This window comes from Aotus nancymaae, unplaced genomic scaffold (genome assembly GCF_030222135.1).
Source record: "Aotus nancymaae isolate 86718 unplaced genomic scaffold, 86718_ANA_hifiasm-v0.15.2.pri h1tg000006l, whole genome shotgun sequence".
Taxonomy (NCBI): domain Eukaryota; kingdom Metazoa; phylum Chordata; class Mammalia; order Primates; family Aotidae; genus Aotus; species Aotus nancymaae.
The window spans coordinates 33,442,922-33,515,010 of NW_026988417.1; the positions used below are offsets into that span (position 1 = coordinate 33,442,922).

At 34.1% G+C, this 72,089-nt stretch overlaps 1 pseudogene; it reads left to right on the top strand.

The window, feature by feature from the left end:
- Positions 1-14,919: 14,919 nt before the first annotated feature.
- On the top strand, positions 14,920-34,341 carry LOC135269469 (elongation factor 1-alpha 1-like; annotated as a pseudogene).
- Positions 34,342-72,089: the final 37,748 nt, after the last annotated feature.

Sequence of the window (72,089 nt, forward strand, 5' to 3'; positions counted from 1 at the left end):
GCTGCAGGAACTGTGATTGCTCAAACTTTCCAGAATTCTTTTCGGTTTTCCTAGCTCCTCAGCTTGATGTGGATGTTTTATTACCTTGACAAAGCACCATTGCTTCTGCAGGATAACTTTCACCAGAACCAGACAATAAGAATGGATGCACATTTCATTCTGCACTCTTGAGATTTCAGCTTGTGACATCAGAATTGCAGCATATTCCTAATCTTCTCTTTCCTTCTCCGTCAGCTCCTACAATTGCATAAGTCAATTCTTGATCGCAGATATACATATCTATCTAATATATATATACACACACAAAGACACATATATGCAAATATACACATGCATATGTACAACATATATATGTGTATATGTGTAACAAATGTACAAAACTATTCAATGTATACACACATAAACATGTATATACATATATGGCATACACATATGCAAATGTATAAATGCATACATATTGAATATGTATATACAGATGGATGAACAGATAGATAAATAGATAGATATATTTTTCTGGTTATATTTCTTTGGATGAACCCCAAAGGATACAACTAACAAATCAACCTTATGGATTATTCAAACATATAGGATTTCTTGCACAGTGTTTGTGGAAAACCTTCCACTAACATTTGAAGAAGTACTGTACACTTCTTCAAAATATGAGGCAGATCACATTACTCTTTTCCACTCAAAGCACAAGCCCTTACAGTGACCTACACAGCCCTACATGATCTGATTTCCCATTACTCCCTTCACCTTGCTGACTACCCATCTCCAGCAATGCAAGCTATTCCCAGTTGTACTGACCTTCTCCACCTTTTTAAAATTTTTCACATATGTATGGTTCAGATTCTTTGCACATAATGTTCTTTTTTATCCCTGGAACTCAGTGCTCACAGATACCCAATATCAAGTCTCCCTCTCTCCCTCCCTCCAAGTGACAGATCCAATGTCACCTACCTGGGGACCTGTCCAACCACCTGTATAAACTAGCAATTCTGTCATCATTCATTTTTTTCTCCATAGCATTTATTTCCATTTTATAAATAATGTATCTGTTTTCTTATCTATTTTTATCTAACCCAACTAGAATTAAAGCACCATGAAAATGTAGATATTGTCTATTATTTATTCCTGTATATTCAATGGTTACAGCAATATCTAGCACCTAACAAATATTTAACAATTATTTTATTGAATGAATGAATGATAATATGAATCAAAATTATAAATAAGGACATTTTTCTTTAAAGCTGCAATTTTGCCTTTATGGCTTTGACTTAAAGTATAATATTCTTCAAAATTTACCCACAAGTATGTAATAGTAGCAAAATTTTTAATAATCAAAATGGAAAAACACTATTAAATACTCATCATTATTATGTGTACCTGGTCCAACTATTTGATAGAGTTTAAGTGGTTTTTTAATGACATGGGAACGTTTCCCTGCTGTTTTATTAAGTGAGGAAGCAATTTATATAAAATTGTGTAAGGATATTAAGGCTGTAAAAGTGAGAGACTTCCTTTTTTATTTTGTATATGTCTTTACTGGCTAACCATATGTTTATTATGCTCTCCTTTCATATTATGGTTTTACACTTGAATTCTTCATATGGTCTTACTTAAAACATATACGTACAAGCACACAAACCCTGACTAACACACTAAATCTCTCAGGATATATGAATACCAATGATGGTAGTGCTGAAGATAATAATGAGATGGGCTTTTTGAGAACAAGACAATGTTTTAGTCCCTGCTTCACTCCCAGCACTCAGAACAGCTTCTTAGACAAGATAATTAACAGACATTTGCTGATTTTGAAATATCAGTCCAACATGTTAAGTAATATCACAGAAAGTTTCTTCTCATACTTATAATTTGCTTTTTCATTTTTGTGAAAACACACACAGGCACACACAACACAGACACAATGAAAAGTTATTCTGTTCTCTAAATAAAAATCACTAGCTGTAGAGGAATCCCAAGAGAGAAAATACAATGACTACAAATACAGCAAAGCTCTCAGGGGAACTTTTGACTCAATTTTCCAAGAGTGGCAGAGAAAAAAGAACAGAGGTCTTTCAAGTTCTGGGGAGGGAAAAAATCCCAGCCACTCCCTGGAGAAATGCTTGCAGAATGGGCACTACTTCTGTAGTTTTTGAAGCCTGTCTCCCCCAATCTACTACTGCTGGCACTGCCCATTTAACTGCACCATGACTGGCTTTGAAGGAAGAAAGTCAGGGAAGGTGAACACCAGCTTGAAGTCCCCAAACACAGTATTCGTATAGACCTGATCAAAAAGAAAAGAAATCATTTCAGGTTTGAGGGACTGCTGCTGAGCTACTGAGACTAAAGGAGTCTAAAAGGACAGTGGATTTGAATGGTAGAAGTTATACTTTTATTCTACCACCTTCTGCATGGGAATTCATTTTTCAACAGCTAAGAAGGTTTCACTATTTATAAGTTTTAAAAGGGTATCACAATCAGGGTTTATTATTTTTTTGGGGGGGCGCTAGATTCTTGCAGGAGACTTCTGTTTTCCTTCTGAATCCAAAGTATCACCACATTGATAAACCAGAATGAATAAAAATTATATAGAAACTTTTGAAAAACCAAATATTGAGTGATATGTCTATTTTTTTCTGTTTTGAACAAGAACAATTGATCATCTAATATTTTTAACAGTTGATAGAACATGTGTAAATCTCCTATTTAATAATTTGTATAAAAAGTTATAAAACTGCAAAAGTTTGAAATTAAAATGGCAGATATTATTTAAATTTTCTGATATATCTTACAAATCTAAGAATTGTAAAGGATTCTAGTGGCCGTTTCATATTTGAGAGAACATAAACTATTTTATTGTTAATAACTAACATATTAAATACATTTTATTCTGTTTCTATAATTTCAAGATGATGTCACATTCAGATAAAATCTTTTTAACATTGTAATATTCTTTACTATTATTTATAGGTATTTACATTCACATTTTATTTTATTAAATTACTAAAATCTCCACCAGCCAGAATGGAGAGATACTATAAGATAAATGAAAATATATGCCCACATAATAACTTGTACTCAAATGTTCATAATAGCTCTTTGCCTAAGAGTCACAAGAGAAATAACTGAACGCCCATGAGTGAGTATTGACATACCACTCAGTCATAAAAATGAACAAAGTAATTATACACACTATGTCACAGATAAAACATACAATCTATTCTGAGTGAAAGAAGACAAACAGAAAAAGAGTACAAGCTGTGTGATTTCATTATTATGAACTTCCAGAAAAATGCAAGTTAACCTATAGTAGTGACAAAAAGCCATCATTGGTTGCCTAAGGGACAAAAGGGAAGAATTACAAAAGGTTATTAGGACACTTGGCAAGTGATGAAATTGTTCATTGTTCTTATTTCATTGATGTATTCAGGATGTATACATACATTAATATTTACTAATGTTAATATTTGCTTTTAATATATAAAGTTTATTTTATGTTATTTGTTTATGAATTGTTTTTATGGCCTTATTAATTATATCTAAAATTATACCTTAAAGGAAGCTGTAAAATGGATGCAATGTGGAAAGGTTATATTTTATTTTATATCTACGTGTAACTTTGTAATGAAAAGGTTAAGATTATTTGTTAGTAAAGTAGTAATTGCCATATTTCTCATATGTGTTGCATATTTCTGTTCACAGATGTCTTACAATGTATTATCCTTTTATAAGATTCTAGAATCAATCAGTATAGCATGCACCATTACCCACAAAATAAAATCATACCTTTTTTTTTTTCTTTTTTCTTTTTTCAGGTGGAGTCTCCCACTGTTGCCCAGGCTGGAGTGCAGTGGCGTGATCTCTGCTCACTTCTATCTCCACCTCCCAGGTTCAAGAAATTCTCCTTCCTCATCCTCCAGAGTAGCTGGGATTACAGGTGCCCAGCACCATGCCCAGATAATTTTTGTAGTTTTAGTAGAGACAGGGTTTCACTATGTTGGCCAGGCTGGTCTCAAACTCCTGACCTCGTGACCTGCCTACCTCGGCCTCTCAAAGTGGTGGGATTACAAACGTGAGCAACAGGGTCCGGCCAAAAACATGACTTTTAACCTGCTAATAATGAGATTTCACAAGCACATTTAATTCACAAACACGATCTTTGGGGAAAATAAAGAATATTGCATTAAAAAAAATAGAATTGCTGATTTATTTTCCACTTGAAAATGTGCTGTCAATGTCTTCATTAATATTATTCTAACTTTTCAAAGATGATGTTTTCTAACCTTGGTGACTTTTTAAGCTGAAAGCAGCATATGTGATTCAAAGTTAAGCAATTATTTCACTGACTAATATTTTATGTCTAATAGAAATGTGGGAATGTGATAAATCACAAGTAAATAAGAGTGCAAAAATAGGATTTTATTAAATTTAATTTCTCCTCATGGAAAGTTTTTCTAAGGAAGCAATTGTGCTTGTTCATATTATCAAGATCATGAATTCTAATTATAGTGACCTCTAATGGAGCAAAACTTCTAGAAAGGGTTTCCTAATTGAATAAATAAATTGCACAAGAGTGTACATCTAATTAAACCATTAATATTTTTAATCAAACTAAATAGAAAATCACAAAATTAACAGAAATTTAGGAACACTGACAATTGTATTGGATCATTGGGTGCTTACTAGGAGAAGCACAATCTTTTTTCTATTACTTCACATTTCAAACAACTGGAAAACAGTTTGTAAATCAGCAGTCAAAAACCACATAGGTTTTGCAGCAAAGTAGTATCAAAGGGAACACAAAGAGTGGCAGCATATTACCAATTTGAGAGAACACAAAGTGTTTTCCTAACTGCAGTGTGAATGTAAATGCAAAATCTATATTTTTAGCTGAGTGGCAATTTCATTCACAGTTTTTGATTATATGTCATCTGTGTCCAACGTTTTATTTTTGCCTAATTCATATTTTACTCATATAATTGATTTAAGTCAACAGTGTATCTTTCAGATGAAACTAGAGCCATGCAAACTTGCCCAGGAATATACAGAAATCCTTTCTACTTCTTAAGGGTCTTCCTTTTTACAGCTTTCCCTTGCTGCAGAATTGCAGCACAATTCAGCATTCTACAGCTCCATCTTGTGTCATGCAATTATTTAAAATCATTTTCTTTTCCTCTGAGCTGAATAATTATATTTCTGTTCTTTGAGGATACAGAACAATGACAAGGTGAGCTAAATGTAAGTGCTTGGACAAACATTCTGAACAAATGTTAATAACAGCCAGATGGGAGGTGCAACTAATGTGCAATGCACTTGCTGCTTTTCTGATCACGCTCACTGGTGAACAGCTTCTTACTGAAACATTGGCATAACCTTGTCTGTCTGTCTTTTTTGTTCCAAGTTCACGTGTGACAAGGACCATCAGCAGAGCATTACAATGGCCAGCTGCTTTGGTCTGCAGCTGTAGACAACACTAATTCTTTCTCTTTTCATTCATTCTTTTAACACAAAATTGGTCTTGACAGTGCATTTTTATAATCAGTGTGTCCACTTTTCAGTGTCGCCAATTTTTTACACATGACATGCTGGTTAGTTTGAGAAATTGATATTGTTCAGAGAATTGTTTTGCTAGTGTGTTTACTGAGTTGAAATAAAAGTTAAAAAGCCTGCACAGTTTAGAAAAACATATCCTGAGAGTCCTTGAGATGGGGCTGCTACAGAGGGAAGCTGAAAGCACAGATTTTTGTCAGTGGAGCATGAAGATGACTAAAACAATGACCTCAATTCAGCATCTCAAGCAGTCTGCCTGTGATAGCAATAGCAATTGCTATAGGCAAATTATGTGCTCTTTTTCTTAATATTTCAATTTCCTTTTAAATTGCATATAATTACATTTAGGGTTCTTTTAGAAAGTCATTCACCAGCAATTATATATGTATAGAACACACTGCATGTTTTTTCATAAGAATAATATATTTTTTGCAGTTAAAATATACACAACATTGCTACCGAAATCTGAATAAGGTACATATTAAAGCACATTCTAAATAATGAAGGTTTTTATAGAGAGACATAATTAGTTCTTATAGCTAATGTCATTCATAGGAAAAACAAGAAAAAAATTTTAACAGCTTTTGTCAAGTAAGCAGTGCCATTATTTAAATATGTATGTATGTCATATGGGAAGACAGTTAATAATTTTGTTTAATTTCTGATGGCATATGAATTAACCCAGAAAAAATATATTGGTTATTTTAATTTTTGTACTTCAAAGTCTGAGCTAAATTAAAAGGGAACTCTTGGCATAAAAATGTTTCTTTATTCATCCATTCCCCCATTTCGTTCATGCACTAACAAATTCAAAAAATAAACATTGGCCGGGCGCGGTGGCTCACGTCTGTAATCCCAGCACTTTGGGAGGCTGAGGCGAGTGGATCACGAGGTCAAGAGATCGAGACCATCCTGGTCAACATGGTGAAACCCCGTCTCTTCTAAAAATACAAAAAATTAGCTGGGCATGGTGGTGCGTGCCTGTAATCCCAGCTACTCAGGAGGCTGAGGCAGGAGAATTGCCTGAACCTAGGAGGCAGAGGTTGCGGTGAGCCGAGATCGCACCATTGCACTCCTGCCTGGGTAACAAGAGCGAAACTGTCTCAAAAAAAAGAAAAAGAAAATAAATAAATAAATAAATAAACATTGAGCATTTATAATATACCAAGTAATATCCTACCTGTTGAAGACAGTGTAAAAAGAATAAAAGAAATGGTTTTGCCCATCATTCTCAGCAAACTAACACAGGAACAGAAAACCAAACACCTTATGTTCTCACACATAAGTTGATGTTGATCAGTGAGAACACATAGACACAGGACGGGGAACATCACACACTGGGGCCTGCCTGGGAGTAAGGGGTAAGGGAAAGGAGAGCTTTAGAAAAAAATTCCTAATACATGTTGGGCTTAAAACCTAGATGATGGGTTGTTGGGTGCAGCAAACCACCATGGCACATGTATACCTATGTAACAAACCTGCACATTCTGCATGTGCATTCCAGAACTTAGAGTAAAATTGTAAAAAAAGAAATGGTTTACAATATCAGGCTTTGTGTATATGTGTATATAACTGTGTGTGTATATATATGTGTGTGTGTATGCATGTTTGTGTGTTTGTATGTAGTTGAGTGCTTTCTGTGAACACACAAAAAATTATTTATTTTTCATTGAAAATCATTGCCTTAACCAACCCAAAATTCATTATAAATAACTATTTAAAACTTTGGCAAAAACTATTGGATGAGTACTCCTAGAGTTCTTTAAATTGTCAATGATTCATGATCTCAGTCTCATTGAGAATTAATTCCAACAAATATTGCTTATAATATAATTAGTTTTATCTCTATCAGATTTTATTGGTGTTTAAAATATTAATGAAAATTTTAAATGTATTCTATGCCACAATCTATATAATGGTTGCTTATTAATAGTATTTAGGCAATGACAAACTTCAATGAGTTATTATTTAAAATTTGTTCCTCATCTATGTGCAAAAGCAATTGAAGCAACTCATATTAAATTGCAGTGCAAAATTATCATATTAAATAGTAAATCAGAAAAGATACTCTCCCAAGAATTATTTAGCAATCAAGATTTGCCAAATAATAAAATACAGCGAGAGAAGTTTAATCTGCTTCTTTAGAACTACATGCATTATCTTGAATGTCTACATATTTCTCATTTTTGTTTTAAATTTACCATACAGTTATAGGAACCTTGCAATTGTAACACTGCCTCAACATCTATGGAAAAATTTTAAATGTAAAGAAAAGTGATTAAACTGGTAAAAACTGGTAAAAACCTTGATGTCCAGTCAAGGCAGCAATATAAATGAAAGAAACAGGAATTGTAAGAGGAAAAAGGTGGAGCAGGGTCTGCCCTATGCAGCATGAAAAGAGCTCATGTAGGCAGGGCCTCACTCTATTTAAATAAACACCATGAAAAAAAAGTTGTATCATTTTCCACATCTAGATGAACCCTGAATAATATTTTAGTGATGTTGATAATTCTTGTTGAGTTAGATTTTCATCTTCAAATTTCATTTCAGGGAAAATTCCACAGCCATAAGACACATGAACAAACCATCCTCTGGTCTGATATTCTGTACTCAAGACTATCCCTGTTTCTGAAATTAAGAAAGAATAGCAACTCAAATGACTAAAACATTATAACAATCTCACCAATGGTTATTGTAATACACTTACGTAGGTCAAAGCAGTTGTTGACAGTATATCCTAAGATGTCCTTACATCTGCCATTAGCAAGTTCCACTGCTGAGGCTGCAGCTCAGCCTAACCTTACTGCATTTTGCACAAGGAAGAAAATGAATAAATATTTTGTTTCTTCTTTTAATATCCAGATTATTCTGAAATACTTTAGGTTTCTAATATTGAACCTATTACTTTGTATTCTGTCAATTTCATGAGACAAAATTTAGGAAAGGTACTAAAAGTCTATAACACAGTCAACAGATTTAGAGTAACTTCACAGTATACATAACTCACTTTGTCTGACACATCCCAATTTCTTCTCAGTACAATTTTTTAAAAATATGTTTTAGTGCCTTCTTGGTGTTAGAATTATTTCAGGAAACATTTAAAATAAAACAATAATACAGATTCTGTGTTTAGGAACTCACAATGTACTTAGAGAGAAAAAGATGTTTATATACATATTTATATCAGATACAGATATTTGGTGATATTTTTTGAAAAGAAGCTAAGCTCTGTCTGAAGAAATTCAGAAAAAAATATACTACAGAGCTATTATTCAAAGTTTGGTTTTTTATTTTATTTGTATTTTAAAGAATTTAATGCAATTCACTCTTAATTAGTATACACAAATGAATAAATGATGTAGAACATTTCAAAATACAAGTAGGTGGAGGCTTCGATTTTTTTTTTTTTTTACTATGACTAGTAATGAGCAATTTTGTTTTGATTCCAGTTATTCTTTAAATTGAGGTGTAGTCAATATTACAAAAGTGTCCTGTGCACTCTCCTCTCTATCGATTCAGATATATAAGTAATAATATCCCAGCACTTTAAGGTGTCCAGTGAAGCTCCCCACCACACATACAAGAATCAGGATTAATCTTGGAACTTGAGAGTATTTAATGGTTTGGAAGCCAGTTTTACTAGCTTATCATTAAAAATAAACAAGTGTACATTTGACAGCATAGAATCACTTCCTAGTGGCAAATTTATGTGTACAGGCAAAGCATTTTGAAATAAATTCTTAGTTTAAAAATATAACTTGTGTATTACTTTAGAGGCTGTAGGACTTAATTACCCTTTTCAGTTTTAACTAGAAAATATCTCTATGTAGGTTGTAAAAATTTCTGCTGAATCATTTTCCTCTTTAAGTAAGGGCAGCCTTTTCATTTTCCCTTATATAAACGGCATTTTCTTGAGAGATTGAGTATGTTTCTTATTCATTTTCAACATTTTAGGTTACTGCTGCTTTTCTTAAAATGAAAATTGAATAATAAGCTAAAATTGCTTATTTGTTTTATCATATAAACTATTATATGTTTGGTTTCCTTCATAAATGACTTTTAAAAATACTTCAACTGATATTCTGAGAAAAAAATCTTTTTTTTTTTATTGTACTTTAAGTTCTGGGGTACATGTGCAGATCTTGCAGGATTGTTACATAGGTACACACATGCCATGGTGGTTTGCTGTCTCATTCCCCTGTCACCTACATCAGGCATTTCTCCTAGTGTTATCCCTCCCCAACCTCCCTGCCCCGCACTGTTCCTCTCATAGCCCCCCACCCTGTTTCTTTAAAAATACACGTTAAAGTGCTCTTAAAAATACAGATTTTGTTGGTTTCTAATCTGTAGATATAAAACTTCTGATTTAATTAAATAGTTTGCACAATTCTGATTTAGTTTTCTTAGATTATAATAATTTTAAATATCTGCAGAGCAAAAAGTCACAGAGACTGATAAATACATTTTGGAAATGTTGTCATTAAAGGAATTTCTACATTCAAATTAAATATAATGCCAAAATAATATCTGTTAAAGCTTAACCAGGGACAAAAATTTATAACATAAGCTTAGCTTTGAAAAAAAAAAAAAATAACTTGTTCTAAAATGAAAACATACTATTTGACTTGAAATTTGGAATTTTGAGCAAATAACTTTGTTTTAGAATTACATTTTGCTTTTATTTTCCATTGGGCAAATTCATGACTATTCACGAAGTAAATTAGTTTCCCTGCACCATTCACAGGGCCTGCAACACAGTAAGGACTCAATAATTGTTTTTTTGTTTAAATGAAACAAAAGAATAAATTAACAATATCTAGTTGCTTTTTATTTCTAAGTTAACAAACTTAATTTTTTGAACAGCTGTAGGTTTATAGAAGAATTGAGTGCAAAGTGCAGAAAATTCCTGTGTACCTACACTACTAATGGATGGCATATTTGCTCAAATCGATGAGACAATATTGAAATGTTGGCCAGGCACAGTGGCTCAAACCTGTAATCTCAGCAATTTGGGAGGCTGAGGTGGGCGGATCATGAGGTCAGGAGTTTGAGACAAACTTGACCAACATGGTGAAAGCCTATCTCTACTAAAAATACAAAAATTAGCCTGGCATAGTGGCGCGTGCCTGTAATCTCAGTTACTCAGGAGGCTGAGGCAGGAGAATACCCTGAAGCCGGGAGGAGGAGGTTGCAATGAGCCGAGATCGTGCCACTGCACTCCAGCCTGGGTAACAAAGAAAGACCTCCATCAAAAAAAAAAAAAAAAAAAAAAAAGAAAGAAAGAAAGAAAGGAATATTAACTAAAATCCTTGGTATATATTTCGGTTCCCTTTTTTGGTTGTATATTTTGTGAGTTTTGAAAAATGTATAGTGGCATGTATTTATTATATTTGACTATATACATACCATTATATATTTGCACAGAATAGTTTGACTGCCAATCAGTGGTTGCCAAGGGCATAGGAGGGGAAGGACAGGGATGAATAGATGGAATGCAGGAATTCACCATATCCACTATCACCTAGTTTGGCCTTTTCCAGAATAACATGTTGTTGGAATCATAGAGTATGTGACCTTTGTCAGATGGGCTTCTTCACTTAACAAGATGCGTTTTTTGGACAAATCGGGTAATAGCAAAATGCCATAAACTGGATGGCTTAAACGATAGAAATGGGTTTCACACTAGCTGGGTGTGGTGGCGCGTGCTGTAATCCCAGATACTCAAGAGGCTGAAGCTGGATAATCACTGGAACCCAGGAGAAGGAGGTTGCAGTGAACCGAGATCGCGCCATTACACTCCAGCCTGGTCAACGAGAGAGAAACTCAGCCTCAAAAAGAAAAGAAATGTGTTTCACACAGTTCTGGAGACTGGAAAGTTTAAGATCAAAGGGTGACAAGGTAAAGCGGCCACTTCTCTTGGCTTATCCGTAGCCATGTTCTTGCTGGTGTGCTCACAAGACCTCTTATATATGCATGCATGGGAAAAGAGAGCTCTCTGATATTTCTTCTAAGGACACCAATTCTTTTGAATTAGGACTCCATATTTATGACTTATTTAACTTTAATTGTCTCCTAAAGACTTTATTTCCAAATACAGTCACATTGGGTTTTAGGGATTCAATCTATGAACTTTGGAGAAGCAAACCAGTATATGATATTTCAGTCTTGGTCTCCCAAAATCCGTATTCTTTTCACATGCAAAACACATACACCTTTTCCAATAGTTCCCTACATCCTAATTCATTCCAGCATCAGCTCTAAAGTGTAAAATCTCATCTAAATATCATCTAAATCAGGTTTGAGTGAGACCTCAGGTATGATTCATCATGAAGCAAAATTTCTCTCAAGCTGCAGACCTGTGAAACTAGAAAAGTTATGTGGTTCCAAAATACCACATAACTTTTGTGGTATGAGGGACAGACATAAGATAAACATTCTCATTCCAAAAGGGAGAAATAGAAACAGAGGAAGGAATAGCGGCTTCCAAGGAAGTCCAAAGTCAGGCAAAGCAAATTTCGTTAGATCCTAAGGTTCAATAATAATTCTCTCTGGCTCAGTGAGTCACCTTCTGGAGCCATTAGTGTGGTGACTCTGCCCCCAAGGCCCTAGGTGGGGTCGTTACCAGGCTCAGGTCCTTCTCCCAAGGCTCTTCTGGCAGCGGCCATCTGGCCACTTGAAAATAACCTGGTGATCCTGATAATTCTGAGTTGCCTACAGTGTTATTCTTCCCTCATCTTGAAAAACAGTGTATGTTTACAGCCAGATAATTCTGTTGTCCTGTCCTGTAGAATCTGTGAAAACCCTCAGCCTTCCTTCACTTTATCTTATCTTCACCCTCCTCAGTTCAAACTGGCAGTGTTTCTGCCTATACAATCCCAAAATCTCTTTATCAAGTGACAGTCTAGCTATATCTTTGGTATTCTCTTAGAAGATGATCTTCTAATTATTTGCAACATCCTCAGGTTGAGAATTTTCTACATCTTTCTACATCGGGTTCTTTTTCCCTTAAAAATACTTCTTCAATTCATCTCTCTCTTCTAACATTTAGCTATAAGCAATTAGGCATATTCAGGCCACACTATCACATTTTGCTTATCTAATTACATTGTTCACAATTTTTTTTTTTTTTTTGCAAAACGCTAGAACACATTTCAGTCAAGTTCTTTGCCACTTTATAAAAAGGATTATCTTTTCTCCCGTTTTCAATAATCTGTTCCTATTTTTGTCTGAGACATCACAAGAATGTGAATGTCATATTTATTCCACATATTAACATATTCTATTCCATAAGAATGTTAATATCATATTTATTCCAAAATTACATTCATGATTATGTGTGTTTTCACTAAGAAGTTGGAGACTTTCTCTCTATCTCTTTTTCTTTCTGCGCCCTCATGAGAATCATCTTTCATAGCCAATGTCCATCAATAGTCCCTCCTTGGCAATGTGGGGTTTTTCTAGCATGTACCTCAAAACTCTTACTGCCCTCTCTTATTACCCAGTGCCAAAATTGTTTCCACTTTTTAAGTATCTGTGACAGCAGCATTCCCTTCTCTGTACCAAAATCCAATTTGATGAACTCAGTCACGTTGGGAGTTAGGACTTCAGCATATGAATTGGGGAAGATGGGCACAATTCAGTCCAGAGAACATATAAAATGCCAGATTGATAGAAAGCATGAGGAAGTTGTCCACACAAACAGCGTGGAGATCATTTGTTAGATGTGTGGCATGTGGGCAATCACTGGTACCTGTGGCAGGCAGAGTGAGCTGATGCTGGTGTCCTCTCCTTCAGACTTCCAGTTTGTTTTGATAGCCATCCTTCACAGCCACTCTCAACTTAGTAAAGATAAATGTGGAGGAGCATTTTCTATCCCTGGTGTACAGAAACACAAAAGAACCAATGTGTTAAAAGTTTTATAAGTAGTCATGATAGAGTATCCCCTTAAAATGAGATACGAGAATGTTGAAAATGACACTCCTCTGACTTATGGAACCATGATATAGTCATAGAGCTGCTGTAGTGATCTTTAGTTCAGAAAAGCCAAACTTCCAAGCTCTATATTTAGTAATTCCTTAAACAGAGAGGCTGAGGTATGTTTTTCAAGTGAACCAGAATCCCACATCTACTCCAGAGAATCCAAGATCCCAACCACAACAGGAATGATGTCAAAATATAACTTTCTCTTTTCATGAGCAAAACACGTTATATGTATTTTAATTAATATTTTCTGGAAGTTCTTATTTCGTGGCACAAGAAAGTCAAATCAGATGAACTGTACATAATTTTACAGCTGTGGCAGAATGTGGTTTTGCCATTCCTGTGAGCTACATTCCTTCTGAGCACAGTATTCAGAAATATAATTTGGATAATATTATTACTTTGTATCTTTCCCTAGCAGAAATTAATTAACTTTTGATAGGTTGAGGTATGACTGTCACCTAGTACAGGAAGTTCAAATAATTATTAACCAAACAAGAAACAGTTTCCAAATGAGTATATGAAAATTTAATAATATGTGAATTTAAATATTCTTATATATAAAAATTAAGTATTGTTTCAATAATTTATCAGTCATTTAAGTAGATGCTACTATATACCAGGCCTTTTCAAATCTTATAATATTTAACACCCATAATAAGCATGTTAAGCACATGCTATATTCATTTTATAGATAGTAAAACTAATAATCAGCCATGTCTTTACAAAGATTTTACAAGCTTTAAAAATAATTATGCCAGGATCTGAATCTAGGTCTTTTTGGTTATTAATGTCTTTGGTAATAATTCCTTTTCTTATTCCTCTAAAAATGTATTGTCTCAGGTAAAAATTAATAATACAAAAAGTTATTTTGGGTATATGCTAAAATTTTTATGAGTTATTTCCTTGAGAAAGGGAATAAATAGTGTTTGCAACACAGTTTTACAAAATCTCTATTTGTCACAGAGCAGTTACTTACATTTTATGTTGCTGATTAAGCAAAATTTATTTTTTGAGATCTCCAGAACTGTCATCCTATAATTTCTAATCATGTGGACTGAGGTGAAAATCTCTGTGGTATAAGGCTCCAGTGTGGTTCCTATAATCCCTACCTTCTGTTGATAACACCTTTGTGCTCTTAAATGTAGGCAGGAACTGAGTTACCTCTAACAGTAGTGAATGACAAATATGAGACCACATGGTTATGTGAACATTACATTACATGAGATTGTAACTGGTCTTGCTGACTTTGAAGAAACAAATTGCCACGTGTTTTGCTGCCACATGGAGAAGATCACAGCTTACAGAGTTGAGTGTGGCCACCAGCTAACAGCTGACAGGAAGCTGAGGTCCTCAGGGTAACAGCCTTCCAGGTGCTTGATGAATACCGTCAGGAACCATATGAATGTGGAAGAGGATTCTTTCCCAGCTGAGCTTCAGGTAAGACCATAATCTTGGCTGCTACCTTGATTGAAGCCTTGTAAGACTCTGAAGCAGAAGAATCAGCTAAATTCCATTCCAAATTCCTAACCAGCACAAACCATAAAATAATTCATTTGCTTTGTTTAATCTGCAAATTTTATAGAAATATTGCTGTGTGTCAGTAGAGAACTAATACAATATTATTTCTTACATTTATACTTTATCACTGGCTATTTATACTATTACTTACCAGAAATTTTAAGAATAACTTACATATGCACATACACAATCATATATATGTCTGCACATGCCCACACAAACATACAGCATATATGTATATACAAATATTTGACTCAGAGGGAGGTATATCTGACACTTTATTTTGTCTTTAAGTATCTGCCCTCAGAAAATGAACTGAATTTTTATAAATAATAAGAAACCTGGGTAAAGCTCTCCTGGAATATTGGCCAAAACCTGTAAGGCCTGAAGCATTGCCAATTATTAGCTTCCAGAAAATACCAGATTTAGAGGTTGCCGTTGTTATTACAAACTATAAAAATTAAAAAAAAGTTTCAAAATTCTTTCTGTGTGATGAAAGGTTAAAAACTGGAGTATGTGTTGCCATGGAAATAGTGTTTTGTTTACAGCACTTGTCTTTTCTAGAACTCATCCATTAAATGGTAGAAAAGAACCACTTTAATCTTGACATTCTATTACACTAGGAGCTTTCATTATTAGAATAATATTTGTTCATTTTTCAATAAGAAGCATAAAATGTTTCATTGCTCATTTTGTCCATTTGTTTAATAACACTGGTAGGCTTGTACTTAAATTAAATCCATCTAAAGAAAATGAATATGTACTGGTTAATGCAATTAAATTCATGTAAACACACTACTGTGGCTCTAAACATTGGCAAATAGAACAAACCCTCACTACCATACAGGATGGAATGTTACCGATAATCTTCTGCTTCATAACCAATGACGATGGTGCCAGAAATCCCATGTTCTTGTTTCTCCTACTTTCTGATAATTCGTACTAATCAAGATAGGATTGGCATTGAAGATGTAGCAATCTAACATTTTATTTCTTGCTTTCACAAAATCACTGTAGTCCAGGTGAGTTTCTGGGGTATTTGGCTGCTACACAGGAATTCATCGAGGTTGCTTTTGTATTCTGCTTCCACAGTCTCAACGCTGTCTCCTCATTGCCCTGGCAGAGGAACAGAATGCTGGAGGGTTTTCTATTGACCCAAGGGACACACGTGATTTCTACTCGCAGCCCTTTGGCTACGGCTTGTTTCATCGTCCTGGTTAATGGCAAGAAGGCTAGGAGAAACAGCAAAGTGCAGGTTACATTTCCAAGTGTTCCTAACCCTCTCACATCTATCATCCAGGTAAAATTTTTCACTGATCTGTGCCTACAAACCAGTGGGAGTATTTTTTTTAACCACCCGCAAGCCCGTTGGTCTCCTGTACTCTTGAATCTTCTGGTTCTGTTTTCTTTTCTTTCTTTTTTTTTTTATATTCCCTGATATGAAATACAATTATACATTTTATAACTTTGTCACCTTCTACATGCTATTTCCTTACTTGAGCTTAGATTTCTCTTTTATGAGCTAACAAGCCTGTACCATTTTAAAATTTAGTCAGTGCTTCAGTGCCACCTAAATAGAAATGCTCCTCTTATCTGCTAGTCTTTTGCTGTCATAGTACTATGTGCTTTGTGAAGATTCATTATATAATTTATCAGACTGAATTTTTCTCATGTACATTTCACATCTCTGTGTATGTGTTTTTCTCTGTCTCATTCTTTAACCTTCCCCTAGTATAAAGAATACAGAATGTGAGCACCCATGTTATGACTACCTGTGCTTCAAAGAGAATGTAGGTTGCAGTGTTTACACCATTTGTTGTAATAGCTAAGGAGATTAGCACAGTGCTTATGCATATTTAAGTGCTCCATACATAGTACCTTTCATTACCATCAAAACAAAATAGTATTTGGAAATAGAAAATATGATTACTTACAATGTATAGACTTGGTAGATCACTTCTGTATCTTTTTACGGATTCATAGGGACTATCTGTAAAAGAGAATAACTCATTTGATTAGGTAGTTTTCACAACATTAGAAAATTAAACATAACCACTACAATATTCTATGTTTGTGATTACTTGGTTTTGATTCTTTGTCTCATAGTCAAGAGAAATAGTATGAACAGAGGAATGGAATTATAACTAAAGATTCTGTTTTGGTGAATAAGCTGAGGACTTCCTAGAGAAGCTGTATGATGTGAAATAATTGCAAATAATAACAAAGTAACTTGTAGATAAATTATTTTAGGCCTTTATTTTAGGTTGCTACACAGAGCTGCAAAAGCATCAACAACACATTTCCTCAAAATACAGAGTTTACGAGTTTTCTGAGCTCCCTGATGTTTGCAATCTATTCCAGTCTCAATGTCCTCTAATTTTACATCAATCATCTAATGATCTAGATTGCCCATTGCTTGTAGCTATCTTTTCATGTTTTATTTGGTTAAAGGAAAATCAGCTTTACATTGTGAAAATGCATACTGTTAGAGAATTGTGAAATTGTGAGGAATTGTGCTGTAATTACTGAATATTGGCTCTTCACGAACATGTTGCTTAAATGTGGGAAGATCTGCCAGGGAAATTAAGTTTCTCTCCTCAGTGGTCCATCGTTACAGCAACAATTGTGGAAATCAAGTGAGATGTGGAGCCATTTTTGATTGCCTTAAATGGCACGTTTATATATGCCAGCAAGAATCTATGCTTCTATGTAAATTGAAAAAAGGAAATGAAACAGTCTGTGGATGTGGACTCTCTCGGGTTGAATGTAGGTGGATCAGCTCATACTTAACATCTGTTCAGGCTGGAAGTGCAGGGGAAGTTTAATATGTTTACTCAATCATACTGATTTCCTGGGTTCCAAGGCAGAAAATCTAAAACATATGACTTCTGTTCACACTGTGTGGTTGCTATTTAGAACGAAGGTGATGATCCTGGAAGAAAATGTGGAGACACTACCTCAGGTGCCAGCACAGTTGGACTTCTTTGCTGCCAGCAATCAATAGCACTTAAACATCAACATTTCAAGTTTTTGTCTACCAGTGTACCAAGTAACCTCTAAAAACATTTAAGAAGAAATAGAAGATAACACTAGATTATTTCTTAACATATCCAAAGAATATCAACATATGGTCTCAAATCCTTTACGTTCCCCATCCCTATAACTCAAAACAAAATCATAAATGCATTTAATGGAGCATTCCAATCCAGATAGTAGTTTGTGGAGTTAAATTTCAGACTCCCTTTTTGAAAATTTTCTTGCATTCTTAAACACGTTAGCTAGGCAGGACAACATGTGGATATAGCAACAAAAGTGGGGAATCACAAAGAAAGAAATTTATATGTAATATATTTCTGTCAAAATTTTATGAAACAAAAAAATTATAAAACAAAAATTAATCTTAGAAGAAAGTCTTATCAAATTCTATATAATTATTTTTCATCAATATACTTGGCCTCTAATTAGTTAAAAGGAAGATTATGCAATGCCCAGAGTTTTTGTTTTATCGTTATTGTTCAATTTAAATTCTCATATTCCCCAAGGTGTCCTTGTATTAGTCGGTAAGACAATAAGACAGTAGCTACAATTCAGTGGATTTAAGTACTTTACCATATTCCATAAAATGTACAAGGAGACGTCAGAAGAAACACAATTATTTCTGTCTGGGGGAATACAGAAGGGTGTCACAGAGTTGGCATTTAAATTGGATATTGAAATTTGAATGGAAATGCACTAGCTGGAGAGGAAGAAAATATAATGGACTGAAGGACAGTCCTTTCCAAAAATCAAGAAAGCCTTAAAAGGCATGGTGATTTTAATAATTATCTTCAGTTGGGATTATATGTATGTTGAGTGCAGGGATAAAATTGAAAAATAAAGTTATGACTGAAAGGTTAGATGGGAAATTATTGTCAAGGGCTATTGATGTCAAACTAAGAAGATTACATTTTACCTAAAAGACTTATGTTCTTTTAAGGGGTTGTAAGACTAGTTCCTCTACGCCATTCTTACGTTTTCCATATTTTCTTCCTCCTTGTGAAAAATTCTACCACTGTCACTCACATTTCCCTTTTACTAAATCCCATACTAAAATGATACTTTTGCCCATAAGCAGAATGGATGAAAACATTCTTGGAAAAACACTCAAAATAACTATGTATTTGTGTTTGAAATGGAAAACCATAAGTAGACACCTTTATCGTAATAAATTACATTTTAACAGGTGAGTTGCAGAGAAAATAGCAGGTGCTACAAATGTAGCAAAGCGGGGTGGGGAAGTTTGTAATTTCTAAGCAATACTCTAAATATCTTTATTTAGTAATTATCCTCTAGATGTGGTAGACTGACTTAACCGGGCAATGCATTTCAGAAATATGGCTTACAGAAGTCAGACATTTAGGATAGTTACATATAAATAAAATGCAAAGATAATAAAGATAAGGCATCATTATATACACAGACAGAAGCTCCATAATTACAATTATGTTTGTAAAAGTATATTGTTTTAAGTATTTAATTGACTAATAAAATTATATTTAAAAAAGACTTACTTTAAAGACATGATTTGTGTAAGCAGACTGTTGTGTAGTAACTTACTTAATATCATATACATTTGTTTAACAAGCAAATAGAGAAAGTTACAATATAAATTTTAACATATATCTTATATATATATCTCTCTCCACTTTGAAAGTAGATGAATATATTTAGCTTAAAACAAAACAGGATAAAGATAAATCTATCTATCAGAGAAAACAACTACTGATAGAAAAATAAGACATCCATAACAGATATTAAAGTTTCCCTTCTCTGTCGTTACACGTTATGAGTGGTTCTCACATTTACCGAGGAACCAAGGAAAAGTACCAGTTTGTAAGGGTGGGACATACTGACTATAAAGCTTAAGATTAAAATCAAGCAAAACCAAATACTGCATGTTCTCATTTATAAGTGGAAGCTAATCACTAGGTACACAGGAACACAAAGAGGGAAAGGATAAACACTGGGGACTCCAAAAGAGGAATGAAAGGAAGGGGAGGGAGGACCGAAAAACTACCTATTTGATACTATGCTCACTATGTGGGTGACAAGATCAATTGCATCACAAACCTCAGCATCACACGATATGATATGCCCATATAACCAATCTGCACATGTACTCCCTGAATGTAAAATAAAAATTAGAATATAAGAAAATAAAAATTAAGCAGGATTTTTCTAAAGGGTTTCAGTTTGAAATGACCCTGATAGAACTTAATGAATAGCACACATATAATCGCCTAAATTAACAAGCAATGATAACAAATAAATATTAATTATACATTATTTTAACCAAGCTGAGAGTTCACATATTTTGAGGGAGGAAAAAAATAGCTAAATTGTGCTTGGTGGGGCTTTTTTTCCCCTACAAAAAGGCAAATTCTTAAGGCTATAAGTAGACCTCTGTTATTTTCAATGTATTTAAAATACTAAATAGTTGTTTTATTTTACAGCAATCTTGTAGCATTTACATTATTTTAATGCTAGAAAAAGAATGACATGTGAGTTTTTTAAAATTTTATCAACTATTTGTTTTGGTTTTACTCTAAATACTCCATAACATACCTGGGACCTAAATGTTCTAATACTGAACCAAAACGTGTGTCAATAAACAATATAGTGCTCAAGATATGGAAGTGCTGGGTGACTAATATCAGCACTGTATTACTAGTATTAACCCTCATCAGTATTTCAATACTGACTGCAGTGCTAGTTAGACATCAATTTGTTGTAACAAGTAGTTACAAAATATGCTGTGGTAACAATTAGGGTATGTCATGTGACTTCCAGTCACATACAAAACATGTATGCAAGGTAATTCAAAAATTGAAGTTGTTTAAAAAATGCATATAGTTATAGGGTTTAATTGTTCTTACTTTTCATTATGAGAGTAATTATATCATCAGGTTAAATCTACATATCTTAATAAACAAATGAATTCTTAGCAAAAATCCCAAGTATAAGAATGAATTTTATTGTAAATGAGTGAATGCTGTTTCCTTGAATTTGGACAATCTGTATATTTAAAAGTTAATTTTGAAAAGGATTCCAATTTTATATTAATCTTTACATGCTTGAATCTAAAAGTCTATGTTATAATACTATATGACTTTGAAGGTGTGTTTCTTTATATAACAAATAAATTATATTTACAGATGTGTGCCTAGAGAGAATAGATATCTGTACAATTAACAGGGATACTGCATTTGAGAGAGAGAGAGAGATGGAGACAGATAGGCAGAAAAAATATGAGTTAGGATGAGAGAGAGAATCCCATAATAATCTTCAGAGTATAAAACAGAATTTTATGTTTTATACTCTGAAGTATAAAACAGAAATCTATGTCTTCCTCTCCAACATAGACTATTTCCTCTATACTGTCTTATAATTGCTGATGAAGAACTGTAATCTTTTCCTAAATCAAAGTCAGTAAAAGGTAAATTTTAATTTAAATTTTTAAAAAATTTTATTTTACCTTCATTCATTTCAAGTACTCTTCCTTTTTTAATGTAGATCTGAGTTTTCTCTCTTTTTTTATTGTTGTCTTTTGTTTTGTAGAGATAGAGTGTCACTACGTGGTCCACTCTGGTCTCCCGGCCTCAAATGATCCTCTGGCTTTAGCCTCCGAAAGTGCTGGAATTACGAGCATGAGCCACTGCACCCGGCTGAAATGCCAACTTTAGATCACCAGTATTGGTAGCTCTACATGATACTTAAGCTGAAGTCTGGCATAAAAATGACATATTAAACAGGATATAGGGTGGTATAACCACTTATTAAAATGAATTTTAAATTGATTTCTTTATTCACATCAAAACAGAAGATATCTGAAAACTTTTTCATTCTTCCATTTAAGTAATTAAGTTGAAAACATTGGGCTTTTCTTAACCAACTTTCCTCAAGTATAACTGTATTTCATTAAAGATATTCCTTTTCAGCTCTTATCCATATAGGGTTGGACTGTTTCCACAAAAATTGTGGATAATTTAAACCTATGGCAGGAAGCAGGGGAAGGCCAGTGAAACAGCATTATCATACAGTGAGTGTCTTGTTCAGTGAAGTAACAAACAGAAGTGACTGCTGAGAGCCAGCCAAATCATTGTCAACTCTGGATCTGTCAGGCAGTTGAGTCTTCCAGGTTGTTATTCAAGTTCTCTTTTGAATTTAGGAAATTCTAGGCTGAGTAAATGCCTTTCAGAATAATTCAAATTTAAGAATATTGTCCAGCTCAGTGTTTCCATTGCATGAAATAATCATGGTTTGGTGAATAAGAGCAAAACTGGAAGTGAAAAATGCTCTATACAGTTAGGTCTGTCTAGATTTCAGCCTCTGACACTGTCAAGGAATTTTTCCAAGAAGCTTTAATTTGTTTACCTATAAACTAGGAGCTGTAAAAGTTACTCTTGTTTCCAGAAAGGCTGTTTTAGGAATCAGAAGGAACACATATGTTAAAAGTGCATTTGAAATAAAAATATATAACAACACGGTTTTAATTCTCCCAAGATTTTTGAGAATGTTAAGTTAAAACATCAGCAATTATAATCTTCAACTTTGATCCAATAAAGTTCATAAGAAGATATATTGGCCATCATTAACTCATCCAACTTGAGTCATTCAATCATTCACTGAACAACTATGATGTATAAGTGAATATCTTTACAATTAATGTACTAAAAATCAAAAAGAAGAATAGCTAATAGGACTAACCACGTTGAAATATGGTTAATTGCTTTAAAGGAAACACAGTTGACTCTTGAATAACGCAATGCATTAGGAGTGCAAACCCCCGCACAGCTGAAAATGTGATTATAAATTTGACTCCCTAAAAACGGAACTAGTAATAACCTAATGTTGACAGGAAGTCATACTGAAAACAGAAACAGTCAATTAACATATATTTTGTATATTATATGTGTTATATACTTTATTTTTACAGTAAAAAATACTGAAGAAAAGAAAATTATAAGAAAGAGAAAATATGTTTACTACTTATTAAATATAAGTGGATCATCATAAAAGTCTCCATCCTTGTTGTCCTCATGTTTTGTAGACTGAAGAGGAGGAGAAAGAGGAGGGGATTGGTCTTGCTGTCTCAGGAGTGTCAGAAGCAGGAGAGGCAGGGAAGTAGGCACGCTTTTAATTTTTATTGAAATAAAATTCATTTATAAGTGGACACACAATTTAAACCCATTTTCCAAGGGTCATTGTAGATAGAAAATTTTCTGGGTTTGGAAAACAATATCATTTTGTTAGACCAAGACACTTTTAGCAACAAGAATGAATTTGAAATGAAAATCATTTTATTCTCTCAATCAATTCAGAAATCTACACCTTAAATACGTTGTCATTCAAGACCTGCCTCATCAAATTCACCTCATATTACTCTTTCCTCATCACACGTCACTCAGAATCTTGTTACTCTATTTAGCAACTTTAGTACTAGCCTTTTCTGTAACTTTTATTAAATTCAGGGGTGAAAGTGCAGGTTTGTTACATAGGTAAACTTGTATCATGGGCATTTGTTATACAGATTATTTCACTACCCAGTTATTAAGTCTAGTACCCACTAGTTATTTTTCCTGCTCCTCGCCCTCCTCCCAGCTTCCACCCTCTAAAAGTTTCCAGCCTATGTTATTCCCCTCTATGAACTAGCCCTTTGCTAGGGAAAATACAACATACAGTTATCTCTGACAAAGGTGTTAGTATGCTCTTCTAAATATACACTACTTATTTTAGAAATCAGATGAAAATATAGAGAAATTGACACTCTTTTTTAATAATAGAGAATCCTAACCATTGTTCTTATAGATACCACCAACCAGACTTAACATGAAAGTGGGAAATGTTTAATATAGTTTTGAAAAGTGAAGATTGAAAAATAATACAGAAATAACGATATGAAGCTGTACAACTTTTGCTTTGAGATATTTGACCCAAGCAGTGAGTCAAAAATTTCAAGTAATGTTTATTTTTTATTATTTTTTTTCTTTTTGAGATAACTATAAAACAATCAAAAAGAATTCATAAAAATTGTAATGTATTAGTCCATTATCATGCTGCTATAAAGTACTGTTGGACACTGTTAATATATAAAGAAAAGAGGTTTAATTGACTCACAGCTTTACATGGCCATCGTGGCCTCAGAAAACTCACAATCATGGTGAAGGCATCTCTTCATCGCATGGCAGGAGAGAGAGTGAGTGCCAAGCAAAGGGGGAAGCCTCTTATAGGACCATCAGATCTCTTGAGAACTCACTATCACAAGAACAGCATGGAAAAAACCACCCCTGTGATTCAATTATCTCCACCTGGTCCCACCCTTGACATGTGGGGATTATTATAATTCAAGAGGAGATTTTGGGTGAGGAAGCAGAGCCAAATCATATCACCTATGAATCAGATTTTTTTGTTTGTTTGTTTGCTCTTTTAGGTTCTACTTTTATTTCCTTCTGTGTAAAATTTCACACACCTTTTAACTCAGCACATACTCAGCTTCTCCCATGTTGGTCTCTAATATGGGTCAGTCATTGCTTGACATGCTACTTTGTATTCTGGATTTATATGCCTATTCCATTTCTCTGACTTTCAGCATTTTGTTTCTTAGTCAATGTCACCTACTTTTAAACTAAGTTAATTACCATCTGAGACAGTTTGATTATTGTTCCATTGGTCATTGGGCAGATCTGTCTTTAATCTGTATAACCATTTTGAAACATAGTCTCTTAAATGTTCTTGAAGATAATTATATTTTCAGCTTCACTGTATGGAGAGATGATACAAGCACACACACTCATACACAGTATGAGTAATTAAGGACTCTTAATTTTCTTATCTTTATGAATGTTATTTCCAACGAGCACTTCTAAAACTTGATGTAACTTCTAATACTTTTTTATTTGTTTTTCCCTTCAACCTGAGCCACCACAATTCCTTTTATTCTCATTTCTGTGCCTACTCAGGATTTTATGAACTAACTACTGGATTTGCTCAATGGGCTCCTGCTGTCTCAACATTTGAAGACCTGCCTTTATAATCAATCAAAACCATCCACATCCGAATCGCTTTTAGAAATACAACCTTGATCATGTCTCTCACTTTTTAAAACCCTTCAGTTTGTGACCTCTGCTTATGATCCAAGGCCCAACCTTCTTTTTCAGACATTGATAGTTCTCTAAAGTCTAGCCTGAATGACCCTTTCTATTCTTATTTTTCATATGTTTGAAGAGACCTCTTACTTCTCTCAAAACAGCTCATGGTTTTCTGGGTACATCTTTACATTTTTATTATTGTGTATCTGTTTATAGTTTTCCCTAGAACTCATTTTTACTTCTCTTATTAAGAAGTCTTTTTTATATCAAATTTTCAATAAGAAGTTCTGGTTAATCACTCTATGAAGTACTCATTCATGTGAAAGAGGAAGTTATAGGAGCAATAAATAAAATCACAGTTAAATGAATGCTATAGTTGGGGATTTGATATAGGAAACTAGAATGCCATGCACTAAGTTATCCCTGCTATGTGTATCTTTCCTCAACTGAATTATAATTCCTAAAGGTCACAGATCACATATGACCTTCTTCCTCTTCTTTATTTCTATTACTCCTTATCAATCTTTCAAATAAAATGTTCTCAGTATATTGCATTACTATTTGATCACCGAAGTATGAAGGTATATTCTATAAATGCAAAGCTCTGGGTAGAATTCTTTTGAATTTGTCCTGATTAAAGAAAGTCTTACAAAGATACATAAAAATTTTCCATTTTATGGTTTCATGTCATAATTAATTAATTGTCCAAATGATTATTGAGGGATATAGAGTGTCAGGTACTCTTTGAAGTTCTGAGAAAATGGCAGAGGGGAGAAAAAGTTCCTGCTCTCAGTAGATTATGTACTTTCCTTAACATTTAGCTAATTTTACACATTCGTTGACTAACATGTGTCTTTACTCTCTACATTTTTCCATCTTGTGTTCTGTACATTTACAGAGTTTATATATCCCCAGTACAAATATTATCTCCCTTTTCCCTCCCCCGTGAAGAGGCACCACTAATCACAGATTTAACACAGTAGACAGTATCAATAAATACAGTGCTAGTGAACATCATCCATGAAATGCATATATATAAATATTATCATGGATATAGCTATTTATAAATTAACCTGGTATCCAGATAGCTGCTTTCCTCTGTATATATAAACTATTCTACTTGAAATAAATATTTTTTTCCTCTTACTAGATTCATTTAATGGAAGAAAGTCTTGTTCAAAGTTTTCAAGTTCTCAGAGTTCCTGTTGATCAAACATTTCCTGAGCTCAAGAAGCGTCTTTTTTTTTTTTAAATTGTACTTAGGTTCTAGGGTACATGTGCAGATCATGCAGGATTGTTGCATAGGTACACACATGGCAACGTGGTTTGCTGCCTCCATCCCCTGTCACCTATATCTGGCATTTCTCCCCATGTTATCCCTCTCTGACCTCCCCACCCCTCCACTGTCCCTCCCTTGGCACCCCCAACAGACCCCAGTGTGTGATGCTCCCCTCCCTGTGTCCATGTGTTCTCATTGTTCAACATCCACCTATGAGTGAGAACATGCAGTGTTTGATTTTCTGTTCTTGTGTCAGTTTGCTGAGAATGATGGTTTCCAGATTCAGCCATGTCCCTACAAAGGACACTAACTGATCATGTATTATGGCTGCATAGTATTCCATGGTGTATATGTGCCACATTTTCCCTGTCCAGTCTATCATTGATGGGCATTTGGGTTGGTTCCAGGTCTTTGCTATTGTAAGCAGTGCCACTATGAAAATATGTTTGCATGTGTCTTTATAATAGAATGATTTATAATCCTTTGGGTATATACCTAGTAATGGGATTGCTGGGTCAAATGGAATTTCTATTTCTAGGTCCTTGAGGAAGTGCCAAACTGTCTTCCACAATGGTTAAACTAGTTTACACTCCCACCAACGGTGTAAAAGTGTTCCCATTTCTCCACATCCTCTCCAGCATCTGTTGTCTCCAGATTTTTTTAATGATCACCATTCTAACTGGCGTGAGGTGGTATCTCAATGTGGTTTTGATTTGCATTTCTCTAATAATCAGTGATGATGAGCATCTTTAGAATGACTTACCATTTAAACTGTGGAGGTATATTACCAGAAACAGTTTGTGTTTTCTAAAATCAGTTTAACTTATGTTAAAATTTTTTGCAAACCTGCTGAAATGATAAAAAAATGTGTCATGTACTTTTATTAGTCTATCAATTGTCTCTTTGATATTAATTACCTTTGAAAAATACAACAGAATGTACTCAGTCCATGTGTCAGTAAATCTCAATATGTCAGGATAAGTAATTTCAACATTAGTATCAACTTGCTATGAGGAGGAAAATAATGTTTAGGTCATTTTGACCTTGACGTCATTCCTGACTGCTTTCTTTCTCTCACACTGTTAACCAGTTCATTAGCAAATCCTTTCAGAATTACCTTTCAAACAGATGCAGAATCCAAACATTCTCACAACTGCCACTACTCCAAATCCAATTAGAGCCATGATAATTTCTAACCTCGTCTTAAAAAAACAGTCTAACATGGCTCCTGCTTCTAGGCTTAAAGGTTTCTACTTTCTATAAACCACAATGAGTCTTTTAAAATATGAACCAATGACGTTACCCCACTGTTTCAAGCCCTGCATGGCTTCCCACAGCATGTGGAATAAAATCCCAAGTATTATGAAGGCTTTTATGTTATTCTTGGTCCCTTACCACCTCTCTGATGTCATCTGTGATTACCACTCCCCTCTCTTCAATCATACTGTTCTCCTTGTTATAGATCCAAGGCTCCAAGCATGCCTTGGCCTGTCCTAAAGCATTTGCACGTGTTCTTTCCATGGCCTAAAACACCCTTTTCCCAGAAAGTCATTTACTTGGTTCCTTTGTTTCCTTCGGTTTGTATTTAGATGGCACATTTTCAGAACAGGACTTCCTGGATCAAGTTACCTACACTGCCTATACTTTCTTCCACACTTTTTTCACCATAATCAAAGTATCATCACTTGCCTCATATGTTATTATTTAACTTGGTGATTATTTATTTGCTTTTCTTTTTACCTGCTGCTGCCTCCCACAGAATCTCTGTGAAGGAAGAAATATTGTTTTGCCCACATTTATATAACCAAAATCTATAGAAGAATGCTTGGAAAATGCATATGATTCATGGCATTCCTTGAACGATGAAAAGTTCTCATCATTGAACAGTGTGAGAATCTTTAATTTTTGTTAAAGTAGTTCTAATTTGAATGCTTTCTGTGTAATTTCAAGTAAAGGTAGAGTGTTTACATTAGACTATTTCAATTAAATAGATATTTTTACATTCCATATATCAACCACTGTGAATAAATGTTTCCAAGTTTGTATGAATGAGCAAACATGAAATATGTAAAATATGTAGCACTACAGCCTAATGTTCAATTAAATAAACCAATGGGTAGATTTCTTGAGCTATATCATGAAATAAAAGATAACATTGTCTAAAAAAGATTCCAGAGCTTAAGGGGGAAAATTTTTTGGTCAAGCCTAGGAGTTTTTCATACTTTATAAAGGCAAAGTGATTTATTAAAATAGACTTCTATGTTTGCATTATTTTATATTCTTTATATTTTAAGTTCTGTGGCTTAAACACTTGAATATAAACAGCTTTATACTGTCATGTAATATAAAATGCTTTGCATTGCTGTGATTATATACAGTTAAAGACAATGAAGTCATCTAATACTCTCATTGTGATCATCTGTATCTTAAAGATGGATCGTTATGTTTCAAAAGCTTAGAGTTGGCAAAATTTGGAAAGAAATAGGCAAAATATATTTCTGTATTGCAAAAATGTGCAATGGAGAGAGAGCTACTGAGAGTGAGCAAGAGGGATTTGTTTTACTGCTTATACAAAAGAAAAGTTACAACATACATAGAATCTTAGGAAAAGTTTTATTGTAATCTTATTATACCAGTTGAGCTCTATAAAAATTCTTGGAATGTATAATAACATAAAAGCCAATATTATTTGTGATTTCTACTGCTTCAACATTTACTCTCAAGATCTTTATGACAGAAGATCTATTTTCTATACTTGACTGTTTCAACAATCTTTCCCACTTTTTCAATGCTGTGTTCTTTTCTGAGAGGAACTTACTATTTCATCTTGTGATGTGTTGAGGCTTGCTAGAAATTCAAGTTCAATTCACTAGGAATAGGTATATAAAACATCATATTTCCCAGCCAAGTACACACACACACCTGGTAAAGTGAAATATTACAATGTCTTTCTTTGATATAAAATATCACAAAGATTTTCTGTTTCAATGCTTACTATTTTTTTGATCTATCAGAAATATTTATTACTTTTGTTTGTTTGTTTTATTGTACTTTAAGCTCTGGAATACATACATACATCCCACAGGGTTGTTACATAGGTACACACATGCCATGGTGGTTTGCAGTCTCTGTACCCCCATCGCCTACATCAGGCATTTCTTCCACTGTTTTCCCTCCCCAGCCTCCCTGTCCCCTGCTGGCCCTCCCCTAGCCCCCCACCTCCCAACCTACCCCAGTGTGTGATGTTCCCCTCCGTATGCCCACTTGTTCTCATTGTTCAACACCTGCCTATGAGTGAGCACACACGGTGTTTGATTTTCTGTTCTTGTGTCAGTTTGCTGAGAATGACGGTTTCCAGGTTCATCCACGTCCCTACAAAGGACACGAACTCATCGTTTTTTATGTCCACGTAGTATTTCATGGTGTATATGTGCCGAATTTTTAAAAATAGAATGGTGAAATTTAAATATAGTGTGTGCATAGTAAAAAACATCAAATGAGAAAGTGGACATATACTATTTCTCATATTATTTCATTTTCTTCTATTTTAAAACAGTTAATTAATACTATATTAATATTAAATAGTGAAAAATCATCGTTTCTTAATAGTTTCTAATACTAATTATTAATTTATTAAGACATATGCTTGTAAGTGATGTCACTTTTCCTAGAATTTTACTAGTGTTATATATTTATACACAAAATAAAATGGAGAGTTGGGTTATTTTTTCTGTGTTGCTAGGAATTATGGGAAAATAACTTAAAGGTAATGTTTTTACATTTTTATTACATATAAAGAATAAAACAACAACCACAGTCATACAATTTTCTTGAAAATTGTATCCATTCATCATTTAAGATAAATGCAATGTTCCCTGTATATTATTGTGTTTAGCAATTGTTTAAGAAACTTGCTTATATGCTAAAATAAATGATCTCGAATAATGCCAAAAATTATAACATCTTGAGATAATTATGGCAGGAAATAAAAACACATTGTATTATTTTAATTTTAAAGATTTCTAATATACATAACAATATTCTGTATCAAAACACCATCCCAAATACAATGGTATGCATACTTTCTACTGGAAATTATGAAACCCCAGTTTTATTCTTGATTTATCTATTTAGAATAATCATGTTTTATTGGATCATAAAGGTGAATGGAGTTTGTTAAAATGATAGGCAAGTGATAGAATGAGAGAGAGAATAGCAGAAGATATATCACAGAAGAAAATAAAAGAGGAATTTCATCATATCCAACCAAATTTAGTATATAGATATATAAATATGTAATGCTACCATTAATAGAAATGATGGTAAGAGAAATGAGGCAAATTTATCATGACACCAGACTTTGTGAAATTGAGAATATCTCTTCTAATACATAGATGTATTGATTAGTTTGAATATGGTTAATATTTCTTAAGTACCTATCCATTTCTGAGTATATGTACATTTAACAATGCTTAGGTAGATGAAGTAGAATATGGAATCACATGTGCAAAAACCTAGTGTTTTTACATAAAAATACTATTATTAATAATATAGTTATTATTTCTACTAGTAAAAACATTATTTGCATTGGATGAGTTCTTTTTAATCCAACACAATGTTTAAAATATAGATTGCCATTCCAGACAACTATGGTATGTTTTCTTACAAAATAGAACTGGCAAAATTACTAAAGGATTTGACACACCATATCAGTTATGGCCAACAAAGTTATGACTGACAGCCCGCCTAGGGCCCCATGGACACAATTTTAGAAGAAGACTAGTGTCCAAAGGCAGAGTTCAAGAAAAAGGTCTGTAACAGAGCAAGACTAATACCTCAGAGGGTAACAAAAGCTGCCAAGGCCAAATTAAAATCAATCCATCAGTTTATAGGCAACTCATGTGGCAAATACAAGGCCAGAGCTCTATGATTCTTTTCCATACAACCAATGAAAAACCATTTTTATCAATTCTACAGAGAGGAGTATGATATTTTGTGATGGTAACTGACAAGCTGTCAATCTAGCTCAGGTGTTTGAGATGCTTTATCTCTTCCTATCCCAGGAGGACATTCATTTTTGTAGAATTACATTTTGTGAGATCGCTTCAGTGTTCCTTGGAGATTTATTTTCTACAGTCATCTTTTAAAATGCTAATACTATATACTGCCATCTATATTGTGTCACACAGTTAGGACTATATGAAATGTATTATTGGTTTTAACGAAAGACTTTGCTTTGGATCACATTTCTGCCAGTTACTAATTTAATGACTTTGAACTGTTTGGTGTATACCTTTGAGATTCTATTTTACTATCTCTAAAGTAATGATGATAATAAGTGGCTCACAGTATTGCTATGAAGAGTAATTGAGGAAATGGTAAAACATTTAAAGCAAGCACAGCAAAGAGCTATGGTTGCTATTTTTTGTTGTTCTTGTATATTTCTTTGACAGCTTACTTCAGAGACTAATATACAACCACTACAATTCATGTTGTTGGTATAAATTAAAATTATAAAATTAGGATGGTATATATCTTTCATTTCAGGTGTTAATGTCAATATACTCTTAATGGTTACATGGTGGACTGTGTCAATATAAGTTTTAGAGTTCAGCAAAGAAGACTCATGAAGCATTTCTGATTGTACACATGCATACACTGCATAATTACATTTCATTCAACAATGGACAACATACATGATGATAGTCCCATTGAACTATAATAGGGCTGAAAAAAACTCGTATCAGTTAGTATCTTCATAGCTGTTGTAATGTCAGAGTGCCTGATTTTTTTTCATGTGTTTGGTGTGATTGATACTAGTATAAACAAACCAGTTCATTGCCAGTCCTTTGAAAATATTTTAAAGGTTAACTATAAAACAGTTTTAGGCATTACCTTCAGGAGGTATTCCAAAGGAAACTATTATTATTGTAAGAGCTGACAAAGCTCCATTGGTGTTATTGCCCCTGAGGAGCTACTAGTGGGTCAAAAGATAAATTCAAAGAGGGCAATATTGATCATCCTGATCCAGTGTAAGCCGCAACTAATATGTATGTTTATGTCTTAGTTTTTAACAAAAAATTTCAAAAAGATTAAGAAAATTAAAAATAGAATATAAGCTTATTGATAAGGATCTTAACATCTTTTTTCAAATTTGTATAATATGTTTGTGTTTGAAGTGTTATTACAGAATAATCAAAATTAAAATAACTTAAGTCTGTAAAGTAAAAATTTATAGTTAGTGAATGTTAATTTATTATTGAATAAAAATAATTTTTTAAAAATATAGTGCAGCCCAATTGTAGAATGTTCATAAAGTCAACGATAGCATACAATAATGTCTTAGGCCTGCACATTCACTCACCACTCACTTGCTGACTTATCCAGAGCAACTTCCAGTCCTGCAAGCTCCAGTCACAGTAAGTGCCCTTTTCAAGCATACCATTTTTGTCTTTTATGCTATATTTTTAGTGTACCTTTTGCATGTTTAGATATACAAATACTAACCTTTGTATTATAATTGCTTACAGTATTCAGTACAGTCACATGCTATACAGGTTTGTAGCCTAGGAGCAATAGACTGTACCATATAGCCTAGGTGTGTAGTAGGCTACACCATCTAAGTTTGTGTAAGTACATCCTATGATGTTCCCACAACAATGAAATTGCCAAAGGATTCATTTTTCAGAACACGTTCTCATTGTTAAACAACACATGACTGTAATTAATCAAAAAGATGTATGAAACAGCTTCTTTTTTATAATGGGCTTGTTGTCCGAGCATAGCTGTAATGAGAACAGCCCCTAAAAGCCAAAATGGGAAAGAAAAAGCCTGATAACAACATTGTCACTATTGGACACATAGATTTGGGCAAGTCTATCACTATTGCTCATCAGATCCACAAATGTGGTGAGATTAACAAAAGAACCATTGGAAAATGTAAGGAGGTTTCTGGGATATGAAGGCTTGGTCTTGAATTAAACAGAAAGCTGAGTGTGAATGTGGTATCACCATCGACATCTCACTGTGGAAATGTGAGATCAACAAATATCTCACATGACTGTCATTGATACTTCAGGACACAGAAACTTTATCAAAAACGTGATTATAGGCATATCTCAGGCTGACTCTGCTGTCCTGATTGTTGAGGCTGGTGTTGATGAGTTTGAAGTGGTTATCTCCAAAAATGAACAGACTCACGTGGATGCCCTTCTGGCTTACACACTGGGTGTGAAACAACTAATTGTTGGTGTTAACAAAATGAATTCTACTAAGACATTCTATAGCTAAAAAAGATACAAGGGTATCTTTAAGGAAGCTAGCGTGTACATTAAGAAAATTGGTTACAAGAACAACACAGTAGCGTTTATGACAATTTCTGGTTGGAATACAAGGAAGATGCTGGAGCCAAGTGCAAATGTGCTTTGGTTCAAGGGATGGAAAGATACCCATAAAGACAACGATGCCAGTGGAACCATGCTGCTTGAAGCACTGGATTGCATCCTACTACCAGCTACTCCAACTGACAAGACCCTTGCATCTGCTTCTCCAGATGTCTACAGAATTGTTGGTTGGGTATCTTCCCTGTGGGCCAAGTGGAGATTTGGTGTTCTCAAGTCAAGCATGGTGATCATTTTTGCTTTAGTCAATGTTACAACTGAAGTACAATCTGTTGAAATGCACTGTGAAGCTTTGAGTGAAGCTTTTCCTGGAGACAACGTGGGTTTCAACATCAAGAATGTGTCTGTCAAAGATTTTCATTGTGGCAACGTTGCTGGTGACAGGAAAAATGACATACCAATGAAAGCAGCTTTCTTAACTGCTCAAGTAATTAACTTGAACCAAATCAGTGTTGGTTATGACCAACCAAATTAGTGTTGGCTATGACCTTGTACTGAATTGTAACACAGATCACATTGTTTGCAAGTTTGCTGAGCTGAACGAAAAGACTGATTATTCTTCTGGTGAGAAGCTGGAAGATGATCCCAAATTTCTGCAATCTGGTGATACTGCCATCATTGATGTGGTTCCTGTCAATCCCACGTGTGTCAAGAGCTTCTTTTACTGTCTTCCTCTGAGTCATTATTCTGTTTGTGATGTAAGACAGACAAGGTGTCATCAAAGCAGTGGACAAGAAGGCTGCTGGAGCTGGCAAGGTCACTGAGTGTGCCTAGAAAGCTCAGGAGGATAAATGAATATATCCATGCACCTGTGATCCTAGTCTTAATCAAAGGAGGAAAGAGTCTTGGAACTGTTGTTTCAATTGGTCATTTAAGTTTAACAGTGAAAGACTGGTTAATGATAATAATGCATCATAACATCTTGAGAAGGAAAGGAAAATGTTTTGTGAACCATTTTGGCTTGTGTATGTGGCACTTCTATTAGTGTTTAAAACAAGTACTTTTTAATGGAAACAACTTTACCAAAAATCTGTCACCAAATTTTGAGACCCACTAAAACAAAAGAAAAAAGATAAAATGTATGAAACAAATTTACTGAATGTTATGGGGCCACATGATCTAATCTTAAAAATTAATTATTTCTCCTTTAGTTATCCCAAAGGAGAAATACTTAATGTAGATGACGTGGTGATGGATGCAGCCAACCACCATGGCACGTGTATACCTATGTAACAAGCCTGCATGTTCTGCACATGTACCCCAGAACCCAAAGTACAATTTATAAAAAGAGAAAAGAAAAAGAAGATATAAAGTTGTAAAAGAGTTAATCTCTCTCCTTGTAAGCCACTTAATCTCTTAGAAAAACAATTTAGTGATACTACAAGCTTTATTTTTCGTTCACTTAAGGTAGTTTTTATGAAGTGCCCTGTGTCTTTATATGTGGTAAAATTCAGGCTACAGTCAGCTTTTTGCTTGTAGTTTCTGGATAGTGAAATGAGATTATGGAGTCAATACTTTAAATAATATGGTATATGATGATTTTTAAACATGATGCTATAATTTTCCATCAATGCTATTTAAAAGTCATATTGAGGCTGGATGTAGTGGCCCATGCCTGTAATCTTGGCACTTTGGGAGGCTGAGGCGGGTGGATCATGAGATCAAGAGTTCAAGACCTGCCTGGCCAAGATGGTGAAATCTGGTCTCTACAAAAACTACAAAAATTAGCCAGGCGCAGTGGCAGGTGCCTATGATCTCAGCTACTCAGAAAGCTGAGGCAGGAGAATCACTTGAACCAGGGAGGCAAACGTTGTAGTGAGCTGAGATCGTGCCATTGCACTCCAGCCTGGGTGACAGAGTAAGATTCTATCTCAAATAAATAAATAAAAATAAAAGTTATATTGAAACAAAAACATAATTTTTAAAAATTTCCAGAAAAATTAGTGAAATTTATTAAACTAAAGTCAAAATAAATTGTACATAAGTACTGTACACTAGTTTATAGAGTAAACCTACCATGTGAATACTGAGTTAATAGTGAGTGTAAAATTAGGCAATGCACAAGCTCTTGAAAATGTGCTTAATCAATATTACTTAGAGCTATTTTATTAAAATATTTATTACCATTGATGAGTTTTATCCACACTGAGATCTACCAACAACCATTTGATTGAATTTGAAAGTAAAATTTCTAGTCTAACTAAAAGCTATCTCAAGGTTCATCTCTGGTCAAGAGCTTGGCTGCAACCCAGTGAGAGATCCTGAACCAGAAAAACCCAGACAAACTTCTCCCAGATTTTTGACTCCCAGAAATGGTGTCAGATAATCAATTTGCATTGTTTAAAGCTGATGAGTGTTGGAGCAATTTATTATGTTGCAATAAATACTTAGTATGTATTTTAGTACATGTAAGTCAGACGCTGTTGAAAGAACACCCTAAAATGTAGGAATAACTTTGAACTTGTCAGTAAACTTGGAGGAGAGGATGTGAAAAAACAAAACAAACGAAAAATATCTGAGGTATGTTAAGTAAATTGTTAATAAAATCCCAGTGTTCTTTGATAAGGCTGTTGGTGAAGGCCTGCAGGTGAATGAGGGAAGTCTTATTTAAAACGAGCGAAAAGAGGATTTTTGTTATATAATAGCAGAAGTTTATCAACACTACTGCTGTAATTATGTGGTGTTAGGGGTTGAATTGTGTCCTACAAAAGATATAAGTTGAAGCCCTAACCCCTAGTACCTTAGAATGTGACCATATTTGGAAATAGGGCCTCTACAGCCGTATTTATGGTTAAGTTAGGTAATATGAGTGGGCCCTAATTCAACATGACTTATGTCCTTATAAGAAGAGATTAAGATAGAGACAGAGGAGGCAAGATTATGTGCAAACAACAGAAGAAGACTGCCATCTACAGGCCATCTAAAGGGGCCTTGATAGAAACCAATCCTCCCAAACCTTGATCGCAGACTTCTAGGCTTCAGGATTATGAGAAAATTAATTTCTATTGTTTTAAGCCAAAAGATCTGTTGTAATTTGCTATGGCAGCCTTAGAAATCAATATAAGTGGAAAATAGAAAATGTACCTAAAATGTTGGGTAATTTGCTAAGTAGATTTTCAGCCAGAATATTGAAGATGGCACCTACTTTCTTCTTGTTGATTATACCAACATACAAGGTTAAAAAGACAAAGTAGGCTGGGCACGGCAGCTCCCATCTGTAATCACAATAAAGTAGGCTGAGAGTGGTGGCTCACATCTGTAATCCCAGAAATTTGGGAGGCCAAGGCCAGAGGATCAACTGAGTTCGTGAGTTCGAGACCAGCTTGACTAACATGGAGAAACCCCATCTCTACTAAAAATACAAAATTAGTCGGGCGTGGTGGCATATGCCTAAAATCCCAGCTACTTGGGAGACTGAGGCAGGAGAATCACTTGAACCTGGGAGGTGGAGGTTGCGGTGAGCTGAGATGGTGCCATTGCACTCTAGCCTGGGCAACGAGAGAAAAACTCTGTCTCAAAAAAAAAAAAAAAAAAAAAGATAAGGTAAAAGAAAGACTGATGAACAAATTGGAGTCAGAACTTGCTGATGTTAAAAATACCCTCTCCAGAAAGCAACTGATAATAAAACTAATAAGAAATGGTTTCTGAGAAAAGATCAAATTTAGAATAATGCCAGAAACGCTTGATCTAAAGATACAGCTTAGGGTAACTGTAAAATTGCTTGTGAAGATCCCAGAAAGGTGAAAGGTATGTTGCCTATGAAGGTATAGCAAGGAACTGAGAGAGGCTTCTGACCAGCAGCTGGCAAGGCGCTGTGGTTCTCAGTCTAACAACCTTCCAGTAGCTGGATTATTCTAATAATGTTAGTTTAGAAATGGATCTTCCTTCAACTGAAACTTCATACGAAACCACAGCCTCAATCAACAGTTTTACTACAACCTTGTTAGACACCCTGAGGTAGAACAACTCAGCTAAGATTCTCCCAGAGTTCTGAACTCAGAAATTGTGTGAGAAAGTAAATGATTGTTATTTTAAGCTGTAAAGTTTTGGGATAACAAATTATCCAAGTATAATTTCTTAGGCTGTGGTAAATGGTAAGGTTGCTGTGAATGTAAAACTAGATAATACAGGAAGCCCCTGCAACAGCATAAGTGCTCAATCTATATTATCAGTGGCTATTTTATTACTAGATCTATTATATTTGATAAGATTCCCCATTTATTAGCATAAGAATATAGAGATAGTAGCTTTAATTTTATCAACAATTTAAGAACTTCTGAATAGTTCACAACATATGAAATTAACTTCTACAATAACATTAGGCAAGCAATTAATCTATATTTTTCAAAATCATATCTTATTTGATTTCCTGTATTTTATTCCTACATAAGTCCCTTTGGTAAGTTTACAGTATCTTACTTTATTCAACCATAAAATGAGAAATAGTTTCCACCTACTCACTTTGCAGGATATTGTGAAAATTAATGAGGTAATATGTGTAAAGCTCTAGAATCCTTTAAATAGTGCTATAAAAATGAGTATTTTATCCCAGTGGGTGGGTCCTATCTATTTTTATGGATGATTTCCAACATAGTGGTAGAAGAGATAATGGATAAATAGATAAGTAGGCAGATAGGAGGCAAGGTAGGGAAAGAAAGAGGAAAAAAATAGAATAATAAAATAATAAATAAAATAATAGTAGAGATTAATGGCTTTGTAGTTTTTATGGAATTATCTTTTTAGCTTACTGACCATGTGCATTTTCAAAGATATTCAAACACTCAGTATTTAGCAGCTATCTGATTTCTTCTTGGAATTTTTGGACTGATTTAAGGGAAAATTAGTTACATCTCCATAATTCAGGCAACACATTATTTTTTCTTCTAATCTATGCAATGTTGTTCCTTATAATGAATAAAATCAATTGCAAAAAATCTAATTTTCTACATGTTCTATCAGTCCTTTCTTCTCTCCCTATGCAATCTATATTTTTCAGAATGACAGTGCTTTAATATTTCTATTATATATAACTGTTTCTGTGTATTTGAATATAAGAACATATAGTAGGATGTTACAAAAATAATTTCAAGTTGGTGTTCAGTGACATGCAAAATACTAAGCAAAAGCTTATAACATACTATAACAAGTTATAACAAATTTCCAAAAAAGAGAGATAGCATCTAAGCAACATTTTCGAATGTACTATGTGACAATCCGTTGTGTAATCTGTAGGTAACTAAATCCTCCCCCAAATTCAGTTGAAGAAGGACTCAAGCAATCATAAAAGAGCCTAGGAATTGACAGGAAGTTGTTGGTGAACTTTGGGTCTTACCAAAGCCCTTTTAGAGTAGGGATGGGTAAACTTCCTTCTTATAGCAAGTCTCATGGGGAAAACAAAGAGTGTTTGTGTTTGTATATGTTCATTGGAACTGGGAGAAAACAGTATTTGGTAGCTGATTCACTCCCTATGGTTCCAAAGAATAATAAACTAGCTTGACTGTAAAATCCAAATTAACATCCATTGAAAAGTAGCTCCACTCACAATGGTCACGGATTAAGGTTGACTGCTTCTCATTGATGTAATGAACCTGAATTATTTAATCAACATGTTATAAACACCATCTGGGAAAACAAATCAAAGCAAAGCAAAACAAACAAACAAAAATAAAAACACATCCTTCCAAATATAGAGGAAGGGAATATTTGAACCCCTAGAAATTGAGCAAGGATACTTCTAAGTGACCTACCAGAATTTACCAAAGACTGTCATTGCATGTGAGGGATCCCTCAGTGAAAAAAAGAGGTATTGTCCAAAGACCATACAGAAATGTTACAACCAGAACAAAGCATCTTCCATGGCTGTTCTTTATAATATCCACGCATTTATTACTCTTTCTGACCTTACCACTGTGTCCCAGTGGAATCGCAGTGAGAGAAGAGAAGAAGAATATGGTAGGGAAAATAGAAAATAAACTTATTTTAGATGCTTTCCCTACAGGCTCTTTAATTTTAAAATAGTTCAGTATAGAATGAGAGAAGCTTTAACTTTTCAAAGTTTTGAACTTCTGAGGATCTGGACATTTTATTAAAATGAGTCTGTGTATTGATTTGAATACCTGGAAACACTTTTCAGTACCAGAGAACCAAAAGACAAGTCAAGGAATTTGCCTTGAATTCTACCAAAGAACAAAGAAGAACGTGTCTCTAAAGTAGTTTGAACAGGAAGGGGGAGGAATAAATCAAGTTGTTCTTTATTGTACTTGAGTCCTCAATGTATTCATATTATGTGCTATATTTTGCATATATCACATATTGTATATGTGTTCTATTTTGTTATTATGCATTTTATAAATTAGAAAATTAAATACCATCAAAATTAAATCATTGCAGGGATTCACATAGCAGGAAATTAGGAAAGCCAGATTAAAAATCATTCTGGCTTCAGAATCCGTGTTCTTGATTACTGTATTACATATTGCATCTCTTTTGCTTAGATATTTATACATACATATGCATGTATATATACATATATGTAGATATCTATATATCTCTTTTGTTCTTTTTAATCCTTTAATAAAAAGTACAGTTATTGTAGAGAAATACTAAGTGCTTTAGTTGTCCTATTTTTTTATCTGAGATTATTTTCTGAGTAAGACTTTACTATAAATTTTATAAATAGGAAATAGAATTATCTTGAAGTATTTATGGGATAATGGAGACAGGTGGAAAAGAGCAGAGAAACTATAAGTACTAGAACTTAAATTGACTTCACAACTCTTGGGTGATATTTCAGATTGGTTTATAATTTGAAAACAAATAAAGGTTTTATAAAAATTCCTTCTAGTTTGGTTTTTCTCATCTCTTCTCTGTCAATTGACTGAAATTAGATTTACGTTATTTGACCCAAATTGCTTAAAATGAATTTAATATATTTAGAAATATATCTCACTCTTCTCTATTATCAAAAAAGGGCAGATATGCTTTTTATATGAATATGCCATAACAGAAGGCACTTAGGTGTTTTATGGTTTAAAAAAAAGAAATTAGGGTCTTATCATCACTCTTTTGGGAAAGGTTATATAAGAAACATATTTAAATTAGCTTTAAGACAGTTTTCCTTACATATACTTTGCTTTTGGGGTATGATTACAATATTTTTAAATGTTATTGTTATTAATGTATTATTATGTGTTAATTTTCAGTGTGGAAAATGGAGAAAAATACATGAAAGCAACGTGGTATAGTATTTCAAAGAATGGGCTTAAAGAAGGATGATCTGACTATAAATTTTGGCTCAACCAGTTTCTACCTTTGTGCCCTTGAATAAGTGACTTAGGTTCTTTGCTCTCTAGTTTCTTCTTGTATTCAGTAGAGATAATAACTGCAACTAACTCATAGGGCCATGGTAAGCATTAAATGAGTTTATATGAAGCTCTTAAAATAGTACCTAGCATGTAATAAGCAAGAAACAAAAATGTTTGTGAAATAAATGTGTTATTTATATGTTTTTGTTTTTTAGTTAAAGGTGTACTTATATTTGCAATTTGTTCTTTTTTAATATAGTCTTACTTTGTAATTCATATTTTATATTTATATTCTTCATAAATCATATTTGTAGCTCAGATATTTCACTGAATTATTAACTCAATTTTCTTTAAATTCCAGAAGGCATTAAAGAAGATTTTTGGACAGCAAAATGAAACTACACGTTCTTAAAACTGAAAGTGTTTTATATAGTTGCTTATAAGGACAGTCACACAGAGGAAAGACTAGCTCATACTGTTTATGGATTATTCTATTTATCGCATTCTAGCAGCATCTAACAGGAACACTGGTATAAAATCAAGAGGAAGAATATAGGAGTGGTAGAAAGAAGTACCAGGGGAGAGGGTCAACAAATAGTTATTATATATGAAGCACTAAGGTATAGCTATGTCCTGAAAGGATCATTTTTAGAGTGGAAGTAGGAGATCTGAGAAGATTCACAGATGGTGAATTGGGTAGATTAGGGTCTTCTCTTGGGGAAGACAGAGAGGCCACAATAGGAGTGTCTGATGTGGGTCATGTAACCCATCTGTGAATGGTAGGTCTGGAAACTATATAATAAGCAAATAGACACCCATCTCATTACTTGGAGTAAAAGGTAGTGCATTTCCTCTTTTCAAATTGATTATTTTCCACCGCCTTAAAGGTAATAAATGGGGATATAAAGCAGATCTGTGTCTAGAACAATCCATCAATTTTACTCACATGGAAACAGCCTGTTACTTAATAGCTTTCTGGGTTCTATTAGTATTTCTACTGTTCAGCACAGAAAGGTTGACTATTTTAGATCCTATCAATCGTGAGTGAAAATAAAATCTTTAAATTCCACAGTTTCTTACTGTTTGCAAAGTAGGAGACTTATTGGCAATAGAGCTTTTTGGCAGTCTCAGGCTAAGTAGGAATAAAAAGTGAATTGTGTTGGTGAAAAGTAATAGGGTATTAGCTTTTTACTGATGCATAAGAAATGACCACACATTTAGTAGGTCAAATGACATACTTTTAATATCTTAAGATTTCTCGGGATTACAGACATGGATAAACTGTATTCTTTGCTCAGGGCTGCCTGAAATCAGGGTGACAGACAGAGTTGCAATCTCATCTGAGGCTGAAACTTACCTGCAAAACATATTCAGGTTTCTTTGTAGAATTCAATTCCTTGGAGTTGCAGGACTAAGGCACTATTTCTCTGCTGGCTATTGGCAGCAGTCACTCTCAGCTCATAGAGGCCACCAGAGTCCTTTATCACATGGTTCTCTGACCACATGTACCTCTACTTGTTCAAAATTAGTGCGAGAATCTCTCTTTGGTCTGCAGCAGCACTGTCCTATATTGGGTAATGTACTCATAGGAGTCACTATCTCATTAGGTATCATTATATTCACAGATTCCCACCATGCTCCATGGAGCCATCTAAGAATTCTCCTATCACAAACAAGCAGTAAGGAGACAGTGGCAATTATGAAATCAAATGCCTTTTTTTCCAAATTTACAGCTGCTACTAAGCCCCAGCCAATTGTCGCCACATGATAATCAATACCAGGTTTTTTTCAAATTTTCAAGTGCTGCTATAAATCCAAAGTTATATACTATATTTTCCAATATTTAAAAGGGTTCTGAGCATTCAGCTGTTAGAACCTATAGGACAGAATAATGTATAGGACTGCCAATTATAGAAATTTAGTCACACCTCTGTGATCTAGAAAGTGTCATAGATCTCAAAAAAAAAAATTAAAAATACAGGCATGTCAAGGAAAAAAACATGAAAATTCAAAAAATACATAGCATGAAACACGGAAAAAGTGATTACACTTTGTCTTAATCAGTTAGGGATACTGTAATGATATGATTAGGCACTGTGTCCCCATCCAAATCTCATTTTTAATTGTAATCCTCACAATCTCCAAATGTCAAGGTCAGGACCTGGTGGGAGGTGATTGGATCACAGAGGCGGTTTTCCCCATGCTGCTCTTATGATAGTGAGTGAGTTCTAACAAGATCTAATGGTTTTATAAGTGTTTAACAGTTCCTCCTACATACACATTCTCTTTCTTGCCTGTTGCCATGTAAGAAGAGTTACTTTCCCTTCTGCTATGATTGCAAGTTTCTTGAGGCCTTCCCAGCTATGCAGAACTGTGAGTCAATTAAGCCTTTTTGCTTTATAAATTACTGAGTCTTGATTATTTCCTTATACCTATATGAGGATGAACTAATACATATAGGAAGATACCATAGAGTGGGTGGTTTATAAAAGATAGAAATTTATTTTTCATAGTTCTGAAAGTTGGAAGTTTAAGATCAGGTTGCCAGCATCATTGGTGTCTGTTGAGGGTCCTTTCCCTGTTGTAAACTGCCCACTCTTCTTGTATTCTCAGAGAGAATCAATTTCTCTCAAGACTCTTATAAGAGCATTAATTCCATTAATAAGGATTCAATCCTAATGATCTCATCTAATCCTAATTTTCTTTCAAAAGCCTCACCTCCTAATATCATCACATTAGGGGTTAAGGTTTCCATATATGAATTTTGGGAGGACACAAACATTCAGTCCATTCAACATTTTCAGTGGAGAGTAAGTCACGGAATTGTGTTTGAAATCTTCATTGAGAAAACAAGAACTTGAACTGGAACCTGACAGAAATAAAATAAGGGACAGAAACTACAATCTGTGGGCTAACTCTGGTCTAGGAGCTGAAATTTTATGTATATGTGTGTGTGTATATATATGTACAGACATGTATATACACACACATATATATGCACACATGTATATGTAAATGTTATATATATGTATGTATATATATAACATTTGAAACATATGTATCAAAGTTCAAATATATATATGAAATATATATAAATATTTACATATATAACATTTGAAATATAAATATTTTTTACATAACATTTGAAATATATATAAATATTTATATGTGTCGAAGCAAGTTTCATGACATTAAAATTATGTGAAATTTAAATTTCTATGGTGATTAATAACATTTCATTAGAACAGGGTTACATTCATTTGTTTATGTTCTATCTATGACTATTTTCAGGTACATTAGCAGAGTAGAGTTGTTGTGACAGAGACCACACAGGCCTTTGAAGCCTTCGCCAGTTAACAGGAATTTCCTATTATTGGTTGGTCAGTACTTTCCACTAGTCTCACTATCTCTCTCTTTCTCATTGTTAGTACTTCTCAAGACAACATCAGGCTTATACTTTCCCAGAGTCTGAAACTGTACTCACTTTACGTTAAAAGTACTTCTTCCCCTTCGCTTACTGACAATGGAGGATTAAACATACTAGTTTTTCCAAAGTAGTAGCAACTTTGAATGGCAACCCTATGTTTGAGTGATTCTACAGAAGGTGACTTGTAAAAAACAACTGTGGGCATCTCCTTTCTGTGGAGACATATAGATGTGAACAGCAGTGAACAAAATGTTCATTTTCTTTCAGGCTATGATCCAGCATTGCAGAAATATTTACACTAATGAGTTTTTGTGAAACAGAGACAAATACAGAACATCTGGAAAGCCAAGAGAGCCAGTCTGGGATGTCTAACAGTCAGTATATCATGCTATAATTCTAACAGAACACCATACATGTGCACACACACACACACACACACACACACACAAGCAGTTGTTGTTCTTGTCAAATTCTATAAAATTCTTCTATTTAGATTATACAAGACCATGATTTTTATACTTAAATAAAAATATAAATAAAGAAATTACTAAACGCATAGCATTTCAGTGTGGAAAGAATATTGAAGAATAACTTAAAAATTAAAAGAATGTTATTACAGAAAAGAGAAAATTGCGTATGCTATTCTTGAAATCTGGATCAAGGGTCGAAATTCATGGATGTGGAAATATTTGAACACAACTAAAATTGGTTATCAAATTGTCTGAACAATTTGTCATTTTCTATCAAACTCTCTAATAGTTTGTTAATTGAAGGAAAGTTTCCTCAGTAAAAGTGCTTATATTTTTTAAAAGTTTGTTAAGGCTAACAAAATACATATTATTTTTAGTTCTTAAATTTCCGATTATAAAATCTAATTCATTCTTAAAAGAGAAACACAAACATGCACAAATACACACACTTACACATAGATACATAGCTTTCTCATTTTAAGAAATTGATGAGTGAAGAGCCATATTTGGAAACATGAAGCTTAAATTTAAAAATTATTTTAGGCTTATTTTTTATGTGTGTGGACATGGCTTCAATTAAGTGTACTAGTTATTTTTCTATATTAATTTCATTTAAGATTTGATAAATTATCCCAAAGGTCAATCGAAAGAAGAAAGGTAAACACATGGAAAGATAGTTGTCTTGGTCCATTTTGTGCGGTTACAGCAGGATACCACAACCTAGATAACTTTTATGAATAGAAATTTATTGACTCATGATTCTGGAGGCTGGAAAGTCCAAGCTCTGGGCCTTCTTTTGTCATCCATGGCAGAAGAGTAAAAAGAGGGCAAGAAAGAGGCAAAAGGGGGCTGAACTTATCCCTTTATAAGGAATCTCACTCCTTTTATAATAGCATTAATGCATTTATGAGGGCAGAGCCCTCATGCACTATCACCTCTTAAAGATCCCACTTCTTAGTACTATTTGAATAGTAATTAAATTTCAGCATGAGTTTGGAAGGAGATGAACAGTTAAACTATAGCAATAGCATACAATTTAATACTTCTCAGCAATAAAAATAACGAACTGCTGGTGAATGCAACAGCACAAATGAAATCCAAAAATATGTTGAGTGCAAGATTCAAGATTAACCTATATTGACAGACATTAAAAAATTGTCTTCTCTGGAAGAAGCAGGAGATTTCACTAAAAAAGAATTTGAGAAAACGTTTTGATTTGATAAAAATATTCTATATTCTGTTATGTTTACACTGGAGTATTTAATTATCAAAAATTCTACTGAAAACTTAAGATCACTGCGGGTTATTGTGAATATATACATATAAAAAGACTGGAAAGAAACATAACACAGTGGTTTTCTGGTTAATCATTTCTTTCATTTTTTTTCCTTATTTTTTGATAGTTTCTCAATTTCAATATAAAGAATCTAAAATATTTATATATTTATAACTATAAATATATATACACACAAATATATTTATAATTATAAATTGGAAAATATTTTATTTATAAAGCACATAATAAATAAAAGTAAGGTCTTTGCAGTTTATTGCTGAGATAATGTGAGAGCTCACTAGAAGACATGAGTAGAGAGAAGTGGAAATATTTGATTATTCTCTATGCTTAGAATTTTATTATTTTTCTATTTTCTTGCTTGTTTACTTTTTTTGCTTCCCGCTACCCCTTTGATCTAATACCTGAAGGTTTGTTCTTCCCTCTTTTATAGATAGAATCAGAACCAGGTAACAAGGGCTGTTGTATAGGTAACTAAAATCATAGATATTTTGTTCACCAATACATTTGAAGTAATATAGGATCAAATTTAGAAAAAGAGTTGTTTTGTTTTGTTTTGTTTTGTTTTTTGCTATGGAAAATTACGTAAAATACTCAGTTTTGGAGAATTCTTGGGAAAACTGGTTCTGAATTACTGATAAGGACCTAATATTTAATGACACAAATATTTAAGAATTAGATCTAATCTGAACTAGAATATATCATAATTTTGTTTGTTTTGAATAGTATGATGTAAAATGTACCTCTGTATGTTTTGGAGATGTGGGAAATATATTCATCTTTTTGAAAATTAATAACAGGCTTCTAATGAATTAATTACTCAAGTTTGTAAAACTAAAATTATCTTTTCTGTGGAATACAATAGTATGGAAGAAAATAGAATTGTTATTCTTTCTTCTACAACTTGCTAAATGTTTTTATTGTAAAGATCATTTATTATATATAATTGTGGTTATGTATACATAAGTAGATCAAGGAGCCAAAAGACTACTCATTGGGAAGCCAATTCTTTACTCGAGCTAATCCATGTATTATATCCAAATTATGCTCCTTTCCTGATTTTCCTAGGCCCAACCTGTTCTCGTTCACTTACCCATTGAAAAATGCAGCCACCAAATTCATCCTACTCAACACATTCTCTCTGTCTTTGATAGCCAGTATTCTTAGCATCTGTGGAAGGAGCTAAGGTTTAACTTCTGCTTGACCTTGTTGTACTCATAAGACCATAGCACTGAAGTGCAATTCAACTCAACCTGTGAAGGCCACTACCATTTCTGATCTCAGACCACACTGTGCAATGTATGATCTTAATTCCCCAGCAGTTACTCAGAAGTCTACATTCTAGAAGTGTCGATAAATTAATACTCTATGGGGTGAAAATCATTTAATGGGAAGCAGGAGATGATAAGGAACTGTCAAATTAGTTACTCTTCCATTCTTATTCTTAGAGATTCTGACATGGGGCAAGAGTCTACAGGGCAATTTTAAAAAACATCCTGCCAGAAAGCAACAGTCTGTGACTTTTTGGAAACTAAAGCCATCTTCATAAAACGATTTTTCTTTTGTGTTGTCTTGGTATTGCCTCACACAATAAAGCTTAAGTGTATAACTTTGCGGCAGGCTTTCTTTTGTAAAGAGCCTTGGCTAAGACAATTAGCAACAATAAATCAAGACTATAAAGAGATTATATTAAGTCTGTATTGGCAGCCATTATGACATAAATTATTGTTTGGGGAGTAAGCTATCTATGTGTCAGAGGAGATTGGGCATGATAAGAATAAAATATGGGCTCAGGCTTGTTTTTCTCTTTGAGTTATAAAGATGTTTAAGCTTCTATCACCACAGTAATCTAAAAATTAAATGATTTGTTATTAAAATTATATGACTGACATTACATCACATATATAGTAGTAATGTGAATGTTAGATATTATAATACTCACTTGTGAAAAAAGTAGAACAAAATAAAATTCGTTCTGACAGAACTGGCAATATCTACTAGATAGTTATGTAACCAAGCCTAATTAATGGTATTTAAAAATCATTAATTAAAATATGCAAAGGTATTAATTTGATATTTATTTGATATACCTATATTTAAAATACAGGTATAATATATAATAATGAATAACATCAAGGGATTTGAAATGCATTCCCAATTCTGTTCCTAGTTTAGCTATTAAATAATTATGAGATTTTGAAGACATCACTTAACTTCTTTAGATCTCAGTTTTCTCATAATTAACAAAATTACAGAAATTCAAAGTCCTCTTCCAATTCTAACAATGCAATAAGCAATATTAATTAAGTAGCAATATTTGGGACAGTGTAATAGAGCACATAGCGAATCATCAAAGATAACATTCATATGTCAATGTAGTTGTGTGTTGTCAAAGTTTTGACTGCATTCAGAAATAAGAATATTAAATCAAATGAATGAGATCAATGATTATTATGCTCACTGTCGGTTGTTATGACTATGCTGTGATAATGAAAATAAAAAACAAAAGTGAGACATAGTCATTAAGTCATTCAAGTATTTGTTGAACACCGATGGTAAGTTAATATCTATATGTCATGCTGATGATTCAATAGTTCACAAGAGAAGTGCCTTAGAAGAGGGAACTACCATCAAGCCATTCACATATAAATTATTCCAAATGGTGGCAAATGCCTTTGAAAGGTTTTCATCATTTAAGGAACAAAGGAGGTAGAATTATCACAGGTTAAGTGTAGAATTTGTGGTTTGTAAACTCATATGTTGAACAGCCAAGCTGTAAAAACGGCAAAGCATTGAGGGAGTTCAAGAGCAACTGTAGTAGATACTCATTCTACTCATTATCTTTTCTTCATATTTTAGTTTTCTTGTCTCTGATTGCATCTAGTTTATTCCACAAGGGAGAAAACATGACTGCCAGGGTTCAGTGATTTCTATATCTCACTGTCTGAGTGAATACAGAAGGACATATGCAGCACTACTTTGCATTTTTTTTTTTTTTCAAGTATAGATACCATGGGAAAAGGAATAAAATTGTCACATCCTGACTCAGGAATCTATCCGAATAATCAAATCCAGTCATAGAATAGTTAATTTTGTTCCAAACCTGGGTCCCTAGCCAATTAGAACAGATGCAGTTAGCTAGATAACACTGGAGAAGTGCCTGGACAAGCCCTACCTTACCATAATTTAACCCTCCAGTTGCTGGACTATGTTGTGGTCTAGAGTATTCATGGTAAGAGATAAATAGCCAGGAACTAAGCAGACAACTGTGGGAGCATTGAACTTTAACATTTCATTCTAGAAAAACGGCTACATCATTTTAAAAACTGGTATTAATAAAAATGATTATATTATTTCTGAGATTAAAAAGTAATGGGTTGAGGAAATGTGTTTTATTGTATACCTAATGGCAAGTTGCAAATATACACAGATTGGTGCTGAATTTTCTCAGGACTTTCACTTTCTTACGTATGAGATTCATTTATTTTTAATAGTCACTAGGTGGCAATTCTGGGGCCAAAAGGCACAGTATCTGATTAGTAGTGTAGTTTTATAATCTTTTAAATTTGCTGTTCATAATGGAAAGACAGCATTATCTGGGGAAATTAGCTATATGAACTGTTTAACAAAAAAACTGCTTTCATAAGGTTGACTGACTATGCAATCCAAATGCAGACAACTGAGTGCTCCTCAAATGTTATTTGACTAATACTCATAATTATGAAAAACTTCCTACATTTTCCCCTAAATTATTTTCTTCATAGTATTTCAACACCCTCTTTTGATCACTAAGAACGTTGTAGCACAGCTGTAGAAAATGTTTGTCTCATTAAAATTTAGCCTACTGCAAGTTCAGAGGATTCTAAGTGTATGTATAATTTTATTTCCACTGGGTGATTTCTGCAATGTGTATGAGCCATTCTCTCTAATGGAAAGTGCAATAGTAAGGTACTTTAAATAGGCATTAATCCTCAGAGTACTTTTGCAAGTTAGGTAAGCAACATGAAGTGTAGAGCCATAATAAGCATTATCCACATTCATCCACCTTCACAGCCTGCAAAACCAGAAATCACACATCATGAACAAAGAACATTTGCAAAAGGAATAGCAAAGATAGATGTGGTTTATTTCCTTTCTGAGTGTCATAGAAAGATGTAGCAAAAATATCAAATGTATTTTTTAGAAAAAGAAGAACACATTAAAATAAAACAACACAACACACTGCAATGTAATTGTCATGTAAGAGAAGAAATGAGGTCTTATTCAGCTGTTAGTACTGATACATGAATATTGCCATAAAAAATATGTTTACTGTCTTCAACCCTATTGTTAAAAAAAAAAAATCTTTTCTTCCATTTTCTGTTTTTTATTGACCTGCTATTCTTGCCAAATGAGGAAGTTAAGATATACATTATGAATTATTTGGGTGAGTGCTTAAACACTAATAAAAACCAAACCAAAGTAAACAACAAAATCGCTACTTTTAGAATTTCACTACTTCCATGAAGAAAGGATTCCTGTCTATCTTATCAGCATTAATAGTACAGAAAATTCACTGAATTTTCTAAAAATGGTGTTATCTTAGTGAATAATTTGTTCATTTTTCCATCTGGGAAGCAGAATAAACACTATAAGCCGTATAGAAGATATTTGGAATTAATATCTGTTTCAAACATAGATGGAATAGTGACAAAGACACATATACGGTTAAGTAATGAAAGTCGGAGTTTAGTCAATAAGGCTCCATTTACACAAGTCATATCATCAGGTTAAACATTTTTGTATTTTTAACCAGGCATGGTGGCTTACTTCACTGATCCCAGCTCCTCAAGGGTCTGGGGATGAAGGATTGCTTCGGGCCAGGAATTTGAGACCAGCCTAGGTGACATAAGAAGATCATAGTAATTTTTTTTTTATGTGTAGTTATTAGTTATCTCTATTTCTTAATTGGATTGATTTATTTGTCACTTTGCTTGAAAGTGCAAAAAAGTCATTAAGCCACTAATCTTCAACTCTATACTTCTAATTTTTCAACTATGTGGGTTCAATTTGTACATTTATGTAATGCCTGCACTTAAACAGTAAATCTTAGGTTGTTTTATCTTGTCTTAGTTGTAATCAATATTTACTGGTATTGGTTAAAAGGACTGTAAATTTGCATTTTAAATTAATCTTCACATGCAATTTCGGAGTTATTATTCCCATACTTTTCTATACTCTCTTCACAAAATTAAGAGTAGACTTCCTGAATAAAATTTTCTATATATTTATTCTATTAGAATGAAACATACAAATGTTTTAAAAGACAGTATGAAAGATGAGAGTTTAAGAAAAACTTCACTGCCCTTACCTTGCCCTGGAGTACTGCTCTCGCTGATTCAACAGAACTTCAGTTTTCAAAGACAAACTTTAAATCACCATCAAATATTTCAAAGACAGAAAATAAGACTTTTAAAATGTCATTCTTTTATAATGAGTCATTGAAATTTTATGCCTACAGCAGAATATGAACTTAAATATCATTATATACGTGAAACTCACAGTTATAAAAAAATAAATTAAGAAATGTGAATTGAAAAATAAAAACATGTATCTCAATATTTCTTAAATTTTATGTCTACTAGCAGATACATAATTGTTCACTTGATGTCAACTTTTCCCTTATTTTTTCCTTTGTATTGTGGTAGAATTTAAAAATCTTATCAAAATATTTATAAAGTGATCAATTTTCTTACTACAGAATTAAAGTAATTCCAAGTTATAATAAATCATACAACTTTGAAAATAATTAGTATGAAACATATGGTTTTATATATCACAAATTTGGGAACTGTTTACATCAAGATATGCTTATATAATCCCTTGAAAATCTTATGAAAACATTATATAATTGTCTATGTTTGGTTCAAATTCAGTGTCAGAACAATGGGATATATTGTGACATGAAGAAGCTCTGTCTTACCTCTGTGAAACTTAACTGTATAGAGTACTTCTTGAACATTCCCTAGAGCAAAGTGGTCATGGCACCCCTGAAACAATTGGGGAAGAGCCATCAAGCCTCAAGTATATAGCTGATTTCAGCACTGAAGTGCTGGAAAACCTAACTGATGCCTGATTAAAGGGATTGTGTCAAGTGGTGAGCTTGCTGAGTGTTTGGATATCCAGAGAACCAATCTTGGTTCTCCAAAGACTGCAAGCTTAACAATAGAGCTACTTGGACATTTGTTCATTTCTGAAAAAAGAAACAGTGTATTTGATAACACATGTGGGGGGTTTCTCTGATTCCATAAAGTGCAGAATGAGTAGATACGTCAAATAGAGGTGGCTGATTATAGCCCCTTTAGATATGGACTACAAGGCTTTAAGCTGAAGGCCTAAAGTGACCAAGCATGCAGATGCGATCAGATTCAGTGCCAACTAACTAAAGACACAGCTTTGTGATAAGCAGGACTTACTGAACTTCAGGATATTAAAAACAATACAAACAAAACATGCAACATCCAGTGAAAGCCAGGTGATTTAAAATAAATGTGATTAAACCATAACTTTTCAAATAATAAAATTTACAAAATATTGTGATATTGTGGAAAAGATATTGTAAGACAAAATTTACTCAGATTTGAGCAGGCAAATAAGAGTAGAAAATAAATAAGACAGGATATGCCCAGCATTTCTATGAAAATAACAAAAAATTATGTGTAGGATTCCCTATTTAATAAATGGTGCTGGGAAAACTGGCTAGCCATATGCAGAAAACAGAAAGTGGACTCCTTCCTTACACCTTATAAAACAATTAGCTCAAGATGGCTTAAAGACTTAAATGTAAAACCTAAAACCATAAAAACCCTAGAAGAAAACCTAGGCAATACCATTCAGGACATAGGCATGGGTGAAGACATCATGACTAAAACACAAAAAACAATGGCAACAAAAGCCAAAATTGACACATGGGATCTAATTAAACTAAAGCGCTTCTGCACAGCAAAAGAAACTATCATCGGTGAACTGGCAACCTACAGAAAGGGAGAAAATTTTTGGAATCTATCTATCTGACAAAGGTCTGATATCCAGATTCTACAAGGAACAAATTTACAAGAAAAAAACAACCCCATCAAAAAGTGGGTGAAGGATATGAACAGACACTTCTCAAAACAAGACATGCAGCCAACAAACATGAAAAAAAGCTCTCATAACTGGTCATTAGAGAAATGCAAATCAAAACTACAATGAGATACCATCTCATAGCAGTTAGAATGGTGATCATTAAAAAGTCTGGAAACAATAATTGCTCGCAAGGATGCAGAGAAATAGGAACATTTTCACACTGTTGGTGGGAGTGTAAATTAATTCAACCATTTTGGAAGAATGGGGCGATTCCTCAAGGATCTAGAACCAGAACTACCATTTGACCCAGCAATCCCATTACTGGGTAAATAACCAAAGGATTATAAATTATTCTGCTATAAAGACATGTGCACATGTATGTTGATTGCAGTGCTATTTACAATAGCAAAGGCTTGAAACCAACCCAAATCCCATCAATGATGGACTGGGTAAAGAAAATGTGGCATACGTACACCATGGAATACTAGGCAGCCATAAAAAAGAATGAGTTCCTGTTCTTTACAGGGACATGGATGAAGCTGGAAACTATCATCCTCAGCAAACTAACACAGAAACAGAAAACCAACCACCACAAGTTCTCACTCATAAGTGGGAGTTGGACAATGAGAATACAAGGACACAGAGAGGGGAACATCAGACACTGGGGCCTGTTGAGGCATGAGAAGAAGGAGAGCATAGACAAATACCTAATGCATGCAGGGCTTAAAACCTAGATGATGGGTTGATAGGTGCAGCAAACCACCATGGCACATGTATACCTATGTAACAAACCTGCATGTTCAGCACATGTATCCCAGAACTTAAAGTCAAGTAAAATAAAATAAAAAATAAAAAAAATTAACTTTTATAGGTACCATATTAAAAAAAAGTGATGTGCAAAACCTTGGACAATTTTGAATGCTAAGCTTATTTGGGGCTTTAATTCTGTTTAAATAAATCCTATCTGAATTCATATTTTGTTTTCTATTCAGATTTGTCTTTCACTCTGCTACCAACATTCTTTGAGTATTCCTATCTCTGAATCTTATCACCCACCATTCATCTCTTGGCAAAAATCAAACACTTTCTGTCATTTTACTCTCTTTTCTTAAGGTTTACTTCAAAATTATCAATCATATGAAGCTGACTCCAACCACTCCAAGTCAGCAGAAATCCAACTCTTTGAAAATGTTAGTTGTTACTCCATACCCTCTGTCTGGAACTTTTTTATTTTCCCCTCTGAATTGATACTTATCTGTGTATGTTTGAGTTTAGCTTGGGACATGTTTAAAGTGTTTGCATGACATTCTGCTGAAGATGTCAGCAGACAAAAGGTGTGAAACTCCAGAGGATGTTTAGAGTCAGAAGTACCTCTCTGTGGCTCATATTCATACTCCAAATGGAAATTGTATGCATGAGCTAGACTGTAAGGAAATAAATTCAGAAAAAGGCAGCAGAAGATTCATATTGTCTTTCAAAAAATGATTTTTGGTATGAAAATACAGGGCATAAGATTGCAAGAAGTTCGGGTCATGAGGGCTATTGGAAATCTTGCCTCAACGACCAGAGCATTTAGCTATTAGCCATGTGGAAGTCCTGCTATCATACAGGGAGGAAAATGAACTGATAAGCTCATCTGGGAAAGCAGAACACTGGGGCTATTTCATCCCCAAGAGTTAATTTGTTTAAGTATCAACAAGGGCATAAAATATTATTTAATCTTACTTTTAAATAGAGGATTGAGGAAGCCAGCTTCTCAGTTCCCAAATAAGAAAATAAACAGTGACAAAATTTTGCCCATTAAATCTGCATGCGGAAGTTTCTTTTCCTCCTTTCTCTTCCTGCTCCTCCTCCTCTTCTTTCTCCTCTTTCCCCCTCCTCCTCCTTCTTCTTTGTCACCCCCTCTTCAAACCAGGATCAAGGTAGGAATGAAGGCTGCTTCTTCAGTTTCACTTAAGGTTTTCAAAAAAATTCGAAGAACAATACTGAACTAACAGAGGCTGTGAAAACCAATGCAAGCAATATGAAGTGTGTTGATCACTTAATATTATGTAGAAAATAATAAGGGCAGTTAAACAATCGTTCTGGCAACTGCCTTTCTCATAAAGCTTGACATTTTAATTTGCTCCTTATAAAAAAAACATGTTGAGGAATTGAGAGTTTGGCCAGTGGCAAGACAAATCTCCCAGCCAAGCATTCACCTCAAGTACCCACTCATGTAAGCAAAATGGACAAGGATATCAGGCCCTGTGATTTTTCTGAGTGAAGACAGTAAAAGGCTGGGTAAATCATAAAGAATAATAATATTAATAAAGCCTGTCACTTTCTAAATGCTATTTGCTTGGCATTTTACTTACAAGATCTATAATGCTTACAATGAATTGGTGAGAAAGATGGTACCTTAAATTTATGGATAAGAAAACTACAACTCTGGAGGTTAATTAAATTATTGGAGGTAATATATTTAGTAATTAGCAGGACTTGAATTTGAACCCAGGTGAAGAAATAGATTTCACCCAGGTCCAAACCAGGGGATATGAAATACAAAAAATGCTGACCCTGTCAGATCATTTCATCCAGCCTTAAAGAAATCTTTTTCAATGTTGTTCCTGGATTTTTATCTTTACCTACAAATAGGGGAATAAGCAGACACTTATCCAGGTGATCTGGAAAACAAGGGCAGGATGAGAAGTACATTAAAAGCAGAAGTGAGGATTTTGAGGTAAATGGCTGGAGTCAGAGCAGCTGTGTTAACACACAGCATATTGAGGATATGAAGGGAAGGCAAAGCTGCCCCTCCCTTGGGGATGTTCCTGACACTTACTGTCATTGCAATCTCCAGGGACATGTTCCTCACTTCCAGTGGTTCTGTCTGCTTGCATATTTCCTGCATTATTACTCACTATATTCATTTCCTATGACTGCTGTAACCAATTACAACAAACTTGGTGAAGAAATGTATTCTCTTGTAGTTCCAGAGGCCAGAAGTCCTAATCATCATTACCAGAATAGTCAAATCAAGGTGTTGTCAAGGCCATGTTCTCTCCAGGGACTACAGCAGAGAATCTATTCCTTATCTCTTCTGACTTCTGGTGGCTGCCTCATAGTCCTATGGTTGGAATTGCATTGCTCTAATCTCTGCCTCTATCTTCACATCACCTTCAGGCCTGTGTATTGATGTCATTCATTCCACTAGAGTTACCATATGACAAATGAGTACCTGATCAGTATAATTTGGATAATATATAATTAAACTATAACTTTTAGGCACCTATGGTATACATTTTATTTAAAAATATGGTAATAGCACAGGACTAGGCACAGATATTTGAAATAAAGTGTTATAATTTAGGTGCAAGTTCAACAGGAAATAGGAGTCAGAGGTGGAAAGAGCATAAGACTTCTTCAAATTACAGTTCTCTTCCTCTGAGACCCAATCCTTTCTATGAGAAAAGAAAATAGTTATTTGAGTATGTGTACATTATCCAATATAAGCAAATAATACACTGTTTAAATCCTTAAATAAATCTCAAATAAAACTAAGCATCTTGCATGGTTTGGGTGGAAAAAACAAGCCTTACAAAATAATAGGTTCAGATAAATAAATACCTTAAATTTTAGAATCTTAAAAGGAATGCTATAAAAACTTGTGTTTTTTCTAATTTTTCATGGTAAAAGGAGTAAAAATGTGATCTATTTAAGCTATAACAATGACAAACTACAAGGACAAATGTAGCCTCTCAATATATTTTCACTCTTTTTAAAAATATTAATAATATTTTTGTCACATGCATATACCTATGAAGTTGGATCTTGAGTTCAGTATATTTGGAGGCACAAGAGGTCAAGTTTTTCAGTCATTATTTTTGTCTCTGCTGACAATTTGATGTGAGTATCTGTAAAGGTATATTTTTTCTGTTTTCCGGCATGAAAATAACAATCATCTAGCACACATAGTGCTTATTGTGCACTAATGAATATTCTAAGCCCTTTATATGTATTAACTTATTAAATATTCAAACATCCCTATGAATTATGTTTATGCAGTTTACTGATGAGAAAACTGAGACATGTAGGTTTATTAGAAGAAAACATATCACTTTATAAAAATTGGTCACCCATGTTCACTATAAAACCCAGGCAGTTGATCTTTGCTAATGCTGTAACTCTCATCAAGATTCAAGATGGTTTCTGATATTTTTAAAACTAATTAATGTAATATCAGCTCTGATTCATCTGCACTATATAATTTGAATATATCATTGCTATTTCCAGCTTGACTTTTGAACTTAATTTTGCAGTAATAGAAACCTTGCAGTTTATATCTTAACTATAATAAGAATGCATAGTCATTTGTGTGATTTCTCTTAAGCAAATTAGTCAAGTTCTGATAGCATGTATGGGGTGAGTATCTTTTTATATGTATAGGATACATTTCATATGTAGGTATAAATATTCTATCTACATCTATATCTAGATATCTAGACAGAAAGACAGAGATAAAAATAGAGACAGAGGCACAATGAGACCAAGAAAGCTATGATTCTTGATCATTTATAGCAAAATTTATTTTTATCCAAAGCAAGCAGTGAAATTATTTGGTTATTGATTAAGAAGTCAGGTAAGGCTGGGCACAGTGGCTCACACCTGTAATCCCAACACTTTGGGAGGCCAAGTCAGGCAGATCATGAGGTCAAGAGATCGAGACCATGCCGGCCAACATGATGAAATCCCATCTCTATTAAAAATACAAAAGTTAGCTGCGTGTGGTGGCACATGCCTGTAGTCCCAGCTACTCGGGAGACTAAGGCAGAAGAATCTCAAACCTGGGAGGCAGAGGTTGCAGTGAGCTGAGATGGTGTCATTGCACTCTGGCCTGGCAACAAAGCGAGACTACATGTCAAAAAAAAAAGAACAACTAAGACTTTAAAAACAGGCGATTTATGTATGCTTCACTTTCTTTCAATTAAAATGTAAGTTAGCATTTATTTGATAATCTTTTGAAATGGAGCCAAGTGTTCAATGTTGAGTCACAGAGTAAAGTCCTTTATAAATCATGCCCATAAAACATAATATATAATTTGAATTTGATTCTCATGAAGTAGAATAAGAATGTGAAATATATGAAAAACAATTCAATTTTAAAAATCTGAGATTTTTATATTTTCCAAATATTTATGGCATTACACAGTTTTGCAATTTTGCAACCATTATTAATTTCAAATTTTCTTTTTCTTTTTAGCAATTGGCTTTTATTAACTATTTCCAAAACATTAATCTAGTTTTTAATCAAAACTGTAGTTTTCATTTACCTGTTCATGTTTTATGTATTTACACAAAATTTATCTACACAATGTATTTATTTATAAAAAAGTGAATCAACTGAAGCTGGCATTTATAGATTTGGAATAAACACTATTGCTTTTGGTCAGCATGTTATTCAGATAATAATAGTAGAAATGATCACATATACTGAATTACAAACTATGACTATAAATATTTAGCTTGAATGCATTTTTTCTTCACAGGAAATGAAGAACCTGAGTTAATTTAGTGAGTCTGTTCTCTGTATAATCCTATTTTAGTTGCATCTATCTTCCGTAATTGTATTCTTTACAGCGTAAATAGTCATAAAGAGAAATGCGAAATTGTTTGTCCCAAACACAAAGATGTATAAAGTTTTATTTTTAAAAAAGTAATTATTTCATATGTTAACATTCCTAGAAATCATAAGAAAAGGCTACAGAAAAATACTTATTACAGATTCTAGGTCATTGCAACTTATTAGTGCTCACAATTTTAAATGATTGGTTTAGCCATTTCCATATGTAATTGAAATAAAAATTCTTCATAATTAATAATATCACAATAAAAAAATTAAGATAGCCTATAAATAGAATATGGAATTAAGAAGTATATTTTAAAATATTTCCAATAAATTAAATAGCCTAGAGAAACAGCAAAAGCTAGAATTATACAGAAAGCACAGTTTAGTACCAAAAAATATGTTCTCTAGAGTCAAATTGCCTGAATTCAATTCACGGTTTAAAACATCAGTTATAAGCATATGAGAAGATGCTCAATATCATTAATCAAAGAAATGCTAATTAAAAACTACATGTGCACACACACACTTACTAGGATGGCTACTACCAAAACCAGAAAATAACAAATGTTGATGAGAAGATGGAGAAATTAGAACCCTTGTGTGCTGGTAGTAAAATTGTAAAATGGTGCAACCACTGTGGAAAGTAGTAAGGAGGTTCCTCAAAAATTAAAAATAGAACTACCATATGATGCAGTAAATCTAATTCTGGGTATATATCCAAAAGAATTGAAAGCAGAGTCTCAAAGAAATATTTGCCAAGAGGTAGAAGTAACCCAAATGTTCATGGAAAGATAGATGAATAAACAAAGTTGGATACATAAATATCACGGAATATTACACAGTTTCAAAAAGAAAGGAGATCCTGTCATATGCTACAGCATGGATAAACTTTGAGGACATTATGTTAAGTAAAGTAAGCCAATCACAAAGAAGATAAATACTGTATGATTCCACTTACATAAGATATCTAAAGTAGTCAAATTCACAGAAACAGAAAGGAAAGTGGTGGTAACTAGAGATTGGGGGAAGGAAAAAAATGGAGTTGTTTAATAGATATAGATTTGCAAGATGAAAAAGTGTTGTTTTATAACAACTTAAATACATTTAAGACTAGTGAACTGTACACTAATAAATAGTTAAAATGATAAATTTTATGTTACTTACTTTTTACCATATGCACCCATACCTACACACAAACACAACAATAAGAGCTTATTAGCCAGGTAACTATGGTTAAGATATATTATCTCTGTCTGTCTCAATTTTTTCATGTTAATTGTGGCTATAGTAATAGATATGACATATATTTATTAAGTTTAATAAATAAGATAAATGTAAAAGACTTCACACAATCAAAGAGAATTATTGGCAAAAAGCCAAAAAATAATAATTCATTGGTTTAAAATAGAATTCAAATAAATTTAGTTAGAAAATAATGTGTTTAATAATTAACCTCTGTGCTTCCATATACTGGTTTAGCTTCAGTATGAGAAGGTAATAAGTCTCAAAAAATTTCTGAGGAATATTTTTAATATTGATTTCAATTATGAAATTGAGATCTTGATTTCTACCATAATTTATTCTGGCTTCTGGACACCCTCTGACATTTTTTTAATTTAAATAAAATGATGCTTGGACTGAAGGCTTTACCAGTATTTTATGAAATAATTAGAACAAAATGAGCAATGGTTTTTCAGGGTAGCCCTGGATTTAATCAGCCTTGGTAATGGCCTCATTCAAATAAGGAAAAAATTCATAGAAAAAAAGCATTGGGGAGGTGGGTGAGTGTGAAAAAACAAAAAAAAAAGAAAGAAAGAAGCAGGTTAAAAAGCCAAAATTTTACATATATAATTTGCCCATCTTCTCACTTGCTGTTTTTATCTTTTAATTTTTTATCTCCCTCATTACAGCCCCATCAGGGAGCATTGCATGCTTCATTGCTTGATGCTATTAAAAGTTAAGCTAAAAAAAATTTAAATCTCCTCCTTTTATTGTTCTCCTTTCCTGTCCAGTGTACAAGGTTGGTCGGCATATATGTGTGTGTGAGTGTGTGTGTATGTGTGTCACTCATGTGCCTTCATGCACAGAGTTTTTAGGCATCAAATTGCTTGCCACATCTGGCCTCCATTCTATAAATGTCACAACTGAGAATAAGTTATGAATGAATTTATATCTCTTTAAATATTTGGAAATTGATTGGGACGGCAATTCGCTGGAGAAGAGGAAAGTCCCTTAGGAATCACTCCCATTTACCTGGTGCCTTCATTTCTCAGATCATTTGATATGCTAATTACAAATTGTTTTTGATTGTGCTGATGACCCAGGTAGTGACGCTGTGGAAAGAAATCACCATTTAAATATATTCTGACTCTAATGAAGGTTACCTACTCAGGGACTCAGAAAAAGAAATAAATAGAGCAATAAACAGGCTGCTTTCCTTTGTTTTCCTTAGTATTTATAGCAAAACTATAAATACAATTTATAGTATATGGTTTATATATAATGCTATTTACTGTTTATATATATGTGTGAATGTATAATTAAATATATAAATATGTGTACAACTATTTACTATTATGACTCTTCAAGTCAATTTTCATAAATGACAAATACCCTGCGTGCTGAGTTAAAGATAAAGATGCTGCTCATAATGGCAATTTTATTTTCAGATCAAAAGGGTGACACCACCATATCTAAAGAGATTTTGATTTTTTTTTTTTAATTTTTAGACAAGGTCATGCTCTGTTGTCAAGGTTGGAGTGCAGTGGCAGAATCATGACTCACTGCAGCCTTTATTGCCTGGGCTCTAGGTTTTCTCCCTCTTTACCCTGCTGAGTAGCTTGGACTACAGAGGCATGTGGCTAATTTTTTAATTTTTTTTTGTAGAGATACAGTCTTTCTATATTGTCTAGGATGGTCTTGAATTCTTAGGCACAAGTGTTCCTCCTACCCTGGCTTCCCAAGGTGCTGAGATTACAGATGTGAGCCACCATGGCCAGCCATGTTTTGATGTTTGTATGGTTGATTTACATTTAACTTTTTCAGTTTAATCAGTCTCAGTTTATTCACTAAAAATCAGTTTACTGCCAAAATTCCTAAAACAGATCTAAGTATCCCACTGAGGTCCCAAAACATGACTGCCTGATATGAACTTAAAGGGAAACTTGAGTTGTGAAAAATCTTATTTATGAACAAAAACTTCCCATTGTGAAAGAAGTATTTGATGTTTTTTTCCCCTGATTTCTCATTCATTTCCAGTTATCATTTACTTACAGAAGCAACTGGGTAGTCATCTAATATCCTTGATACCTGATGTGATAGTCTAATGTGTTCTGCCTTTAAACATGAGAAGAAACATTTCAAAACCAACAATAGGTAAGCAGATGTCCAATAAATCCTTTAGACCATTGGGCTTAGGAAAAAAGAAACCTCATCCCCACTTCCCTTCCATCATTTTAATATGGGTGAACAAAGGAACAAAAGCTCAGCAGCTGACAGTACTCTCATGTCTCTCCAACTCAGTGAAATCACACATTTTCCAGGTTTCCTGGCTGTGCATTAATGAGAGAATTGTCAGAGGGAAAGAAAGAGTGAGTTCATGGTTCTCAGTTCCATATGTCAATGCTTCAGCTACCAATCCACTGTATTATGGTTTCCAGAAAATATGCTCGATTCATTAATAAATGGTAATTTAGGGAACATTTATATTTTTACTATATTATCATATGGACCCTCCCCAGCAATATTCGTTTAGATTTTGGGCATGGAATTGCTTCTCTAATATTGTCCAGCAGCTTCTTCTCTCCTCAAATGCAGACATATGTTGGCAACAGGCCACCTCTAATTATTTCTCATTACTTTCCCTCTTCTTTTAACATGTTCTTACTGTGTGGAGCTTTGCCAATTGCTGACAAAAGCCAAATGGAAAAAAAGAGGAAGATACTTTGATGGGTAATCTGTTTCAGCTGCGCAGTAGCACCATTCTATGCTCTACTGGAGTCTGCTTGTTGCCAAAGATCATACCTGCTGCCTGCAGCGTTAAACACAGGAAACCTGCTGCTGCTTCTGCTTTGGTTGTTGCTGACTCTGATGGCCATGAATGTGCCTCAAGAGGAGAAAGGCAAGGAAAAGATACGCCTATTTATTTAAGTGCATATTACATTGTGAAGGGAAAATTTCTCCATCAGTTTCTGAGCTCTGCAAGTCTTAAACTGCTATTACTAAAACAAGAAATCAATGGACTTTCATTCATTCAGTAAGGCATATTGAGTAATTTCTTTATGTATAACAGCAGGTTAGTCACTTGAGATGAATTGCCCACTAAATAGTGTCTAAATGTAGCTTCTGCTGAGAAAAGTTGTGTAATATGATAGAGAGGATAAAACGTAAATATTGATGGTAAAAAATGGTGATGACAATGACAATAATGGCTAAAAGAGGTGTATATGCAGAAGGAAAAAACGGGAATTAGTTTCTTGATAGTGTTTGAGGAAGCTATGAATACGTTGAACTTGAGCTAGATCTTGAGGGATAACTAGAGTAAAAGAGAGAAAGCGTATATGCAAAAGTTCAAAGCAAAAAGAAATCAGTTCTGAGACAGTATTTAACAAAACTGTGAAATAGACTGAATTTGATCTAGATCTTGAAAGATAACGAGAGAGAGAGAGAGAAGGAGAGAATACTTGGCCAATGAAAGAGAATGAAGGTGGATTCATAGAGGATATAGTAAACCTAATCACATTTTAAGTTGATATAAAGGATTATTCTGGAAAATAGCACTAGAAAAGTAAGTAAAGACTAGATTATAAAAGATAGTTAATACAATACCAAGCAGCAAGAATTTTGTGTATAATGCATAAAAGATTTTATATAGTATAGAATTGTGTCTAATAAACACTTCAAAACTATTAATAATAAAAAACAATGAGCATTTTTCATTGGGAACAGGATGGGGAAAGACTTGGATATATGACACACTCTTAGCAGGTTTAGGGCCACAAGAGGAAAGTGTACATAATCTTGTGGTTCATGATGATGACATTGGGAAAAATAAGGCTAAGCCAGATTCGAGACTAGAGGATTACATAGGGTCTGATGACTGCTTGGATGTGAGAATCAGAAAAGAATAAAAAATAAAAATTTGGTATCCTACTAAAAGACAAAATTGTATTCAACAGACTCAAATAAGGAAGAGCACCTGTGCACACACACCCCACACAAATATTCATTTTGTTGTGATGCAATATTTAGAGAATTCTAAAGATTTTCTGCATTATTGGTAACTTTAAAAAGCATGTGATCCTCCTTCTGTTGTCTGATACAAATAAACTGTATGGAATTCTATTCTCCTACCCATTAGTTTGTGTGGGATCAGGGTCAGGGCCCTTTGTCAAAAATTCTTTTCTTTACCATTTACTCCTTACCTTCTAATTTGTGTAAACAAAACACATTTAAAAAAAAAACAAAAAAGCTTTGTTTAAGTTAAGTGTACAAAAAAAGGACACAGGGAGAAAAAAGCTATGAATAAACATTTACTAGATATCTTTTCTTCATTCTTAGACCTTTATGTTGAAGAAAAAGGCCAATGGTTTGAACACATCATAGTCTACTTCCCAAATTGTGTTGTAGGTAATTTGAATTCAGAAGGCAGGTAGGATTGGGGAGCAGTGGCTGAGCAAGCTTAACTGAGCACAAAGAGCCTACTTTTAAAATTTGAATAGCTCTTGTAGAAGCAAACATTTTGGCTAGGTCATTCCTTGTACATTTTTCTCCTTCCCAATATTTACCTTCAACCTGCTACCACAATTCTTTCACTGGTAACAGGAATCATGAAAATGATATACTGCAGCATTAGCAAGAAGGCTCAAAATGTGGCCAGTTAAATTATTTGTGGTGCACCAGGTGTCCTTGCATGGTTTGGAGACAGTCTGCCTCAGGGTCTAATCTCACAGTCTTTCATGTAAACTCGGCACAGAAGAACTGTTCATAATGGGATATCAGTCAGAGTTTTCTTATTAGTGATGAAATAAACCAGAACTGGGACTCAAATCATTTCATGTGCAGTATGTTCTTTCGCCTTTCATATTGTCTGCAGTCTGAGGATATGTCCTTGGCTGTTTTGTTTTTTTTTTTCAAGAAAAAGAGGTTTAGTGACTTAATATCCTTTTTCATTGAATGCGCAAAAGCAGAAAAATTATACAAATGCATTACAATGAGTATTTTTAAGTAATGTCAGATTCAAATTCCATCAGTTAATAAAAACAAAACTATTGTATGTCAATTTAATTTATTGGAAGGAAATTGAAAATAAATATGAAATATGTTAAAAAGAAATGAGATAAATAAATCCATCATAAAATTATAGGCAGTGCACCTTTCTGATACCATAAAAATGTAATTATGTTTCTTAAGAGTTACAAAGATATTTCAAATCATCTCTTGCAGCTTATTTATTTTTCTCATTTACTTGCATTTCTATTTATTCATTTTTTAACAGATGTTTTAAGTGTTTTCAATATGTAACAAAGGCAGCGTCCTCGGTTCTGGGGGACAAGACGGAGAGGAACTTGGTCTGGAGCTGCACTCACAAAATAGAAAGACTGATCAAAGAGAGAGAAATTTCTGTAAATAATTGCTGGGCCAGGCATGGTGGCTCATGTGTGTAATTGCAGCACTTTGGGAGGCTGAGACTGGTGGATCACTTGAAGTCAGGAGTTTTAGACCATCCTGGCCAACATGGCAAAACCCTAAATCTACTACAAATTCAAAAATTAATCAGGCGTGGTGGCAGGCACCTGTAGTCCTAGCTTCTCGGGTGGCTAATGCAGGAGAATCACTTGAACCAGGAGGCAGAGGTTGCAGTGAGCCGAGATCTTGCCATTGCCCTCCAGCATTGGCAACAGAGTGAGACTTTCTTTCAAAAAAAAGTTAAAAATTGCTGTGAAGCATTGTAATCACAGTATGCAGAAAGCATACTTTAAAAAGAGGGAGTATTTTAGTCTTAGCCCGGGAAAAAAACAACAAAAAAGTGATTTCCAGAGAATAGGCCTAGGTTGTATTTTGAAAGAAAAAAAAAAGCAATGGCAACAAGAGCCAAAATAGACAAATGGGATCTAATTAAACTTAAGAGCTTCTGCACAGCAAAAGAAACTCATTAGAGTGAACCAGCAACCAACAGAATGGGAAAATATTTATGCAACCTAACCATCTGACAAAGGGCTAATGTACAGAATCTACAAAGAACTTAAAAAATTTACAAGAAAAAAACAACCCCATCCAAAAGTGGACAAAGGATATGAACAGACACTTTTCAAAAGAAGACATTTATGCAGCCAGCAAACATATGAAAAAAAGCTGATCATCACTGGTCATTAGGGAAATTCAAATCAAAACCAACTGAGATACCATCTCACCCTAGTTAGAATGGCGACCATTAAAAAATATGGAGAAAACAGATGCTGGAGAGGATGTGGAGACATAGGAACGCTTTTACACTGTTGGTGGGACTGTAAATTAGTTCAACCATTGTGGAAGACAGTGTGGCAATTCTTCAAGGATCTCAAAACAAAAATTCCATTTGACCCAGCAATTCCATTACTAGGTATATACCCAAAGAATTATAAATCATTCTATTATAAAGATACATGCATGCTTATCTTCATTGAGGCAGTGTTTACAATAGCAGAGACTTGGCACCAACCCAAATGCCCATCAATGATAGACTAGATAAAGAAAATGTGGCACATACACACCATGGAATACTATGCAGCCATAAAAATAGATGAGTTCATGCCCTTTGCAGGGACATGGATGAAGCTGTAAACCATCATTCTCAACAAACTGACACAAGAACAGAAAATTAAACACCACATGTTCTCACTCATAAGTGGGTGTTGAACAATGAAAACACATGGACACAGGGATGAGAACATCACACACTGGGGCCTGTTGGGGGGTGGGGAGCTAGAGGAGGGATAGCAGGGGATGGAGGGATTGGGGAGGCATAACAGGAGAAATATCTAATGTAGATGGGGGGATGGATGCAGCAAACCACCATGGCATGTGTATACCTATGTAACAATCCTGCATGATCTGCACATGTACCCCAGAACTTAAAGTATAATGAAAATTAAAAAAAAAAAAGAAAATTAAGATATCATTAATTAAACAAAAGGAATTCCAGGCAATCAGAAGAGTCTGCCCAATGTGGTGGTAGGGAGAAGTGGAATGAGGAACTTATGATGTGTGTTAATGCTTATTTCTGGATCAAGTACAGTCAGTCGCGTTAGTTGATTATCGTTTTACTGCTTATTATTGCTTGCATATAGGATTTTATTACTGGCTACACAGAGTGTTTGGTTAGACATTTATAAAACAGTAAATTCAACAGAAACGAAAATGAAAGCAAAACACATTTGAAAATGGATGGTGTCACTACCAGTTAAAAAAATTCTGAGTACATGGTAGGTGTATATATTTAGAGGATACATGACATATTTGATATAGGCATATAATACATAATAACCACATCAGGGTAGACAGGAAATTCATCACCTTAAGCATTTACCATTTCTTTATATTATAAATCTTTCAATTATATTCTTCTAATTATTTTTAAAAATAAAATTAATTATTATTGACTGTAATCACTTTAGTGTGGTATCAAATACTAGATTTTACTCATTCTAGTATCCACGTTTCTGTGCCCATTAACTAACCCCACTCATCTACTTTCCCAGCCTCTGATAATCATCATTCTACTCTCTATCTTGATCAATGACTTAAATTGTTTTATTAACATAATGTTATTTCTGTGCCTGGTTTATTTCACTTAACATAATATCTTCCAGTTCTATCACTGTTGTTGCAAATAACAGGATTTCATATTTTTTTATGGCTGATTGGAACTCCATTGCATATATGTACCATATTTTCTTTATCAATTTGTCTGCTGATGGATATCTGGAATTCTTCAAAATCTTGCCTTTTGTAAATAGTGCTGCAATAAACATGGACTTGCAGTTATCTCTTTGATAAACCTATTTCTTTTCTTTGGGGAATATACCCAGCAGTGGCATTGCTGTATCATATGTTCTTTTAGTTTTTTGAGGAAACTCCAACCTGTTCTTCATAGTGGCTGTACTAATTTACATTCCCACTAACACTGTATGAGGGTTCCCTTTTCTCCACATCCTTGGCATCATTTCTTATTGCCTATCTTTTGTATAAAACTCTGATGTCACTATCTTTGATGAGAAATACATAGCCATCAATGTCCTCCTTATAGTTGAGAAAAATGAATTTTGAAATCATTTTACTACTTTATTGTTTTATAATTTTAAATAAAAACTATTGAATCATACAATAGTTTTGAAAATCCAAGTTCAAGACAGTACACAATTAATGAAGTGCCCATGTTCTTTTATTTTCAACTTATGAGGAAAAGAACATATTGTATTCTTCTCTCTTGGGTAATAAATGTAGTTGTAACAGAATTGCCCTTAAATTTATTTGGACAAGTCTATTGTCTGTGTTCTATCCTAAGATTTGTCTACTTCAAATTAGGAAAGAAACTTGAAGAATTCCTAATGTCTTTCATATATTACCATTTATGTGTATATTTGATATATGTGAGAGTGCGTGTTTGCATGTATTTAAGTACAAGTGTATTTCCTTTGTCTTGGCTAGAAAAATTATGCATCCTAGGTAATTGTTTTGAGTGTAGTTAGACATAAATAAAAGAAATTTCAGTTCGCTTTTAGGGTGATAAACCACGACATCAAAAATACTCTGGTTGACGGGGCATGGTGCATGCCTAGAACTTTTGGATGCCGAGTCAGGCACACCTCTTGAAGACAGAAGTTCAATGCCAGCCTGGGCAGCATGGTGAAAACCTGTCTCTACAATAAAAATACCAAAAAAAAAAAAAAATTGCCCAGGTGTGGTGGCATGCACCTGTAATCCCAGCTATTTGCGAGGCTCAGGTGGGAGGATCACCTGAACCTGGATGGTCCAGGCTGCAATGAGTCATGATCACACTACAGAGAGAGAGATCCTATCTAAAAAAAAAAAATGGTCAAGGGGAAACAATATAACTATGATTTTTTTGTGAAAATAGATCATGTTTGCACATGGTAATAGGAAAATCAATGTACTGACATGGGCTATCAAGAGATTTTTTTCTCTGAGGGAAGTTATGACATTTAATTTGGCAAAATTGACTTTGCATTATTAGCTAATGCATTGAGTGTAAACTCAACTCCATGCCTATTCTTTTTTCTTCTGCATAATTCATAGTTCATGATATGGTTTGGCTGTGTCCCCACCCAAATACCATCTTGAATTGTAATCCCCATAATCCCCACATGTCTTTGGAGAGATCTAATGGGAGGTGGGTCATGGAGGCAGTTCCTCTATGCTGTTCTTGTGACAGTGAGTGAGTTCTCACAAGATCGGATGATTTTACAAGGGGCACTTCTCCTTTCACTCCTTGCTCTTTTCCCTCTGTAACCATGTGAAAAATGTCCTTGCTTCTCCTTTGTCTTCTGCCATAATTGTTAGTTTCTTGAGGCTCCCCGAGCCATGTGAGTCAAGTAAAACTCTTTCCTTTATAAATCACCCAGTCTTGGATATTTATTTATAGCAGTGTGAAAATGTACTAATATACTAAATTAGTACCACAGAGAGTGGTATTAAAATAACCTGAAAGGAGAATTGCTCGAACCTGGGAGGTGGAGGTTGCAGTGACCCAAGATCATGCCACTGCACTCCAACCTGGCTGACAGAGTGAGGATCCATTTCAAAAAAAAAAACAAAACAAAACTGAAAGCAACTTTGTAACTTGGTACTGGGTAACAGGTGAAGTTGGTTGGAACAGTTTGGAGGTCTCAAAAGAAGACGGGAAGATGTAGGAACTTCTGGAGCTTCCTAGAGACTCATTGAATGGTTTTCACCAAAATGTTCATAGTGATGTGAACAATGAAGTCCAGGCTGATGTGGTCTCAGATGAAGATCAGAAACTTATTGGTAACTGGAGCAAAGATCACTCTTACTATGCTGTAAGAAAGAGACTGGTGGCATTTGGCCCCTGTCCTAGAGATTTGCAAAACTTGAACTTGAGAGAGATAATTTAGGATCTCTGGCAGAAGAAATATCTAAGCAGCAAAGAATTCAGGAGTTGATCTGGGTGCTCTTAAAAGTGTTCAGTTATATGAATTCACAAAGAGATGGTTTAAAATTAGAACTTACATCTAAAAGGAAAGCAGAGTATAAAAGTTTAGAAAATTTGCAGCCTGATGATGAGATAGAAAAGAAAGACCTATTTTCTGAGGAGGAATTAGCATATCAGAGGTCTTCATGGCAGCTCCTCACATCACAGCTCTGGAAGCCTAGGAAGAAAAAATGGTTTCATTGGCCCAACCCAGGTCCTGGCTGCTTTGTGCAGTCTTTGGTCTTGGTGCTCTGCATCCTAGTTGTGTCTAAAAAGGGTCAAGATATAGCTCAAGCCATTGCTTCAGAGAGTGCAAGCCTCAAGTCTTGGTGGCTTCCATGTGATGTTAGGCCTGTAGGTACACAGAGGTAAATAATTGAGGTTTGGAAACCTCTACCTAGATTTCAGAGGTTGTATGGTAATGCCTGGACATCCAGGCAGAAGTCTGCTGCAGGGGTGGGGCCCTCATGGAGAACATCTGCTAGGGCAGTGCAGAAGAGAAATATGTGTTTGGACCCCATACACAAAATCCCCACTGGGACACTGCCTAGTGGAGCTGCGAGAAGAAGGAACTCATTCTCCAGATCCCAGAATGGAAGATCCACCCACAGCTTAGGCTGTGCTCCTTAAAAAGCTGCAGACATTCGACACCAGCCTGTGAAAGCAGATGGGAGAGAGGTTGTACCCTGAAAAGCCAAAGGGGCATAGCTACCCAATACCATGGGAGCCCACCCTTGTATCATGTGACATGCATGTGAGTCATGGAATCAAAAGAGATTATTTATTTAATTACTGCTACCTTGTTTTCAGACTTGCATGGAATCTGTAGCCCCTTTGTTTTGTCCAATTCTTCATTTGGAATGGGAGTATTTATTCATGCCTGTATCCCCACTGTATATTAGAAGTAACTCACTTGCTTTTGATTTTACAGGCTCATGGGTGGAATGGACTTGCCTTGTCTCAGATGAGACTTGGGACTCAGACTTTTGGGTTAATGCTGAAATAAGCTAAGAATTTGTGGGACTATTGGAAAGGCATGACTGTATTTTGAAATGGGGCATACTGATGTGGTTTGGCTGTGACCTCACCCAAATCTCATTTTGAATGGTAATCCCCATAATCCCCATGTATCTGGGGAGAGACCTGGTAAGAGGTAATTGGATCATGAGGATAGTTTTCCTTATGCTGTTCTCATAATAATAAGTGAGTTCTCATGAGATCTGATGGTTTTATAAGGGGTTCTTCCTCCTTTGCCCTTCTTTCTTCTTTCTTTCGCTGCTATATGAAGAAGGTCCTTACTTCCCCTTTGCCTTCTGCCATGACTGTAAGTTTCCTTAGGCCTCCCCAGTCATGTATAAACGTGAATCAACTAAACTTCTTTCCTTAATTGTCAGTCTAGGGTATTTCTTTATAGCAGTGTGAAAAATTACCCAGTCCAGGATATTTCTTTACAGCAGTGTGAAAACAGACTAATATGGTTCCCACTGTAATAACCTACATCTATAGATACTTAATTTATATTTAATTGATACAGTATTTATATTAATACAAAATCAAAACTATTCTAAGAAAAATTATAAAGCCTAGCTTTGGTACCCTCAACTATATTGATTTTTTTACACCATGTATCATCTAGAGAATTATATAAGCACTAAGTTTCACATTTCTAACATAAGTACAGGAATGGTAATAAAATTTAGTTTATAGTTTGTGGTGTGGTGGCCTACTAGAGTTCTTGCACCTAAAAGATGAATGGATGATTAGAGTTTAGTTTTTCGGTTAGATTACACAGAAGACTGTAGCTCCT